Source organism: Brachypodium distachyon, chromosome 2 (genome assembly GCF_000005505.3).
Source record: "Brachypodium distachyon strain Bd21 chromosome 2, Brachypodium_distachyon_v3.0, whole genome shotgun sequence".
In the NCBI taxonomy this organism is placed as follows: domain Eukaryota; kingdom Viridiplantae; phylum Streptophyta; class Magnoliopsida; order Poales; family Poaceae; genus Brachypodium; species Brachypodium distachyon.
Window position 1 is genome coordinate 46,927,814 of NC_016132.3, and position 68,663 is coordinate 46,996,476.

The 68,663-nt window shown below is 44.9% G+C and overlaps 8 protein-coding genes, 1 long non-coding RNA gene and 1 other non-coding gene across 15 annotated transcripts in view; 5 read left to right on the forward strand and 5 right to left on the reverse strand.

The window, feature by feature from the left end:
• Positions 1-5,246: 5,246 nt before the first annotated feature.
• Positions 5,247-6,382, reverse strand: LOC100833485 (bidirectional sugar transporter SWEET6a-like). Its single transcript, XM_024460072.1, has 4 exons — positions 6,197-6,382; positions 5,897-6,011; positions 5,464-5,797; positions 5,247-5,324 (listed from the first exon to the last, which is right to left on the reverse strand). Exons 1-3 carry the CDS (start codon positions 6,364-6,366, stop codon positions 5,705-5,707), a joined length of 378 nt encoding a protein of 125 aa, XP_024315840.1. The 5' UTR covers positions 6,367-6,382; the 3' UTR covers positions 5,247-5,324; positions 5,464-5,704.
• A 24,078-nt stretch (positions 6,383-30,460) lies between these two features.
• On the forward strand, positions 30,461-35,294 carry LOC100842039 (origin of replication complex subunit 4). Of its 3 annotated transcripts, XM_003569527.4 has the most exons (16): positions 30,461-30,651; positions 30,744-30,834; positions 30,976-31,032; positions 31,362-31,409; positions 31,588-31,638; positions 31,736-31,779; positions 31,886-31,949; positions 32,167-32,253; positions 32,690-32,781; positions 32,952-33,033; positions 33,285-33,370; positions 33,448-33,557; positions 34,300-34,392; positions 34,467-34,531; positions 34,613-34,756; positions 34,887-35,294. In XM_003569527.4, the coding sequence occupies exons 1-16, from the start codon at positions 30,533-30,535 to the stop codon at positions 34,926-34,928; spliced, it is 1,275 nt and encodes a 424-aa protein (XP_003569575.1). In that variant the 5' UTR covers positions 30,461-30,532; the 3' UTR covers positions 34,929-35,294. The 3 variants fall into 3 exon arrangements, with proteins under 3 accessions (XP_003569575.1, XP_010232145.1, XP_010232147.1); XM_010233843.3 differs by having other exon boundaries at positions 30,744-31,032; XM_010233845.3 differs by lacking the exons at positions 32,952-33,033; positions 33,285-33,370.
• Positions 35,295-37,235: 1,941 nt separating this feature from the next.
• Positions 37,236-39,691, forward strand: LOC100842551 (ER membrane protein complex subunit 6). The gene is made up of 4 exons (XM_003569529.4): positions 37,236-37,454; positions 38,284-38,479; positions 39,037-39,056; positions 39,342-39,691. Exons 1-4 carry the CDS (start codon positions 37,264-37,266, stop codon positions 39,370-39,372), a joined length of 438 nt encoding a protein of 145 aa, XP_003569577.1. The 5' UTR covers positions 37,236-37,263; the 3' UTR covers positions 39,373-39,691.
• A 611-nt stretch (positions 39,692-40,302) lies between these two features.
• On the forward strand, positions 40,303-41,605 carry LOC100834100. The gene has a single exon (XM_024459213.1). It carries the CDS (start codon positions 40,608-40,610, stop codon positions 41,163-41,165), a length of 558 nt encoding a protein of 185 aa, XP_024314981.1. The 5' UTR covers positions 40,303-40,607; the 3' UTR covers positions 41,166-41,605.
• Positions 41,606-41,799: 194 nt separating this feature from the next.
• LOC100842855 (protein DETOXIFICATION 12) lies at positions 41,800-45,258 on the reverse strand. 2 transcript variants are annotated; one of them, XM_010233846.3, is made up of 8 exons: positions 44,580-44,820; positions 44,406-44,481; positions 43,329-43,873; positions 43,150-43,236; positions 42,937-42,993; positions 42,596-42,834; positions 42,308-42,513; positions 41,800-42,186 (listed from the first exon to the last, which is right to left on the reverse strand). In XM_010233846.3, the coding sequence occupies exons 1-8, from the start codon at positions 44,591-44,593 to the stop codon at positions 42,115-42,117; spliced, it is 1,296 nt and encodes a 431-aa protein (XP_010232148.1). In that variant the 5' UTR covers positions 44,594-44,820; the 3' UTR covers positions 41,800-42,114. The 2 variants fall into 2 exon arrangements, with proteins under 2 accessions (XP_010232148.1, XP_003569578.1); XM_003569530.4 differs by lacking the exons at positions 44,406-44,481; positions 44,580-44,820 and adding an exon at positions 44,831-45,258 and having other exon boundaries at positions 41,801-42,186.
• A 235-nt stretch (positions 45,259-45,493) lies between these two features.
• LOC112270840 lies at positions 45,494-46,448 on the forward strand. The gene is made up of 2 exons (XR_002963339.1): positions 45,494-46,157; positions 46,259-46,448. It is a non-coding gene; the product is annotated as an uncharacterized LOC112270840 (long non-coding RNA).
• On the reverse strand, positions 46,198-49,427 carry LOC100843160 (histone chaperone ASF1B-like). The gene is given in 4 exon segments (XM_003569531.4): positions 46,198-46,885; positions 47,059-47,174; positions 49,170-49,229; positions 49,232-49,427. Coding segments are annotated over 4 exon segments (558 nt in total). The 5' UTR covers positions 49,278-49,427; the 3' UTR covers positions 46,198-46,549.
• Positions 49,428-51,581: 2,154 nt separating this feature from the next.
• On the forward strand, positions 51,582-53,279 carry LOC100834402 (transcription factor MYB4). Its single transcript, XM_003566952.4, has 3 exons — positions 51,582-51,949; positions 52,076-52,205; positions 52,352-53,279. Exons 1-3 carry the CDS (start codon positions 51,814-51,816, stop codon positions 53,022-53,024), a joined length of 939 nt encoding a protein of 312 aa, XP_003567000.1. The 5' UTR covers positions 51,582-51,813; the 3' UTR covers positions 53,025-53,279.
• Positions 53,280-60,006: 6,727 nt separating this feature from the next.
• LOC100835014 (DNA ligase 6) overlaps positions 60,007-68,663 on the reverse strand; it is a 13,441-nt gene continuing 4,784 nt past the window's right edge. Inside the window, exons 7-20 of one of the 3 annotated variants that reach the window (XM_010233847.3) lie at positions 68,373-68,501; positions 67,971-68,018; positions 67,294-67,391; positions 67,134-67,199; positions 66,482-66,641; positions 66,272-66,379; positions 65,370-65,419; positions 63,863-63,897; positions 63,698-63,756; positions 62,253-62,414; positions 62,082-62,170; positions 61,890-61,989; positions 60,560-60,677; positions 60,007-60,372 (exon numbers count right to left, since the gene is read on the reverse strand). In XM_010233847.3, the coding sequence (XP_010232149.1) occupies positions 60,167-60,372; positions 60,560-60,677; positions 61,890-61,989; positions 62,082-62,170; positions 62,253-62,414; positions 63,698-63,756; positions 63,863-63,897; positions 65,370-65,419; positions 66,272-66,379; positions 66,482-66,641; positions 67,134-67,199; positions 67,294-67,391; positions 67,971-68,018; positions 68,373-68,501 (1,428 nt within the window). In that variant the 3' untranslated portion in view covers positions 60,007-60,166. Of the gene's footprint in view, positions 60,373-60,559; positions 60,678-61,889; positions 61,990-62,081; positions 62,171-62,252; positions 62,415-63,697; positions 63,757-63,862; positions 63,898-65,369; positions 65,420-65,566; positions 65,702-66,130; positions 66,206-66,271; positions 66,380-66,481; positions 66,642-67,133; positions 67,200-67,293; positions 67,392-67,970; positions 68,019-68,372; positions 68,502-68,663 lie in introns of those variants that run through there. The other 2 variants (XM_024460051.1, XM_024460052.1) reach the window with 2 other exon arrangements.
• Positions 65,856-66,118, reverse strand: MIR5184 (microRNA MIR5184). The gene has a single exon (NR_126932.1). It is a non-coding gene; the product is annotated as a microRNA MIR5184 (primary transcript).

Here is a 68,663-nt window from a genome sequence, read left to right on the forward strand (position 1 = left end):
TCCTCGTACGACGAAAGGGGAAAAGGAAGAGAATTGGCTAGCAGTCGGATTAGGAAAAGGGCTGCTGCAGGCCATCACGTGTAGCTGACGGATTCCAATTAGGAAAACGATTAGGATGCTACCTGATGTGTTCAGCTTGGCGAGGAAACTTTCCAGCTGGCTGGACTTCGGCTCGGATTCCAAAGGGGCAGGTATGGTGCTAGTAGCTTTTAATCAGGTGTATGCGCGTGTTGGAGCAAGGGTGCTCAACTGGCCGGCAGACGGGAAGGCTTACGCATGGTGCAGCAGGGGCAGAGCAAAGGCCAGTCGCGTATCGCGACCGACGGGTTTGCAACGCCGGGCAAAGGCCGAGTAGGTTTTGGGTGCGGTGCGGAGGGCAGGCCGAGTAGAACACCAAGAGGAGAACAGGGACTCGGAGAGGTAATCCATGAGACGATAAAAAGCGTCGGGCAAAGCAAGGTACAGATAGCGGCGGGCCAGAGACAGAGGTCAAGTTCATCTGTTGCACAGATCATATTTTTTCAAGCGCGGTGCTTCGCAGGAAGAAAAAAAAAAGAGATTACGTATGGAGGTGAAGAGATCTCAAGAGTTTCCATGAAAAGAAGGCTAGTGATGGTTTGTTGGGAGCTTTGACATGAAGTTGGATGCATGCAGCGTTGCTTTAGGTGACGAGAGACGGTGCGCGTATAAGGCTAAGAGTAGCCTAGAGCGTGTCGTGAGGATCGTGTATCTACAAGGCGTCGAGCAATACACTTGGTATTGGGATGGCACGACGCAAGGTGGAGCACGGTTGCAGTCGGACAAGTTCGGCTGGGGTCAGACAACAGTCTGACAGATCTACGGGGATGTCGGTCGGAACATAAGACGATGAAGATCGGTGACAACGACCTAGGAGCGTGAGGGTTGATGGTGTCCGAATTCTGTGACGTGGCAACACGTGGCGCAGTGGGGCTTGAGATGGTGTGGGTATGCTACCCAGTGTATCTTGGCCAAGATTGCGGATGCTCGACGCGGTGATAGCGGCGAGGTGTGCGATAAGCACGGAACACGGCAACAGATCAGGGCATATGCGGTCAGACAATGGTTTGACATGTGCAGGGGTGGTGAAGCAGTGTTGGCGAGTACCAGGTTCAATTTGGTGATTGGATCTATCGGGATGGCCTCATGGTCTGAAGTGATGGACAAGAGTCGGCCATGGAGAATCTGAGAAAGTGTTTTCTGAAAAGCTTGTATTGTCAAAGGCTTAGAGAGCACATGGCCGTATATTCTGTGATGTTCGATGCACATGCAAAGTGCAGGCGATGGGATGCAGAAGGAGGCGGAGTGCTATAGCCGTGGGACATGTAAAAGACTATCCGAAAGGGATGAGACAACTATGAAATTGACTCAAGGGCAACGACGACATTCCTTCAAGTTTCATGAGGACAGTCAACAATAGCGAGGACGATGAGTTCAGGTAACTCTTATATGTGGCAGCTAACATGTGAGTTGTTCAATTTTCACATAGATCAAGGAAGAGGGAACCAGGATCACGATACATCGGTGTTGTCAAATATGGTGACTTTATGATCGGTGTGTGATGGCGTTGAGCGGATACTCCGATAAGTTAGGAGCACAAGGCGGGAGTGTGGAGGAACTTATTTTTCGCGGGAGCATTGCCCGTTAATGAATAAGAGGAGGGATTACGGTTGCAGGTGGAGTCATGTGATGTCAAGGAAGTGGTAGTAGAGCTCATGATTGATGTTTCAAGCCCAAGGTACACTGAGGTTCGTGCATGACAGCTTCAAAGTGGCGAGGGTCATGTTCGTCAAGGTGAAGTTTGTTGAGATGTGTGTCGAATATGTGTACGAGTAGGGTTACAATTGGACTTGGAATTAGCGGAGGGTTAGGTGTTGAAGTTGGACACGTGTAACCTGGGCCTAATTTATAAAGGGACTGCGGGTAGCCCAAAGAGATCATGACAACATAATAACAATAGGTTTGCAGGGGGAGCCGGCGGCTTGTGCCAGCGCTTAAGGTGGCCGGTGTTGCGGTATTACGGGAGGAGGAGCGCCCGTAGTCATGCCTGAAATGTAGGCTTGGGCCGAACCTCGTAAACAAATTTCGTGCCTCAGGATCATCCTTGATCGTGGTCCCGCGGATTTCCGTGTCACCTACCGACGTCAAAGAGGGAATCAAAGTTAGTGCGATAGCCTGATAGGGCATCACACAAGAACATGGTACCATGCTACAGAATATATATGGTGATAGGACGGATCAGAGCCTCTTCAGGACATGGTGATCGATGTGAAAGCTGTACGTGCAATGTGTACGTATCCCCGATCCTATTCCCCTTGTACGTATGTACATCGATCCAAATACTGTTGCTATTTATTGGCCACCTGAGTACTAGCTTTAGCTGCTGCAGCTAGCCCACGGCCCGCGCTCTGCGCCTATGCCACTTGTCTTGGCATTTTTCTGCACGGATGACGGAAGATCCTGCGTCCACCTTTCAACTTTCATTAACTCACTAGTCGCGCGGTCGCCGAATTCCGCGGTACGCGCACGATGCGACTAGCCATTCTATAGCCCTGGCTTGCATCAGGCCGGCCTGTATGCAGCGCACGCGGCCGGCCGGGACGCATGCAGTTGCAGGCACGATGGGTTTTCTTAGGATTTGCTCTTGCAGCGCTACTGCTGCGCTGCCTGCTCCTACCATCTGGTCTCTACTCTCTAGCTTGATACTTCTTCGCTTTGACCTAAGCCAACTATAGCTATGTAGCCCATGTACCCTGCCCTTCGTTGCCAGCTAGTTTGCGAATTGTCTCTGGCTACGATCGATCACCGGCCGGAATGCATGGCAGCGTGCTGCAGCGAGATCGATTGTGCCGGCTGTCTGTAGAGGTTGATCGGGTGGAGCTTAACTAATTACCCATTTAATGTCGGCCCGGGCCGTTAGGATGGGGTGCTTGGTTTGCTGCCGAAATATATCAAACCAATTTTTTTGATCGTTGTCCAAAATTTAGTATTTTTTGGATTGTGATCAACCATTTCACAAGTCACTGTCCCAAGCCAATTTTAGTTCAATTTTTCGGATAAAGTTGACCAACTCATGGGTTAACAAAATCATAACCAATTATTTGACTAGTCATATTTTTGGCAGGGCAACTCTTGGCTCAAACCAAATATACCGATGTCTCTTCTGGTTCAATCACCAAGGAAACACTGAAAGCGTAGTAAAGGGAAGCCAACCAAACAAAAGTCCTCATGTTATTTGCTCGTGTTTTTTTTTCACTACGCCCTTCTGGCCTCCAAGTCTTGCAATGTTCGACATTTTATTAAATTGATGTTCAAGATGTCAAGGCCGAATTTGTTGAAAAGGGCCACAAGTGGATAACATTGGGGGAATTGTGTTGTGTGATATCTGTGATTTGGAGTTTGGAAGCAAGAGTGGCATGTTATCCCCACCGATGGATCGGAGAGAACCGCCACCGCCATCCATTGTGAGGCCCTTTTAGGTGCAGTATCCTTCGGCAACGGTGGAGGGGATTGGAAGTTAGGGTAGCATGCAACTAGGGTTGGACTGAGGAGATGTGTTGTGTAGTCTAGCTAGTTTTTTCTCATGGCATGACATCCTTAGGGTTTCCTGTCTTTCTGGAAAAAATGTTTAATTCCTACATTATGATATTGTAAAAGGAATCTTTTAGTGCACAAACCACTCAAATTTGTCTAGATTCATGCCACAAACGTTGGATCTTCATTAAATTAGATTTCCAAACATTCTTTCTCCTCTGCCTCACTTAATTATAAGCCTCGCCTTGCTTGCGTCTTCCAGCCATTTTCATTGTCTCCGTTGTGGTTGTCGCCAGCACCACCACCTTGCTGACCCGCTCGGCATGCTTTCTCTCAACACCCTCCATTTGTGCCTCTCATTTATAACATTTCTATGTGTTTTCCCAAATCAAGCTCGCCTAAATGCCATTTGAGGTTTCATCGTGGTCGCTAGACATCAAGCCACCCTCCTCCCCAACGCACACGATACTACCGATCATTCGGTTCCGACAAGCACCTCCAACCATAACTTGCTACACCCTTAACCATTTTGCGTAGATTCCTTACCTTTGCTCTGCCACCCTTGCAGCTCATGCATCATCAGGTTCTACAACTTGTGACCTTAACCGTCCTGGCCAGATTGTGAGGGTGCCAAAGACCTCGCCTCCATTGGTCGCCGCTCCATGTCATTGCCACCTCCATCTTGTCTTTTCGGCAGTTGGAGCAGGATGCTTGGATTCTATATGTAAATGTTTGGTTTTGGCTAAGGTTTTGGTCGGCAATGTTGGTACATCACCTACCACTGAAAGAAAACGTCGGTTAAATACTAAAATAAATCCAAGCAAGTGTGAGCGTTCATGCCAAATCTAGGACTTAAATCTGTCTGGGTTGGTTCCACCACGAGAAACCCGAAATATTGGCAACCATCCAACCAGTAGGCAGAAAAAGTATCATGATAAAAAAAAAAGTTGGCATTATAGTTTTGACCATGATCCAAAAAAATTTTAGGTTACCGTGGGCTAGCAATTCTGTAAGTGCCTATAAGTGCAGTTTTGCGCCTCTGCTAAAATTTGCGCATTGGTATACACGTACTCTGCTTTTGTACCTGCTAGTCTGTACGTAGATTCAACGATTAATACTTAGTCAGGACTGGTTGCTTCTTTGGAAAAAAAAACTTACTGCAGAGTTCTGTAACACGCTCGTTATATTATCATCCTACAACCGCATCCGTTCCTTTTGCTCCGCACGTACGTATGCTATGTAATTCCTTTCAGCTGTGCGCTCAAGTCACAATATGGCTTTTGCTTTTCTTTCACCTTCGATGTACAACTTTTTCACAGCATCTGTCGGGTGGAATTCATCCAACCAGACATGGCTTGACGCGTCGCTGCACGCCATCTGTGGAAGAAGAACACATATGAATAGGCCACCATACTTGCCCAGCCCACAGCATCAGTGGTAGTCAGAAAGCCTGCATGTTGCAATTCCATCAAAATGTGAAGCCCTTTTCAAGGATAGCACACAATTTAAATACAGCACTGATGATGCATTTGCTCACCGTAGCGGTCACGGTTATCTAGAATGTCCATTGAACCCTCGAATGTATCACAGTAACTGATCATGGAATCTGGGTACTGGCGGATGAACTCGCTGGACATGTATCTCAGGCCATAGTTGAACTCAATCACAACGTTGTTGATGTAGTCGATGCATTCCCCATTTTGGCTGCCATAGTCCGGAAGGAAGTGAGGTGCACAGCCAACAGGAGGAAGGCCCACCACACAATCAGACACCTATACAAGGGACACGAAGCCGGCTTCATCAAGAAGTCTACTTCAAGGGCTTAAGAAAAAAGCCTTCCAAATAAAATCAGGGATATCAGACCGCCTATAATATGAGAATTTCGCCTTATGCATTAGGGGTAAGTCAGACCTTATGACCTTTTCTTGCAGTTTGACCTTATCATGGGGCAGAACACCTCGGTTCTTCCATTCATCATTATAGATAGCCTCTATGTCCGTAGAAATTGCAATTCTTGATAAAACGACTTGTTGATTCAAAGGCAATTCGGAATAGAACTTTCGAGGTATGAAAAGTGCATTACGAAAACGGAAACTAGCAATGTTCTTAACAGACATAGTGATTATTTATTCCCTATTCTTCGGGCGGGCCTTCAATCTAATTTGAGCTTCTCCTTCTTGGGGGTCGACTTGTAGTAGCAGGCGTACAGGACCAGGCCGAACAGCGCACCGAGGCCATTGGGGATCTGCAGTGCACGAAGGAAGACAAGAGCCGGCACGGTTAGAGAGACACTCTCAAGTTATATAAGATTTGGTTGGAACCTGAAGATGGAGATATTACTGACCGTGACGCATAGGTCGAATTTGATGAGAGCGTAGGACGTCCAGCAGACGCCGTTGAGGAAGCTCACCAGCGACAGGAAGAAGGGCATGTACTCGACGCTCTTGGTCTTGATCACTTTACCATGCACGACAACTTAACCTATGAAACCCTCATCCACACGGCACCAACAACATCACCGCCGCCACCAACCGAACTAACAGGGGAACGCACGCCTATTCCCCAACAATATCACTAATACCAATATAGATCTAATAAGACATCTATGCACGTGGATTATCTCGCCTGATGGATCGATGGGATGCGTACCATGATGGTGAGCGGGGAGGCGTACATTGCCGAGCCGAATAGGACGCAGAGGATGCTGTAGAACACCCAGAGCATGCAGTTGAGCAGCGTCGCTAGGTACGGGTCCGACTTGAACTCCTCCACGTCCTTGTTCTTGATGATCCGCCAGAACGTCGGCCTGCACATGTACAAGCAAAAAGCAAGCGCCCCGTCATAAGAATCAAACCCTAATTACCAACCACCTTCCATAGAGAGTAGACTAGACAAGCGGACGAAGTCGGGTTCTTCCGATTGCACCTGCAGTGGGCCCGGGTACTGTTGCACTGCGTGGCTACTAACAGAACAGAACAATTGCTATCGATTAATGGTTCCTACCGGTAACCATTTCTGTCTTGTCTAGTCAATCTGGCAGGAACAGATGACAACACTGATAGCATTCCTTATTAAGGGAAGTCCTCCCGAAGGTCGGATACTTTATTTGGCATACTCATTCTATAGCAGTGTAGTTTTGTTAAGGAACTCGATCTTCCTTACTTTAGAATTCAATACCTCAGAAACTCAAATCCACTATTTGGTTTACACTTTCGGAGGAACCCAATTCCATGATTATTACTATTTCCTAAAAAGTGACATGAATATGAATTCCATCAAAAATCAGGATCTCGATTGAGCATCAAAATCCGGATCTCGCTTTTGCGTAGAGTGGTGACTCAGAGATCACCTGCGGGGACGCTAGTATTACCATTTTGAGGAAACCTCTGCTCGGTCATGTGAAGATAGATTGGTCTTCAATACGAGGTACGTTTCATGAATTAGCCACAGCCCACAGATATTCTAAGAATACATGTGCTCGTGCTACCTAACCGACAATGCACGGAGAAGAGATGATCTTCTCTATCTGTAATTCGCACTAACAATACACCCGCGGAACACGGGGATGGGCGGACACTACGGATCTAGCAAGCGCTTAATTTGGAGCTAAGAAGTCGGAATCATATGGGTGCCCGGAATGGACCGGGGTAACGACCCCGTACAAAAAGGCGGACGAGCAAACGATTAAACCAGTAACGACCCGTATAGATCGGGCAGGAGGTGCTTCTTTGAACCCTGAATCCAAAGCAGATTCACCAAACCAATCCGCGTTCACAGCGACAACCGATCTGGAATCTGTTAGCTTATCTGATACTTATGATGTTCGCGCAGCTACTTGGTCAGCTAATCACTGGCAAGGAAGTGCCATTCCGAACCTATCCCTAGCTGATTTCCAGAGCTCGTGCAGCGTCTTATAATAGCGAGCGCACCTTGGGTAGTTGAACTAACGACTTCATATCATCAGGGACATAACTAGCAGATTGGCGAGTTACAATCTGAAATCCTAATGCCAGGCGGATTGTAACTTTAGCTTCCTCACAAAGAGGGGGAAGCCGGATCTCAGTACTCAAGTGGATGCCACGCACAATGGTGATCGATAAGTAATTCAGGGATGACAATAAGTCAGGCTAGTGTGAGAAGGTATGACCATCTCACGCCCTTACGAGGGTAGAACAACTGGTGTATTCCCATTGTCGGAAGAAACAAGAGGATGTTAAGATCCCTTTATAAAAAGATTTGGATATGCCCGCCACCAGGGGCGTCATCTAGCAGAAAGAAAGGGGATGGAAGGAGAAGAGGGGGCAGACGCTATGTCTAGAGCACAAAGGGTAGAGGAATGTGAATACTAGAGTCCACTATCTTTAAGTAAACATGTCCACTAAGTCAAAATGTTTGCGAGGAGGTAAGATAAAAATGCAGGCAACCAAGGGGGGCGGGTCACTAGTAGTAGGTGAATGGAAGGCTCCTCTAAAAGCGCTAGTGGAATCAGCCAACCTTAGAGTGCCATTCAGTTACTATTCTTCTGATAACGACCGGAGGCGTTATCTCGGCCGGGTTCGGTCTTAAATGATCGACCTTTACTGCTGTTCCATAGGGCGGTGGCCAATATAATTGGTAAACTCTGGAGTAAAACTACGACTAAGACAGCTAGCAGTGACCGGATGCTGGACCCAACATATATTGATGAAGCCGTGCCGTCGTGTTGCGCGTTCACCGAGCGTAGATCCGCAGGACAAGCGTTGGACGGGAGAGCGCGAAGTACGCGATACACACGTGCATGCTGCTCGTCGTACCTCCCTAGCTAGAGTTCGGTGGAATTAGCGGTGTCGAACCAGTGTGTCAATCCCGTGATATTTCGATCTCCGAGTTACTTTCTTTTTCTCATGTTTCCCCGTCAAATCAAGACGAAAAAAAATCGATTCTAGCTCCCAATTAAGTGCATGCTAGTAAATTAAGGGACTGAAATACCACGGCATTGCTGGATCAGGATCAAGATGTGGAACTTAAGTTGAAAAGGGCACCGGTTAACAAGATTGGATATTTGTTACCTGACACGTTTTTCCTTTTTTACAAAGGAGGAAAGGTTCTCCCCTCGGAATCTCGGATACATGACACATGACTAGTTCATTTACAGTGTAGGCGTTGCAGCCGAGTCAGCCGACTATATACAGCTCACTGCTCGATGAAGAAATGGACAAGGCACTAACAACAAAAGCGTTGTGCGTGGATTGTAGTATAACACATGCCCAAGTCCATGCTCTAGCCGGCAGCAACGGCTTTGAAATGTCTTTGATCATCATCGACGCCAATCCAAACAGCTAATCGATCGGCTTCTGAAGATGGAAATTAAGTTCAGAGTTGTAGCAAACAAAGGTACATCTTCTGTTGATATGCTTCAGAGTTTAGATGCTTTACCTGCTTTTTTTTTGCGGGAAATGCTTGACCTGCTTTAACTTTGAGTAATTGTGTACTTGATCATCAATTCATCATGTTTATCTGCACCAAGCCAAACAACATCTCCTGAAAATCAAGTATTCCTCTGATCCTAAATTCTTGTCTCAAGTTTGCCCAAATATGAATGTATTTATTCTTAAAAAACGTCTAGATACATGTAATATTTCGACAACAGTTTATGATCGGAGAGTACATTGCAACACTTCCGTTGGTCGGCTTCTGAAGATTGGAAGTTCAGAGTTGGTCAAACAAATGTACATCTTCTGAAAAAACACTTCCGTGCTCCTTAATTTGCTGCATAATTGTAAGTTCTGGAATATGCTTCGTGGAGCTCAAGGTTCTTCTCCGCTAGGATTTATTTTTGAATTCCTTTTGGTTTTACAACCTGAAAATGAACTTTTCATGTGTACATATGTTTTGTTCTGTTTTCATGTGCTTATATTAACATGTTGTGTTTTTACTCGTATTTTGTTTTTCTGTAGCGGCGCACGGGTTTCTAACTAGTTTCGGTAACGTAGGAGTACTTTACTTCATGATGTACTAATATATAAGAGTGTATAGCCCCTTAATTATGTACCTCCTGACAAACAACAATGATGTTATACATTCTCTCAAAGCCTTTCATGCCATATATCACCTCTTCTTCGATCCCCAATGGCTGTCAAGACCACGTTCTCTCTCACACTCACATGGTAGTTGCTTGCTAGTACCAGTACCAATACATTTTAGCTCATGAAAATTTGCAGATGCATTTTTAGCTCAAAATTTGCAGATGCTTGGTCTATTTCTAATACTGTATCTACATAGGATTTTTTGGAAATTTTAAAAATTTCTGGACCCACTCTTGGCTGACTAGCTAGCTTGTTTCCATGGCCTAAAAGGGGAGTGAGGGTAGCAGCAGCGGGGGGCAGTAGCAGCACAGTGAGCGCTGCCACGCCAATTAAAAGCAAAGGTATAAAGGGAGCACAGTGGTTTGCATGCATTAGACCCCTGCACAGCCGCTGAATATTCCCCTGCCTCGGCCCCGCAAGCATTAAACAACAGCCAGAGTTTGAATGGTGGTGGAGGACATGCATCTGAGCGCCACTGCGCTGTGCAACCAGCCAGCCACACCCGCATTTCTGTTGCCACTGTAGGAGTAACAAAGACCAACAACACACGGCCCAGAATGCATGCACAAGCAAGAGGGCATACTAGGCACTGGCCGATGCATGCAGCACCAAGTCCAAGTGTGACCAATCAGACCAGGCCCGGCCACTGCATGCATATGGTGAGAGAGCCGAGGCAGCACATGTAAAATTGTAAGAAATGCATGCACCCACTTGCAGCCAGCAGAGATGTCATAGATCGATGCAATCCCCTCATCTCATGCATCTTGTTTGTTTGGTCCTCAGGCCGTGGTGGTGGTGGTACCACCACACATAAATCCTCCTCTCCTATCTTCTTCCTGCTGTGCTGGCTTACGAGAAGAATGTCTCTAATAATGCTAGTAATTGATGGGTATGCAAACAGAAGCTTTAACCACGCCTGTGCAGTGTGCACACCTGAGCCTACATTTGGATTTGGGATGTGTGTATATTGGGCGTGCTTGTGGGGGAAGAGAATTTGGCAGATACGAAAGAGTAATATGAAAGAAGAGCCTGCCGTTAGGAGCAAGTTCAGTTACCTGAACGATGTGCATTGCAAAACTTTGGGTACTGTATTTTTCAGTCCAAACACTGGTTGCAGACTTGCAGTGGACACAACGGCGCACAAAAGGTGGTCTATTTGTTATACATAATGATGAAAAGATGGTCTAGTTAGTGACTGGATTAAAACAGAGAGACAATGCATTTTTGACGGGGAAAACAGAGAGACAATGTAAAACAGAGTACGCTTTTATATATATTCCCATCGAGTAGCAGGGAAAGCAATATAATACCGAGGATAGAGACAGGCAGACAACATGGAAGCATAAACAGAAACAGTACATGCATTACAAAGTGTAACCGATGCATTCCAGGCTCAAGACTTTCTCCAACCCCTGATACTGTTTTGCTGAACAAGACCTTGCTTTAAGGTGCCTAACATCACATAACAAGTGATCCACGCCAAGAATGCGTCACTTACAGCTCCCAATACACACAAAAAAAGAGAGGAAGAAGAAACAGAAACGCAATAAGAAAGGATAATGTAGGAGATATGATTAACTAAGATACCTAGAGAGAGAGAGATATGTATATATCTCGGACCATTACGCCTCAATTCCCCACTGCACGCTCGCGCCGTAGGCCTCATCCATTGCTCCACGGTTGGTAGAGCAGAGGAGACCGTGGTGGGAGCTCCATGCGAGCCGCTAGCTCGCCGACTTCCTCCTATCTGCGAGGTGTGTTTCCGGTGGACTCCTCAGCTCTTGGGTCTCCAAATGCTGGCCAGGTAGCAGCAGCCAGTGCTGTAGAAGCACCAATGAGCTCCATTGTTGGGGTATGAGGAAGAACAAGAAGATGGGCCATTTGTTTTTGAGAGGAGATTGCAAGCTTAGTTGAGGGTGGCAAGAAGACAGTAGAGAAAAGGGTGCTGCTGTTTATATATACTCACACCGCCACACGGAGAGAGAGAGAGTGAGAGAAAGAGAGAGAGAGTGAGTGAGTGAGAGTTCATTGTAGTATTGTACCATGGCACAGTACATGCTATGCCCATTATGGTTTTGTCTTGGTCCATATGCAATGTCACAGAGACATCTTCTATCACATGAGCACTTGGTAATGTATCTCCAGGGACAGTTAATGCTGTAGGTTTGCTTTCAGAAAAATGTGTTTTTGGGTGAAATTTGCATAGCTCGGCCATGATGGGACAGAATGAAACAGATCAGTCAAGGGTTTTGGAATTTTGGTGTGAGTGTGTGCAGAGATGCAGATTGATTGGCTTAGCATTTAACAAAGCCTAATGGCAGGCATGTTCGTGGGAAATGCAAAACCGCACCTACACGGACTACGGTGCACTTTGGGCGTGGGAAAAAAGTTGCATTATATATGCTTTCTCACGTTACTCATTCCTTCCATAGCATAAGTCACAGTCATATAATTAGGTTTTGTTAACATAAAGATTTGATAAAGAATTACTTCGTTAGTATGTGGGTTAAGTTGTGGGTTAGTAGCTGGAGCTCTTTTACGATACCCCGAAATAAATATAAAACGTCTATGCATCTCAATTTAATGGTCAGTTTTATTTGGTACTCCAAGACAAGTCTTATGGAGTACAAACTCTAAAACCTAAGCAGTACCTTGATATTAGGGGTAAAAACGTAATCAGTAAACTAATTAAATTATCTACTTGTACGTGTAGGTCTCTTAGGGTATAATCTAGTGCGTGCCTAATAATCAAAACGAGATTATAATGCCCCTGGATGTCAAATAAATAAATAAATTATGCCGTCCCTTCATGATCCCCATTTTTTGAAGAACCCTAATTCCTAATCGATCAATACGCTTGTTCTTCTTCCGGCGCCGCACATGGCCATGGATCCAGGCACGTCATCTGTTGGCATGGCTGGCGCTCGTCGGCCGTACGTCGATCCGTTTCTTGCAGCGACCTGGTGCCCTTGCACCTATGTGTTTCACTGTGGATCAAAATTTCTTGACTACTCAGAGTTATCCCTACAATTAGACAGGGGCGGATCCAGGAACCAGGGCTGCCGGGGCTGCAGCACCGGTCCAGTCCAGCATCATCTCCTTATATTCACATGGTTTGTATGAAAGATTAAGACAAAAACATGATAAATATGCTTAATTAGCCCCCTCCACACAATATGCATAGGATTAGCCCCCCTTTAATCCAATTTCTAGATCCGCCACTGCAATTAGATGTAGATCTCCGTTGGATGGATCTGCTTGCATTTGATCTGATCGATAGCATGCGTGAGTTCTTTCCGTACTGGGCGGAGAAAAAGATGCGTGGATCGAATTGGCTAGGAATATCATGCAATTGAATATGACTGCTCCTTTCCTCGTTCGATTCATTTGTGCTGAGAGATCGAACCAAAATTTATGAAAACATTCGTCAGGAACTTTTGATTGACTACGATGAATCTGGAGACCGCTTGAGGCGTGATTGATAATCCATCACATAGTTGCTCGTGGCCGGCGGCGGCTCTTTTCAGAAACTAGGCTGGATTTTAGGTTAAGCAAAACAGATAAAAGAAACTATAGAAAAGTCCATAATATCCTTTGATATCAATGGTTGGATTTAGATGGTACTCCACACCACCCTAGAGGAGTGCCAGGGTACCATAAAATCTCTCTAGTAGCTAATAGAATGTGTGTTAGGTTATATGTTATTACTAACAGAATGTACATCTCATTAGTCAACAATAATATTACCTACTTTTCTTAATATGTACATGGTGTATTAAGTTAGGTTAATATGGTACAAGGTTTTGACCAAACTTTACTTCATCAATATATGATTTATATGTATATATGAAACCTCGGTTGTTCCTAAGCTTTTCTGAAGATGAATCAGACGATATAGATTTCATGTCATAAAAATCATGTATTAACAAAGTAATTTTTGGTCAAACCCGTGGCTTAATGTTTTTGACACGCCATATATCAACAAAATGAGTGAGTACATCATACAAAAATTATACTCCCTCCGATTTATAAAAAGTGTCGCCCATTTTGTACTAAGTTTAGTATAAATTTTGTACTAAGTGAGCGACACTTTTTATGGATTGGAGGTAGTACTATCATACTCCTTCTATTCCAAACTATAATTAAGGCCCCCACGTATTTTCATGTTTAACATTGATCATCATTTAGACCTGCCCAGTAATATAAGGATGCATGTTATAAAATTATACTGTTGAAAGCTTATTTTGAATACTAATGCAATAGGATATTTTGTTTGTACGTAACGGCCCACATATCACTGGTTTAATTGTTGATCAAAGAATGGGGATAATGTTAATGTACATGCAATTAAGCTTACTCTCTCTCTCCTCGTTTAATCTCCGCTACATTGTCATAAGATCTTACATGGAATATTTACCAACAACTATGTCACAACTATAACGCCGACTTAGGAGTAGCTAGTATTTCTTGGTCGATGTTGGTAACCAACCGATCAAGATCTTCTCATTTCTTTTGTAGTTGCACAAGAATCTTATATTTAATTTATATCAGAGTTGCCAGGTCCTTTTGTAAATTTTAGGGAACATTGCATTGTTTTCCTAGAGGGCAACTTATCTCGAGTTTCCCATTTACCCAATCTTCAGAAGATATCCGGAGGATCTTACAACGATATATATCTAATTGTTCAAGAAGAAGCAGAGCTGCAAACGATTGCACCAGTTTATATGGGGATCTCACAGTAATTCAATTGATTAAGAAAAAACAAAGTTCCGAAAAAGTGGACCATTCTGGTATTCTACCAAGACCAGCCTGGGATCTCTCTTACCGATGTGTCGACAAGCAAGCTGCCTAGATGGATGGAGTTAACAATAAGTAATTAATGATAAGCCTTGTCTTGCCGCAGAGCAACTAACATTATTCTATTCGTTTAAGCAAGACTGATGATGCAGCAGCTTTATCAATTAGTGGGACGAATCGTGATTTGAGATTGTTTACGTATAGGCTTTGGGCTAGAAAAATGCTTTCCTTGTGCATTGTCAGTCACTCAACTGAAGAATGTATGGAAGCTTCACCTTCACTAGTCCCTCTATTGCTCCTTTCCTCTGTACTTGCTTGCAGACTGATGAGTAGGGGTAATATTAGTACTCGATATATGTCTGTTATGTTAAGCTGCTGCTGCTGCTGCATGCTCACGGGAACGGGTCTCTCTTTACTTTACTAGTACGACCGTGCCTAGTCGCTTTCCTAAAGCTGCGCACCGTTTGGTGCGCATGTAGAATAGGATTCAGGCCATGATACAAGACAAAACAGGCGATTTGTTTATTTCCAGTGGTTTCAAATCATGCTGTTATCATTGCATTGCAACTCTGTCGTCTCCTGCAATACTAGCAGCATTAGCATGCTCGATCTGAATTTTAGTGTGTTCATGAGATATTCAGATACATACATGGTTGAAGAGTCAAGACACGAAGGAGTTGTTGATTGTGATCCAAATCCCTTCCTGCCATTTCAGGCGACGGAAGTTCCGGCCCAACTTCCGGCCGAACCTCCGGATGTTCTTTGTTACTTTTCGGGAAATTGCGGAACTTGCTGCGGAACTTCCGGATATTCAAGAATATGCGGAACTTCCGGCCTCCAACCGGAAGTGGATCTGACTTGTCATAATGTTCCTGCTATATATACCCCTTGTATGCTGCCGTTTTGGGCAGAATTTGCACGAGTTGAGTTCGTGAAATCTCCCTGGCGTTGTAAACACTCCCATATAGTGAAGTTTCGCTGGCTGGCGCCCGTGATTTTTCCCTCTCGTTGTTTGAGAGGGTTTTCCACGTTAAATCCGTGTATCCTTGTGCTGTGATTTCTTCTTCGTTCTTCGTTCTTGTTTGTCACGTTCATAACAAGTGGTATCAGAGCCCCAGGTTCCGCCTAGGGTTTGCGACATGTCTACCTTGAAGTTCGATCTGCCGCAGCTGGACTACACCACACGATTCTCGTTGTGGCAAGTGAAAATGCGGGCGATTCTCGCCCAAACTTCAGATCTGGATGAAACGCTTGATTCCTTCGGCAAGAAGGATGAAAATGAGTGGACTGCCGAAGAGAAACGCAAAGATCGTAAGGCTTTGTCATTGATTCAACTTCATCTATCCAATAATATTTTGCAGGAAGTGCTGGAGGAGAAATTCGCAGCAGCCCTGTGAATGAAACTGGAATCGATCTGCATGTCTAAAGATCTAACCAGTAAGATGCATGTAAAGACGAAGTTGTTCACCCATAAGCTTCAAGAAGGTGGATCGGTAATATCTCATATAACTATTTTACGAGAGATAGTTTCTGACTTGCAAGCTTTGGAGGTTAAGTATGATGATGAGGATTTAGCCATCTTACTCTTATGCTCGTTGCCTAGTTCCTATATAAATTTCCGCGATTCAATTCTGTATAGCCATGACTCTCTAACCCTTAATAAGGTTTTAGAAGCACTTACACAGAAAGAAAAGATGAAGTCTATGGTGCAGACCAATGGGTCGTCGTCAAAGGCAGAAGCTCTGCAGGTTCGTGGCAGGACCGAGCAGAGGAACAACAACTATGGCAACCGAGATAAAAGCCGGGACGGAAAAGCTCGTTCAAAGTCCCGAGGAAAAGATAAGTTCTGCAGGTATTGCAAGAAAAATAATCATGTCATTGAAGATTGTTATAAACTGCAGAACAAGGAGAAAAGGAACGGTACCTACAAATCGAAAGATAAGTCCGATGGTATTGGTAAGGCCGCTGTCGTTTCCACCGACTGCTCTGAGGGTGAATGCCTCGCTGTTCTTGCCGCTTGTATTTCCCGTGATGATGAATGGATTCTTGATACAACATGTTCCTTTCATATTTGTTGTAACAAGGATTGGTTCAGTTCTTATGAGTCTGTGCAGAGTAGAGATTTTGTGCGTGTGGGCAATGACAATCCTTGTCATATTGTTGGCGTTGGGTCCGTTCAGATCAAGACCCCTGATGGCATGACACACACGTTGAAAGAGGTGAAGCACACACCAAGCATGGCAAGAAACTTGATCTCGCTTAGTACCATGGACAGTGACGGGTACAAGTACGCCGGTGGGCGTAGACTCTTGAAGGTATCTAGAGGTTCTCTTATTCACATGATAGGCGATATGAATTCTGCCAAATTATATGTTCTTAGAGGTAGCGCTTTGCCTGGTTTTGCTGCTGCCGTTACACCTAATGATTCTGATGATTGTGCTAAAACAAATCTGTGGCATATGCGTCTTGGGCATATGAGTGAACATGGGATGGCAGAGTTGGTCAAGAGAGAGCTAATCGATGGCTGCAACTTGAGTAGACTCAGTTTTGTGGGCACTGCGTTTATGGTAAGCACAAAAGGGTTAAGTTCATTTCTTCCATTTATACCACCAAAGGCATATTAGATTATGTGCATGCTGATGTTTGGGGACCCTCCCATAAGACTTTTATTGATTGTGCTAATTACATGCTTACCATTATTGATGATTACTCAAGAAAAGTTTGGCCTTATTTTCTGAAACACAAGTCTGATGTTTTTGGTGTTTTTAAGAAGTGGAAAGCTACGGCAGAAAAGCAAACTAAAAGGAAGGTAAAAACTTTGCGTACTGATAATGGTGGTGAATTTGTTTCTGATGAGTTTGAGGAGTTTTGCAGCTATGATGGTGTGGTTAGGCACTACACGGTTGCACGTACTTCATTGCAAAATGGCGTGGCTGAACGCATGAATAGAACCATCATATCAAGGGCCCGTTGCATGCTGTCCAATGCAGGTTTGGGCAGGCGTTTTTGGGCTGAGACAGCTTCCACCGCATGCCACCTCATAAACAGGTCACCTTTTATTCCACTTGACAAGAAAACTCCCATTGAGATATGGTCTGGTAAACTTGCTGATTATTCACAGTTGAGAGTTTTTGGTTGCACCGCTTATGCTCACATTGATAATGGAAAGCTAGAGCCTAGAGCTGTTAAGTGCATTTTTTTTTGCTATGGTTCTGGAGTGAAAGCTTTCAGGTTGTGGAATCCTGAAACTAAAAAGATTTTGCTGAGCAGGAATGTTGTCTTTAATGAAAAAGTTATGTATCATGATACTTTGTCCACTGATGTCTCTCGCATTGAAGAGGAGAGACTTAAAGTGCAGGTGGAGCACGTTGATGAAATTGTTGACAACGGTGATGCTCAGGTTGATAATGGTAATGATGATGGGAACAATGATGACAATAATTATGATATTGTTCCACCCTCACCACCTATTTTGCAGCAACCCACACGGTCTATTGCAGCTGACCGTCCGAAGAGAAATAAAGGTCCTCGCCCATGTTTAATTGAAGAGTGTGATCTTGTTTATTATGCTTTGAGTTGTGCAGAACAGATGGAGCATGATAATGAACCGGCCACATATAATGAAGCTGTTGTTTCCGGTGACCGTGTGAAGTGGTTGTCTGAAATGCAAGAGGAGATGCAATCTCTTGAGAAGAATGACACATGGGATGTTGTGCCCTTGTCTAAACAGAAGAAGGTCGTTCGCTGCAAGTGGATTTTCAAGAGAAATGAGGGTTTGTCTCCTAATGAGACTATGAGGTTTAAGGCAAGGTTAGTGGCAAAAGGTTTCAGTCAAATACCAGGTATGTATTACAATGATGTGTTCTCTCCAGTAGTAAAGCATAGTTCCATCCGTACTTTTTTTGGTATTATTGCTATGCATGATCTTGAGGTTGAGCAGTTAGATGTGAAGACTGCATTTTTGCATGGAGAACTTGAGGAGGAAATATACATGGACCAATCCGAAGGGTTCATAGTTCCTGGCAAGAGGAGTTTGTGTGTAAGTTGAAGAAGTCTCTTTATGGTTTGAAGCAATCTCGTAGACAGTGGTATAAATTTTTTGATTCATTTATGATCTCACGTGGCTATTTCTTAGTCCGCAAAGCTACATTGAGAAAGTACTTCCCGTTTTAATATGCATGATGCAAATTGTGTTAGTACTCCTATTGCTTCTCATTTCAAGTTGTCAGGTTGCAATGTCCTACTTCTGATGAAGATATTGAGTACATGTCACGAGTTTCCTATTCTAGTGCTGTTGATTTCTTGATGTATGCCATGGTTTGTTCACGTCCTGATTTATCATATGGTATGAGTTTGGTCAGTCGTTACATGGTTAATCCCGGTAAAGAACATTGGAAAGTTGTTCAGTGAATTTTCAGGTACCTCCGTGGCACATCCAATGCTTGCTTGAAGTTTGGCAAGACTGATGAGTGACTCGCTGGCTATGTGGATTCAGATTTTGCTGCCGATTTGGATAAGAGGAGATCACTCACAGGTTATGTGTTCACGGTAGGTGGATGTGCTGTGAGTTAGAAGGCAACACTGGAACCAGTTGTTGCTCAATTTACAACGAAGCAGAATATATGGCTATTGCTGAAACTTGCAAAGAATCTGTTTGGTTGAATGGTTTATATGCCGAGCTTTGTCAAGATGTTTCTTGCATTAACCTGTTTTGTGACAGTCAAAGTGCCATTTACCTTACTAAGGATCAGATGCTCCATGAGAGAACCAAGCACATTGATGTCAAGTACCATTTTGTTCGCGACGTTGTTGCACAAGGTAAATTGAAGATATGCAAGATCGGCACTCATGATAATCCTGCTGATATGATGACAAAGCCTGTTCCTTTTGCTAAGTTTGAGCTTTGCTCAAGCTTAGTTGGTATAACTGTTTAGCCCCTAGTGGCTGTTGGCGCCGAAAGTGTTATTTGTTTGTTTCAAGAGTTGTTGATGTTCATGCTACAAAAAAAAATTTGCTATAAGAAGGAATTTGTGTCAAGGTGGAGATTGTTGATTGTGATCCAAATCCCAGTGGCCGGAAGTTCATTCCGGGCGCCGGAAGTTCCGGCCGAACCTCCGGATGCTCTCTGTTACTTTTCGGAAAATTGCGGAACTTGCTGCGAAACTTCTGGATATTCAAGAATATGCGGAACTTCCGGTGTGCCCGTTACGGATCTGACTTGTCCTAATGTTCCTGCTATATATACCCTTTGTATGCCGTCGTTTTGGGTAGAATTTGCATGAGTTGAGTTTGTGAAATCTCTCTGACGTTGTAAACACTCTCATACAGTGAAGTTTGGCTGGCTGGCGCCCGTGGTTTTTTCCTCTCGTTGTTTGAGAGGGTTTTTCACGTTAAATCCGTGTATCTTTGTGCTGTGATTTCTTCTTCGTTCTTCGTTCTTGCTTGTCGCGTTTGCAACGGGAGTAGCTTGCATTCGGACATTGCAACTCCTTCCCCTTTAACACATTGCAGGGCCCTGTGCTACAAAAAGCTAGAACTAATGGGTTTCTGTGACGGTGTTTGTATGGAGCTAGTATTGAGCAGAAGAAAGGAGAAGAATTTTCCTGGCACTGGCATGCATGCAAGGCCCCAAAACGGCGATCGGTACATGAGAATATGCTCGAGACAAACGTTACAGCAGAGGAAAAAAGCGAAGGCACACGGCCTAGTGGAGATTCAGCAGGGCCATGTCACTTCGATGCATCGTCTGCATGCATTCACGCGCCCGCGCGCGCGCACACACACACCGATGTTCATATCATCGTCTATGCATGTCGATCGCCGTGCATACGGCCGGAGAGCTATATGGCAGCTAGCTGGGATTCCCCTAGCTGCGTCTCCTAGCATTTTAGAATCCGGTGGATATATGTTTTTAAGGCAGGATGATCCAATGTATAAATTTTTATCTCAATATAAATTATAACGACAAATTTTCACCTCAAACATACTAGTAGTATTGAATTTTGGAAGAGAAAAAAACGGCATTAGAACAATTTTGTGATAATTTCAATTTGATCAATGAGCAAACCTTAATTCAATTCAACGAAAGGCCGAGTAAAATGTCGCCGGCTCCATGTAAGCTGCTGTCCCACTCGCGTGCTCGCGGTGACGCAGTGTATGTCTGCCGTCCGCTGGAAGTCAACGACGATTGGTGGCGAGAAATACGATGAGATGTTAGGTGCTCGTGCTCGTCTGCTTGGCGAGAAATACGATACGATGCTAACTGCTCGTGGTCGATCGGTAGGCTGCTAGATGCGTATACTACACAACAGAAAGAAACAAGAACTGGTAAGAGAGATGGGCTATTTGCTCGGACTGATTTTTCTTTTTTAATAGGTTTAAAATACACTAGTGTATATTACGGGCTATATTTCCATGGTCCACCCTGGCCACCCTATGGATCCGCTGGTGTTAGGATCAAGTCCATTCTACTGTGGTCTGCAAGGTAGCGGAAAGGAATTGGACCACCCTGGCCATCCTATGGATCCGCCGGTGTTAGGATCAAGTCCATTCTACTATGGTCTGCAAGGTAGCGGAAAGGAATTAGCCAGAGTTGGTGATGAACCGAGGATCGTATCTGTCCGATCCACACATGCACACTGAATTGCTGATGCAACCACTACTACAGAAAGGCTTATCAGTTACGTTCAAAAAACAACATCAGTAACGGTCAGGGCCGTCGTTACTAACTTCATGTTACTGATGATGGGTATCATCAGTAACGGTCGCTCCAACCGTTACAGATGTACCATCATCAGTGGCAGGCGGCCCGACCCGACCGTTACTGATAAATATCATCATCAGTGACGGTCACGTTTCCGCGCCCGTCACTGATGATATGTACATCAGTAATGTTCGCTTTGCCACATCAGTGTCGGGCGAGCAACCGATACTGATACATTTTCGGTAATTAAAAAAAAATTAAAACCACAGAAAATACACAGAGAAATATATATAGCACAGCACATCGCAGCGCAGAAAAATACACAGCCACATCATTTAAAGCATACAAATGTATATAAAGCCGCATCATTTAAAGCATATAAAGAATACAAATGTATCTCACTTCACGGCATTGATTACAAAGTGTCAAAATTTCATAAAAGCATATAAAGAATACAAATGTATCTCATTTCAAGTTTGAAGCTATTTTTTGTGGGTGAACCCTAGTCACCACTTGTTCACGCGTTCGTAGAAGTCGCCACTAGGCTTGATGACCTCATTGTTGATGAGATGGGCAAACTCTCTTTGAATGCTATACACAACCCATTTAGGTCGGTGTCCCATTGTCATTCGGGGCCACCAGTACTCTTCCATCGCCGCGACTGACCCCTTCCACTCAGGCTTGAACATACTGACATTCTCCATAAGGATGTGACAGCAGTACTAGCCACAGAACGCACTGCCGGGCGGCTGTTGCTGGCAAGGGAACCTGTGGTTGTGGTGAGGCTCGTCTTTATAGTCTTTACCGGCTAGTTTTCCCTTGGTCGCCACTTTCCAGGCAGTGTTAATGAGTGATTTGATGGGTTTCCAATACCGGCCTCGAACATTCTTCTTCGGAAGTAGTGAATCAAAGTAGTACACCACGGACCAAGGCAGAAAAATGAGTAGTGTCACCCAATGGTCTCTGTTTTCAAAAGAAACAAACTTTAATTAGTATCTAAGGGTGTATAAGAAAGACCGAATTAGAAAAAACAAACGGTTCCATATATAAAATTCAACTTTCTCCAAAATAAGAAAGAAGAGGATAAAGTCGTGATCCGCGTATTTCTCCAGACATGCCACCAAGTATTTAGATGCCGGGGTTCTCGAGAGATCTTTTTCTGGCTCAAGACCGATGTCACCGTAGTTGAACACCGTGGGGTCTAGAATGGCTACTTTTTTGACCTCCATTCGCCGCATTTCTCTTATTTGGTAGGCAGACCACAGCCTTAAGAGGTTGATATCAAGCTTTTGGCGGTTGAAGAGGTGGAACAGTTTGTTGAACTCCACACCAAAGGTGATAGGACGTTCCTGAATGTTCCCAGTTTCTTAGTTAAAGAAGCCATAGTCTCGTGGGATTCGAATATTGATTTCTTGGGCATGCTATTGAGAACCAGCTGATGCTTGCATGTAGAACTGATGAAGCTCTTGCATCTCTCTCGACACGGCACGCAGGGAATCTTCGGTGACCATCGGTCTTTCAGGATAGTAAATAAGCACCCGGTCAAACTCCCTAGCCACGAAATATGACCCGTCTTTGAATCTCTGGCCTTGACGAGGGTTCTTCATGAGAATGTCAGGCCTATTGTCTTCTCAGACTCCAGTGATGTCAGGCACATAGTGCATCTCATCTTGATTGACATTGGAGGACTCCTTGATGGTCTTGCTGCCGCACCCCCTCTTTTTATGCCTCCTCTTATTGTCCCATGCCTTTTGCTCCTCTGCCTTGTACTTGTCATCGATCTTGCGGCCACCCATGGACTCAGCGGCACCCAAGAGAGAGAAGGTAGGAGGGACGCTTCCAGCCTGTGCCGACCCTGTGGTCTATCTATATTTGAGCTGTGGAGGCATCGACATTGCCCGCTCTTCATCTCCGCCGGCATCGACAGGAGGAAGTATCCTAGGGGAAAGGCCGAGCGGCGATTGAGAAGTATCTTTGTGGGCAGACGGAGATAGAGTCATAAAGGGCCGGCGCTGGTTGTAGAGAGATACCAAGCTCCTAGGCCACATAATGCAATAGTTTGGACAACCGCCTAGGATATCCACGCCTTCCTCCGGAGGTAGCGGGATAGCATAATCCCGATGGTCGTCGACGACGGAGTCCACCATCACACTCACTTGTGTGTCGTTCATAAGAATGCCGTGCACCAGTGGCGGTGATTGTCTGGGCATCAGGCGGCCAATGGCGCCTACAGGCTTCCCAGACTTGTCTACGTGGATACGACATTTCACCGGTGCTTGCGGGTAACAAGAAGAAGGCATATGTCTGTAAGATCTTTATTCATGAAGGTAAGGAGTGAAAAAGAGTTTGAAAAGTATGCTTACAAGGATGTTGTCGCTCGGACCCGGATCGTTATCCCGGATGCCCTCGCTTGGGTCCGGTTGGCTAGCGGAGGGTTGTCCATGCTAGGAGCCGAGCTGTAATCTGGGATGTAGGTGTCTTCGTCGTCCATACGTGTGTCGGAGGCGGCGCTGCTCTTCAGTGGGGTGCTCTTTCGCGGGGGAAGAGGAGGAAGGAGGTTCCTCAAACCTTCCACTCCTCCCCCAAGTATGGCGTCAAGGGCAGGGTGGTCTTTAGCCAATGCCGACACCAAATGATGGACGGCTTGCACTGCATATTCTCTTGACACACCATAGATGTCTGTTCTCGCGCCTCCGACTTAGCTTGTTCTATTATTTCAGCAGAAGCGGTGAGCTTTTTCTGGACCCTGCTTCGCTCCGAAGCAGGCAGGAAATAATCATCTCAGCAGGCCCCTTCACCTTCCCCTAGAACACGGCCCGTGTGCTCCGCCTTTTGCAAGCCGGCGATCACAGCTGACTCCCACCTCTTGCTCTGCACGGAGTTGTCGGATGTTCAGCTTCCTCCACACGGTAGTGCCCGTCAGGATCGAATGCAGCCTGCGCCGGATCGTGATAGACGAGATACCTCGCGTCCTTAACGTTCTGCATCCAACGCTCAACTCGGCCACCTGCCGTCATATACCAGACAGTCTTTGCCGGCCTGCCCTTCATCACTTCTTCCCCATCGTCTTCGCCACCTCTGGCGTTTTTCTTCTTGTATCTCGATGCACCGCATATGTGGCAACTCTCATGGTACTCGTACTCTCCAATGTATACCATGCAGTCGTTTGGACATGAATGGTATTTCACACAATCTAATCCAAGCGGACATGTAATCTTCTTCGCCTCGTATGTGCTCTTGGGCAACTTGTTTGGCGGTGGAAAAACCGAAGCAAGTTAACCCAACAAGTCTGTGAAGCCCTTGCCTGACCAGCATGATGCTGCCTTCAGCCTCAAAAGTTCGAGCGTCACTTCAAGCACGTTGTTTTCTTCGCCAACTCCATCATACAAGGGTGTGTTTGCGTCCTCCAACAATTTTTTGAACTGAGCAGACTCTGCCTCATCTTCGGGGTCCTCCAGCTGGTCCCGTAGGTACAGGTCATCTAGCATTTCGGCAATCCTGCCACGTGGAGTTCCTTCACCTTCCACATTAGCCTCCTCATCGACCCTTATTTCTTTCTCGGAATCATTAGGCAGATCATACCACAGGATATCATCATCTTCGCTTCCGCTACCGACATCAACCGTATCCTCCCCGTGACAAGTCCAGCGAGAATAACCTTTCACAAAACCCGATGCCAGCACGTGCATCTAAACATCTTCAGGCTTCATCATGCATGCGTTTCCACATTTGCGACATGGACAACGCATCATCACAAGTCTTTTTCGTTCCATATCACCTTTCGCGACTCCAAAAAAGACCGTCCATTCGGTTATCCATCGAGCATTGATTCTTTCCTTGACGTACATCCAAGAACGGTCCTTCGATTTACAACACAATACACAAGAAAACAAACAAAGCAAAATAGTTAGCCTAATCATTGACAAGGGGATTAAGGTGTTAATTGGCTAACTAAAAATTTGAAATTAGAGACATTAGGAGAGAAATTGGAGGCCGGCGAGAAAGATTGGGAGGGAGAGAGAGCTCGCAAGGGAGAGGGAAGTTCCGGGCGACGACGAGGAGGCCGCATTTTGGCCGGCGACTGGATCTCAAAATTTTGAAATTGGGGAAATTCGGAGAGAAATTGGAGGCCGGCGAGACAGATCAGGAGGAAGAGAGGGCTCGCAAGGGAGAGGGAAGCTTCGGGCTCGAAGATCGGAGCTCGCCGGCCGTCGGAGCTCCATCCGCCGGCCGTGGAGATGGCAGCCGCCGGCACGGGGGGGAGAGAGGAGGAAGGGAGAGGGAGGAGGCGCTACCTGGGGGGCTCATCGATGGCCACAGCGCCTTCGGACAGCGCTTCACCGTCGCTGGGAAAGAAGGGCCGCTGCTGGTCCGTTACGACGCGCAGCGCGACCAGCTGCGGCTCTGCCCCACGTACTTAAAACGTGACGATCATCGGTGGCGGTCGGGACTTGCGCGACCGTTACTGATAATAGGGGGTACATCAGTAACAGTCGCGTTTGGGCGACCGTTACCGATGCATGGTTTATCAGTGGCGGTCGTCTCTTAACCGACCGCCACTGATGTCTCTCGCGAGATATGATGGCTCGCGCGACCGGCATTGATGTATGGCTGGACGGGAACGGGCAAATCCCGCTCTGTTCATCAGTAACGGTCGCGTCGGACCCGTTCCTGATGTGCCGTTACTGATAGACCGTTTTGTAGCAGTGAACAAGCATCCGTGCCTGTGCTGTCAGCTGTCCATTAATTCCATTATCTTCAGCTGTCCATTCAGCTGTCCATTAATTCCATTATCTTCTATTGTCCGATCCACACATTGCAGCTACAATCGGGAGTCCATTGTATAGTAGTACTGTGCACTACTACTGTACTATATCAGCGTCGAAGGATGTATGACTTGAACTCGAAACAGTACACGGGCTATCCTAGGATCCCTCTTTTGCAATATGCATGCACGGATGGATGCGTCTCACGACGAGTCACGAGCATGGGCATGGCAAAAGAACCAGCAGAGCGAGACTACCCGATCGATCGAGCCAACAACGGCAGAATGGTATGTGCATGCATGAGTCCCCACCCCAGCGAGCGAGCGGGCAGAAATCTTCAGCAGCTAGTGGTCAAGCTATGCATAGACAGCTTAGATTCTCTCTTGCTTAGCGCGACGAGAGGTACGTAGCCCTCTCCCGCGAGTCGAAACCGCAAGTAGTGGTGGTGGTGTGAAGCGTGGTTGCGCATGCAGCGTGTGATGTTGCTCCTCAGCTGGATCGTGTACGAGGCAGGCAACCTCTGGCATGTTCGATCAGAAATTCAGAATGATGGCCGCTTTAGGACGACGAGGAGGAGTCCGAAAGACGCAGGGGCTGTTTGGATCGTTACCAAAGCTGGCCTTACCAATAAATTGGTCATGCCCGCCCATGATTTTTGGTCACTGTTTGATCGGTTACCTATTTTGGCTCGCCCTGCCAACCTCGGGCGCGCCCTCGTGTATTTCTCGCCAACGTGCGGGCGTGGCAAAGGCGCGGAAATCGTTCGCCAACAAATTGGCGACCAAATCGCGCGCGAGTTTCTCCTCGATGTATAAAGTTGAGCTTCTCATCGGATGATTTTCCTTCAGCCGCACCACAAGGGTACAAGAAGAAGATGCTTCAATCCGTAGCCGTCACCGGCCGCGGTGTGAGCGAGCGCTGCTCCGGCAGCCAGCCGTCTACCTTTCTTCCTCATCTCTCCAAGGATTCAAGCCGCACGGATCGCTGCTCCGGCAGCCACCCGTCGACCTTTCTTCCCCATCTCTCCAAGGATTCAAGCCGCACTCCTGGGTCAGAGCTCAAGATTCCTCTCGGACATACCTTGCTCTCATTTTCCTGTGGTGTGATTTGCTTGTTGTTGGTTCTTTTAGGTAGGAATCTACTTCAATGTCAGTCCTATTTGCTAGATCTGAAGTATCTAGTACCAACTCGCTGATTGTTCGTGTTCATAGATCACATGTATGCCAGGACCCTGCGTGACGGTTCTCCTTTCACGGTCAGAGGAGCCTACTTCGCCTCCGTCAGGAACACGCCGGACTGCAACGCTGCCTGGATATGGCAATCCTTCGCCCCCACCCGTGTCAAGGTCTTCGCCTGGCTACTCTTCAAGAACAGGCTCGACACTGCGGCAAACCTGCAACATAAGAAGATCATCCAATTGGCTGCTTGCTCTCGATGCCACGACCCCGCCGAAGATCGAGCTCATATGTTCCTCCTCTGCCCGGGATCACAGCAACTCTGGCACACGCTCGGACTTGCGCCCAATGGCACGGTCTTCTTCCACCTGTGGAAGATCCCGACTCCGGCTCATCTGCCGGCCTCCGTCCGGCCCTTCGTTCTGCTGGCTATTCTATGGCATATTTGGAAGTCCAGGAACGCCAAACTCTTTGATAATATAGATGTCAACATCGGCTTAGCGATCTGCCAAATCACGGATGACATCTCCTTGTGGTAAAAAAAAAACATGTATGCCACTCCTTCAAGTAATACAGTACAGTGCTTGATTGATTGATATATTTTCTTTGCCATTTGTCCTGATTGCAAGCACAATACAGTGAGTTCATTAGCATATTAGCATGTGAACTTGATTCTGTATCATGGCTAGATGTGATGTCTGAATATTTACAGGCTAATGTATGTATCGATGTTCTGAAGTTCTAGCAGCACTTGCTTGCAGTGGTATTATTGAGCCAGTATGTATGTGTCTTATTTAATTTGTTTTTTTTATACTTGTGCCATGTGATATATACTAGTGTAGCATTGACTATGATGTTCAAATTCTTTAACTAAACCAAGTTCCAAATATTTGGCAAGTTATTTGGCTTGAAACCAAATGGAAGCCAATGATTTTGTCAAAATTTTGGCATTCATTGTGGTTACAATCCAGACACCCACATCTTACCAATATTTTGGTCATGCCTTTGATTTGGTCATGCCAATATTTTGGTAGGGCTAAATGGGGCACAATCCAAACAGCCCCTTAGTGTCCAATCCATTCTATCCTACTTCAATGTTCGTGATGCAAAAGCTCAAGGTCTCCTAAACCTAAGGGAAGCAACAATTTCTCTGCTGGCCGCACGACTAACAGTGGAAGCGTGGAATTTTTTTCTTACCCAACAATATTTTTTTAGAAACACAGTACAAACGCAGACGCTCACAACATGTGCGTACACTCACCCCTATGAAGTCACCGCAGACGTTTCTTTGTTGAGAATACGTCACCTACCACTAAAAAAAATAGCGCCGGTTAAATACTGGAATAAATTCAGGAAATGTGAGCACCCATGTTAAGTTTACAACTTGAACCTGAGTGGCCTGATTCCACCATAAGTAACCAGACCAGCTAAGTTAGGCTCAGTACACCTTACCCAACAATTTTGCATCGGTTGTCCTGAAAAATTATTTGGATGATCAGATTTATACGAGACATCATGCCCGGCAATAAATCCATTGGTAAAAAAATAATCGAATGAGTCCATTTCTACCTGATACAAAAATAGTATTTCTTCCGTCCAACAAAAAAATGTCTCAAGTTTGTCGAAATATAGATGTATCTAGACATGACTTAATGCATAAATACGTTCGAATTTAATCAAAATTGAAAATTGAGACATTTTTTGTTGGACGAAGAAGTAAAGTAAAGAGATCGAAAGAGGGTGCAGATTAAAAACGAGGATGAAGTGCCGAGGCCAAGTATGGAACGAGGCAGACGTGATTGGAGATGGACAGTTGGACTCGACTTCGTGGGTACGGCCTGCGACGCCACGGAGGAGGTAAGCACAAATGACCGACCCCTTAATTAACCCCCAAAAGATCAATCAACAAAACCCACACTTGCTAATTTAAAACTCAAATCATTGGGCACTCAAGGCTTACTCAAGGCTAGCTTGGCCTGTACGTGCGCGCCCACCCAATGGCTCCTCGACACGGCGGGCGTGCGCTGCCGGGCCGTCCCGCGACACACGAGCGGCGCGTGCGGCGGCAGGGACCCGCGCCCACGAGGGAGAGAGAGCCCCCACGCGCCCGGAGGCCGAGCCACGGGGGCTTTTTATTCCCTTTGCCCCGTTCGGTAATTTTTGTAGGCGCGCGCGTGCACGGTGCACGCCATGTGCTGCAGGAATTGCTGTGCTCAATGCCATCCACGGCTCCCCTCGCCTTCCTTCTGTGGAGCTTTGATGGCCTGATCGAATGCGCCGGGGGCAGTGGGGCACACTGGCTTTGCATGCATAGTGGCGGTGGATCGACTCCGGACCAAAAGAAAGAGATGATTTTATTAGGTGCTGTGTCCGTTCGATAATTCTTGTCGAAATATTACATATATCTAGACATTTTTTAGTAAAATATATTCATATTTGAGCAAACTGGAGACGAGAATTATGAAAGGGAGGTAGTACTATGTTGATGCATGAAGAAGGCGCTCAGCCGTGTTACGGTTTTTCCATGTTTGCACTGCATCCGCTCCTCTAAACCTGAACGTATTTTTTTTTGAGGGGACTGAACCTGAACATATAGTTAGGTAACTGTTGATGCCTTAGACCTAGGCCACTGCCCAGGTCCGACACGAAGCCCGGCGACCTGTGTCGGGCCCGGTTGCGACGGAAGCCCGGTCCAGAAGCCAAAATGGGTTAAAATTATTATTTTTCTGAAAATAGCTACATTTATATATTCCTAGAGTAGTCATTTTAATGCACAAAAAGATGTTTTCTGGGTTTCAGGCCGGCCGGGCTTGGGGTTTTCCCTAACAGCTCGTTTGGCATCATTTTTTCATTTCATTTGGTACAAATGAAATAAAATTCAATTTTTGATAGTATTTTATTTGGTTCGATTTAAATTTCGGATTAAAAAATTATTACCGTGAATCACTCCAAAGGTTCACGCACTAGCACCCGCTAAGAAGAATCTGGCCGTTCAACATCGATCATGTTAGAAACCTAATATTTGAGATCCGATGCGAACAATCAGTCGAAGGAGCGGAACGCGGGCGCACTCACTCTAACGTCGCATCTTTCGCATGATGGGTCAGCGAGGAAATGGGAACAAGGGCCTAAGCCTTGTCTACCACATGGATTTGCAAAGTACTTTCTCCGTCCGATATTAAGCGACTTCCTATTACATGTATTTAGACGCTTTTTAGGCATAGATACATTCATATTTGAACAAATTTAAATCACTTAATATGAGACGGGGGAGTAAGAGACAAAAAAATGGCTAGAGTGAAAATTGGGATTTGTTACGTTGTGATTTCATGGAATTTTATGCCCAGACAAAAAAAATGACGGCTTTTAGTCACAGTAACACTCCGAAAGCCCGAAACCGGCCCGAAGGGAGTTGCCATTCGCCAACTCATTTTCCCGCGGTTCCCCAACCTAAACTCTCAGTATCCAACACCCATGGCGGCGGCGGCGGCGGCGCCCGTCGCGAGTCAAGCACAGGCAGTGCTCCGCAAGCGGCTCTGCGACCCGGCCTTCGTCCACTCCCCTCTCAAATCCTCGCCAGACACCAACTACAGGTGCGCAGAATCGATCCCATCCCAGCCCCACCGCGCCTCACAGGAAATATCTTCGATCTCAGTTGTAACTGGTGCCCCGTGGTTTATCGCAGTAAGCTGAAGTACCTCGTGGCTAGTTCCGTCTCAGAGGCCTGCAACAATTCCGTCCTCCTGCTTGGACCCCGCGGCTGCGGAAAAGGAGCGGTGAGGTTCCTTTTCTTCTTCCCTTCTCTGACGTGCCGAAATGCAGTGTTGGTGTTTGACGAAATGTGCCTGTGGGTAAATGGTTCTACCTACCGATGTGCTGTGTTCTCGGTTGGGGGCTTAGGTTTCATTTCTTTACAGGTGCTCGACATGGTTCTAGAGGACCTGAAGAAGGAACATCCTGATGCGATATCTGTGGTATGGCTCCAGTATGTTGTTCACTTATTGCTACAAATGTGGCCTGCCTGTTAATTATGATGTAAAACCCTACCGTTGCTTTACTTCCGTATGGGTTACAAGAAAAGGAAAGTTTGTCTAAAGATTATGAAGGGAAGGAAGAGACTTAATATGGAGAAATGCAAAATTCCTGCCTGCTCGAATTTTTTCTGTCCTATGTCCTCAATTCACCACTCCCTTTTTTTTCGTAACAAGTGCGAATGCATTGGCTCGTAAGAAGGCAATGTATCCCTGTATGTTTAGATTTGTTAACTTGCACTTCAGAGGGTTAGTTATGTGAAAATTTTCAGATCAGGCTGAATGGGATGTTACATAGTGATGACAACTGTGCCATGAAGGTAAGCACTTTCAGAGACTATTAAAGTGCTCCTTTTTTTGTCCAACTCCTAATCTTCCAATCTTAATGTTGCACTTTTCAACTTGCATCTGTACATGTCTACTCAACTCAGTACTTGTTACACTGCATTATTCCCTCCCATGGTGCCATGCTGATATTTTATTATTTTATATGTGAAGGACATTGCTAGGCAGCTTTGTTTGCAGCATGAACTGTCATTTTCCAAAATGGTGCATACCCGGTCTACTTTTTCGTTAACTCAATGATTTTTCATTGTGCCATTCCAAATGGGCTGAAGGTAATCTGCGGTTATTTCCTCTTTTTTAGGCTTCTTCAGATGACAACACCGAATTCATGATTGACATGTTACGGTAAGCAGTGCACTAAAATGATGAGCACTTTTCAGCATAAAAATGATTGTCCTTCAGTTCCTGTTTAGTTATTGAGTGCTCAACTGGTCACTTATATCCTCTGTAGGGAGTGCGGATTAGCTCACAAGACTGTAATTTTTATCCTGGAAGAGTTTGACCTCTTTGCTCAGGTTGAAGTGAATATATGCCTTCTGTTCTTTAACCACATTTAATTCCAAATCCTTGTCCATTTAATTGAATATCGGAGGCATAAACTTTTGCCACTGTCGTGGATCATGACTCATGAGTTGTTAACTGTAAACAGCAAAAGTTATAACATGCTTTGTAGTACCGCTACTGGCATTTTTACATGAGAGGATGGCTTATGTTCATGATGTCTGATTGCAGGGGAAGCAGCGGTTACTCTATAGCTTACTTGATGCGATGCAGTCTCTTACATCACAAGCTGTTGTCATTGGTATGAGTTGCCGATTGGTATGTACCAATCCTTCTCATGATTTAGTCACATTTTCGCCCAGCAAGTTGGCCAACCGATTCTAGTGAATCGAGTTCTTGTTTTGTGTATGAATGCACAATGATAAGAATATCACTCTCAAACTTTTAGTAAATTGCAATCGAAACAGTGTAGTAGCCAATATCCGTTGGTTTGGTAGTTGTCGCAGCATATGTCACATGCAGTATGGCAATATATGACACTAACACTAAAATTTGATTAAGGCGACTCGTATTTTTCTATCAGAAAATGGATACATGCTTCATTCAACAAAGGATTGAAGTGGCTTGTAACTGATTTGGAATTATTTAGTTCCGTGGGAAACCTAGAGTTTCCTTTATGAGCAACATGTTGGAAAAGCTCAATTGGAGTAGGTGCCTAAACAGTTATGCTTTATAATTGCTTTTTGTTCTGTAGGATGCAGATCAACTGCTAGAAAAAAGAGTTCGATCCCGCTTCTCTCATAGGAAGCTTCTTTTCATTCCTTCTTCATTGGATGATATACAGAGGTTTGTTTTATACATTCCCAGATTTTTCCCCCCTCCCAGTAATAAGAGGCATTGTACCTCTAGCTCTCTTCTTCTTATGCATTCCCAGATTTTCCCCCTTCCAGTAATAAGAGGCATTGTACCTCTAGCTCTCTTGTTCAAACAACCTTTTAACTGTTGAAGTACTACAGCTTGACGGAACATTTGCTAATGCTAGACCAAGCCTCGGTCTTACCAACAAACTATGTTACGGAGTATAACTCAAGGCTTACTGTATCCTTTCCACAGTGTAGCATATATATATGATCAGACTATATAAAACATTGCTCTCTTAAGAATAGGGTCTACGTTTTTATATATGACATTCCTAAATGAAGACATTTTGGGGACTGCTGAATTGTTCCGTAGTCTGAATGGAGCTGTATTGATATTATTTCAAGAAGTTTCGTCAAGTCATATTTCTGTTGTTCTGTCGTGGCAAAACGAATTTTGTTATGAACTTCTGTTTTCCTATGCACTGTAAGAGCATTTTCAACCATAAGAAGTTCAAAGGAATTCTCAACTCTCTCACAGATGCTGATGCAACAACCAGCAACATCCTGAGATTTCTGTAGGTTTTTCAGCAGTTATTTTGGTCCCTACAATTCCAAAATCATTTTTAGCTAAATGTGGAAAAGAACTTTTCAGTTTCAGAGTGGTGTCATATATGGACAAGGAATCTGGACTTCTGTCAATTGACTGCTTTACAAATGCACTTTCCTGCATGCAGAGGCAACCCAAGATGGACAGTTTGCAAGGTCTAATTTGTTACCCGGCCTTAATTTTCGGTACTTAGACTAGTATTACTCCAAAGGGTAAAATTAGACAGATGCAACTCCAAAGACAGCTCTTTCCTAAGTATCATTCCAAACAGCACAACATTATGAAACTACTACTAGTATATTATTACTATTAGTTGATGTGAAATAGTCTCGTCGCCCTTGTAGTTGGGTGCTCTTTTTGCATGAAGTTACCTTGATTTAACAAGACAAGACTTTAATATTAGGGTTTAATTATCTGGACCATTCTGGTTGAGTTTTGAATCCAGTCCACGTCAGATCATGTCTGGGTTGAAACACAGTCAATGACAATTAGGGTTTAATTCTTTCTAATCATCCCTCTCACTAAAACGGGGCACTAACAGTGACAATGGATGGAAAAGGGTAGTGGCTGTAGCATTTTCATAATGTTCTGTTTTTTGGAACGATATTTAACAAAGAGGCACTTTTGGAGTAGCATACGTCTAATTTCTATTCTTTGGAGCGCTACCTGACTAATTTTCTCTATTTATGTAGAGTAACTTTGCTTTTGATTTATATTCATACACTAAAGAAGCCATACTTTCCTTTCTGCCCAGCATAAAAAGAAGGTCCCTAAAAAGAACAATAAACATGCTCTACTTTTGCTCTGAGCTTGCTCTCATTTGTGCCATTTGTTCGGTATATATTGCATCGCAATAATTCAGCAGCATCACATTCATACCACTACATTTGATGGCAGATCTGTCGATTTTGGAACTGTACGTACTTGTGTGCATGAATAGACTAGAAGATAAGGAGCAAAATTCTTACAACTTCAACACTATAATGAAAGGTAGAATTTGCTCTCTCCCTCTATGATGAGCCCTAGACAATAATTTGACAGTTCATGAACTGGTTATCTGTCAGAATACAAATCTATACAGGACGCCTACAAAACTTCTGACAAGTATGCTACCACTGTTTGTTTTAGGGTAAGTATGAGCATTATCAACAATTACTGATCCTTGTACCATATGTAACGACCAAAAACCTTACATGCTTATTTGCTGCAGGCTTTTGAACATCTTCTGGATCGCGAGTTGATTACCTTCGCAGATACCAAAGGGAGAAATATAGCGCTTGAATATCGGCCTGTCAAACTTCTAATATCTTCTCGTGAGCTTGCAGAATCCCTCAAGTTAAACACTACCTGCCCTGTGAGTCACTGTCCACGTGATTGGACTGCAACAGATCTCATTTTTCTGCCTGCTATGTTTATTTCTCAATATAAAAAGATTACTGGGTTGTTACAGTTTGTGACTGATAGTGTTCCCATTTTCTTTGCAGACTGTACTGCAGAAGCTGCTTGACCGTGAAAGATACATGTAAAAGTTCCCATGTGTTTACTGAAGTTGCGGTACTATTTCAGTGTTGCTGGTGTGCTTGTTTCAGGCAAATTCGTTATCAGGTGTATATATTCTATTCCTTAGTAATTGGGGTTAGTAAATGGGCTGTGTGATGTTTTGCCATTTTTATCTCTTCTTTTCCCTTCTGTATTTTGTTCTGTCATTGTGTTGTTTGTTGCACCTGCAGACGTTTCAGTATCAGGTAGCAAAGCAAAAATCCAACTTTGAAAACTTTTGGTGGTGTATGTATTCTACAGTATACCGATCAAATCAGCCAAGCGAATACAGCTGGGCGGTGCTTGCTTTCCCTGGTTCCAAATAGACGAAAGAACCTTTGCCGAGTTTGTAATAGTATTGCATCATTTGTGTAACGCCAATGCCACACAGTACGTGTTTGGTTGGGATTGCAATTTGGAAGGAGGCTGTTCCGCGCAGCTTGGCTCAGCAGATTTCAGCGAGTGAGACGGTTCACAATTTTAATGTAATACTCCTCCGTCCCTTTTAAGTGATTCAAATTTGCCCAAATATGGATGTATCTAAATCTAAAAAGCGTCTAGATACATGTAATATTTTGACTTGTGATCCAAACCTGAGCCGCTTCAACACATTTCGTCCAATGCGTGCAACCAAACACATCCTAAGTTCATTAGGAGATTGTCCGCTCCGCTACCGGAGTCCCATCTGGCATTGGCCATTGTTGCCATGGCACTCGCATTCATACCCTTACCCGCTCCATCTGAACTTATCCGTTACCTATACCTGTGGAATAATTTTTTCCTATACTTGTCACCCGTCAAGATAAAAGGGTATTTTCGGTAAAAATACACATGTTAAAATTTGATCACATAGTCGTCGTACACAACAACATATTCCTTAGAAATAGCAACATATTTCTCAAAAACCGCATCAATCTTGTCATAAACAACACTATCGAATGGGTATGAATCTTTTCCAAATTACGTATCCGAGGGTAAAAATTCAGGTCCAAACCCGTGCCCTACCGAGGATCTACCAGCCGGGGACACAGGTAATAGGTACCCATTGCCATCGTATGGCTGTATATGTGAGTTCTCCCGATAACAATAATAACGAAGATAAAATTTGTATAGCTGCTCTTTTGTCGACACAATCAATTCGGATCGAGTTGTTTCTTCTTCTAGAATGTGTCCTGGTGCATCATCCGTTAGAAGAAGGGTTGAACGACAGATACAACGCCAAGCCAACTGGCTAACACAACAAATAGAAACTAAAGGCATCTCTAAGGACAACCCCCATATCCACCACAATTGTTCATTCCGAGCTTCATGGACAAAACATAACCCAATGAGGACCCTCCATATGTCAAAAATTTGTCCACCTCTCTCATCCCCCCCCCCCCCCCCCCAATTTGCGAAGAGAATAGGGAGTGTCCATTTGTGCAAAATTTGTCCACTTGCCCATCTGGTCCACATGTCAAAAAGAAGAAAACAACAAATGTGGGCTTCCATTGGAAATCATTGTGTTTTCTGCAACCCCTTTTGTCCAAACACCCCTCAAATGGACAAATGGGGACTCATCCTTGGAGATGCCGTAAGTCGGCGAGGGCAAAACCCACTTGCTTTGCTGGCCAGAAAGAAAACCCTACCCCCCAAATAGCCTGGCAGAGGTGTGCTTGTTGGAATATGGGCCATGCTAGGCGTCCTTCGGGGAACCGTATGCCCAATCCGCTTGCTCCTCATTGTTGACCCTCTTAGGGAGCAAAATGTTCTCCATCAGGTCGTCGCAAATCAAAATCCCGTGCCAACATGTTTTCTTGTACGTTCACAATATCAAAAGCTCATCGCAACATTAAAAATTCTGCTTGCAATATTTGCCACATCAAAAACTCATCATGAGTTGGTCTCTCAAAACTCATTGCAACATAAAAAATTCTGCATGAACTAACCTCTTCTTTTTTTTGGCATGCTTCCTTTGGCGACGGCGGTGACAACGGCTCCATCGAGATTGTGGTGCGCAATGCAGCCTGTGTGAGCGCCGCGATGCGGAGCGAGCGGATTGATTCATCGGTCTACAGGAATTATATCCCTTGAAATATTTAGACGTTGAAACATGTTGTGGTTTTCTAAAACTGAAACTCGAAAATATTTTTGGGTTGTTTACTATGGTTCGTATGTACCAGAGTTTTTTCGACTGACTGGTGGGTCTAGGCTCTAGCACCTAGCGGATTAGTTTTGCTACCAAAGGCCTAACATAGCTTCTCACAATTGTTATGTGATTTGTTTTTATATTATAAAAAAAACTAAATCCCGGATGAAAAACTGAAGCACTCTGTAGTCTGTATGGCAAGCGGTGAGTCAACCTCGCGCACTGTTTCTGCCTTGCATCCTCGGACCGCCTCTCCTTGTCGCACTCCGATTCGCGGGGAACAGATCAGCGGTGGGATGGCGTCGACCGGCGGGGGGATCTCCGACGAAGTTCCTATCTTCCATGCGGAGAATCTCACCAGCAACGTTAAATCCATCAACTACAGGTTCCTCCCGTTCGCTTCTTCCAACTAAAAATTTGGGATTCGATCTACTATGCTCTGTTCGTCTATATTGCTTCGAATTTCGATTGGGAGTTTGGGACTGGTGCGACCTGGTAGTTTGAGCATAGGCTTAAGATATTGCTCCTACTCGTGTAGCTGCAGGCCCACGATTTAGACTCGATGTGTATGATTGGAAAAATAGAGATTTGGTAACGCAAGTGGAAAAAGGAAAGAGACAGCGAAAGTAGGACTTCCCAGATAGTCGCTGTTCAAACGAATTGCAATTGGAGTGCTTAAAGACAAGCATGTTTGAGCGGTTGCATCAATGGTGCAAGATGAAATTTCTTTTGATCTATTAGCAATTCCATTAGGTTGAATTTTTGTATGGTGGGTATGAATCTGTAGTGCTTGCAGTGCTTTGATGGGCACATTTAAAGCTCATTGGATTCAAAGGGAAACTAGAAAGGTTTCATCTATGTTGAACCGAGGAATAGTCCAAACAAATGAGCATGGCAAGTTGGCAACCATAGGATCAGATGTGTAATGCTCCAAAGAATGCTGGTACTGTTGCACTTATTCTAGGGTTTACTCAGCATGAAGTGACAAACATGCTAGAACTCACTTATCAGGCTTGTGCATCATCTGAAAGTGTGAACATTTTTAAATGAAGGCATGCTTTCGTTCTTCTTTCTCAAGTGGACATCGTATAATCCCCATGATCCTCAATTCTTTCGGAGCCCCTCTTGCAATTCATCACATTACAAACTATTTGACTGCTTCATTTCTACACCAAGATTTGTCCTAACCACAATGAATCTCCTGTGCCTTGCAGTCGTACGTTTTTGTCAATCATTAGTGGAGTTGTTGCTGGAATCTGGGGATTCACTGGCTTGACAGGATTTGTGTTCTACTTCCTTGTCATGATAGTGTCATCACTTGGGCTTTTGGTGAAGGCTAAATTTTCGGTTCATACCTACTTTGACAGTTGGAACAGGATTTTACTTGAAGGAGTTAATGGTGGCCTTATGGTAAGCCTAATTGGAGCCGTGCCAATGTGATGTGCTTTTATCTTTGTAGAACTTCCGGAACACAGCCATCTTGTCTGGACTCTTGATCATGCAACGCCATTTTTGTGATTTGTTTGTTTTAGTTTCTATTCTACGTTCATGTTGTGAAGGAGAATTTAAGTGCATCTAACATTTAGGGTGTCAGTCATCGAACATATATCATCCCTCTGACCTGTCATTTTGAAAAGACACTTACTTTTAATCACCTGTCAAAAGTCTTGTATCTACAAACGGTGTGACATTAGGAAGATTCTACCAAGTTGTTAAAGGTGGTCAGTATGTTTGGTTTTATTCACAGCTCGGTGCATACACTGCAATTGGCAAATGTTCTTAGAGTTATACAGACCATTTTCCCCAAATTGTTTGGTTGCTCTTGCTTGTATTCTAACACCAACTGTGCATACCGTTGCCAAAGTATAGTTAATCATCTAGAGATGCTTTTCTAATTTCCCTCCTATAATTAGCTTTATCTCCTGTTTTTTTATGAGGGTCTAACATTGATTCTCTGTCTTTTGCAGTCTTTCGTGCTATTTTGGACGTATCCTTGATATCGTGAGCTTACTGTTGTTACATATATTTCCTGTTTTTGCATCTCATATTTATTGTCTAGTATTAGCGGGCTGATGGGTTTAAATGGTGGCTCTGCACCATCAAAACATACTATTACTATAGCAACATAGTGGATAATAATTATTTTTTACCATCCTGCCAATTGTATGACATGAAAATTAAGTATTTCTTTGTTTATATACTTGAGGAGCCTACTGGGGAATTTTCATGCATGTCACCTTTTATACTTGAGCTTCTCCTTAACAATGAACAGATTTTTCTATGATATCGTCCACATCTTCTGATGAATGGAACAAAGAGCAAAATTTGGAAAAGGACGGACTACGGGGTTTCTCCTTTTATGAGGCTGAGTGACTGTGGCTTTTCTCCCTGTTCACATCTTCTAAATGCACCAAGTCTGGAGGCTATGTTCTTGAAACTACCTGTCATTTTAGTTTTGTCGGTTTAAACCCTGTCAAATTGTAGAAAGCTGCAAAAGCATAAACTTCGATGATGCATGGACTGATGTAACAATGACTCATAAAGTGTTCGCATGTATGGTTCTCGATTTTGAACAATGATCATGTGAGATAATCGGCAACTGGGGCACTCATGAGTCATGAATCGTTAATTGCTGCTGATTATCCGCAAAAAAAATGCTGCTGATGAGCTGTGAACATGCATGTAACATATTTTCTGAAAACGTTTGTCTTATTGTTCGTTTCATTGATTTGGCTCTGTTTTGAGTATTTCTGAGACCACATGAAAGTGAAACTATTTACGACAAATTTGGTACCGTGGAAAACAAATTGGCTATAAAGCTGATGTCTGATTGGTAAGCCTGGCAAAGTGCGCCGTTGTGGAATTAATGCCAAAGTTGACACTACTTGGGTGCGTTCTGACCGAGAGTTCAAGTTCAAGCGGGACTGCGCCAGCAAGAGGTACGTGGATCTAAATCCAGGCACTTGCAGGCTGCGAAGCAAAGTGCAACTAGCCATCCCGGCATCCAGGATTCCAGGTACAGTATAATTCCAGGTCCGCAGGCGTGCGCCGCAAACATTCGCCTGGTGAGGTTGCTTCTTCGGGGCAGCTTATTAATTGCTTGCTACCTAGTCCAAAAAGTTTCTGTTTTTAATTCCATCTGAGCAAGAAGAGAGAAACTCTGTTCTGAAAACGTACGCTCGAGAGAGGGAAGAAGCGAAGCGAAGCCATGATCGGGGAGGAGGATCTAGACCTGGTGCTGGTGCCCCTGGGTCTGGCGGTGCTGGCCGCCTACCACCTGTGGCTCCTCTACGCCATCCTGCGCCACCCCACCCGCACCGTCGTCGGCCTCAACGCCCTCGCCCGCAAGCGCTGGGTCGCCGCCATCATGGCCGTCGGTATCCTATCATCGTGTCAATTAGACTCTTAATCCCATCCCTCTATTATCAGAGCAACAACAGTTCTATGAATTCACTCTGGCCGCTAATTAATTTCGTGGGTTGCGCAGAACCCGGAGAAGAACGGGGTGCTGGCGGTGCAGACGCTGCGGAACAACATCATGGCGTCGACGGTGCTGGCGACGACGGCCATCACGCTCGTCTCCGTCATCAGCGTCTTCATCGGCGCCACGGCCGGCGGCGGCCGCTCATCCGCGCCGCTGCAGCTGGGGGTGTACGGGAGCAAGTCGGGGCAGGCGTTCGCGGCCAAGTACATGGCCATCTCCCTCTGCTTCATGCTCGCCTTCGTCTGCAACGTGCAGGCCATCCGGCTCTACGCGCACGCCAGCTTCCTCCTGGGCCTCCCTTCCTGGGCCGGGCCAGAGGATGAAGAAGCTGAAGGCCCGGCGGCGGCGGCGGCGGCGCGGGAGGAGTGGGTGGCGTACGTGGCCCGGACGGTGAACCGCGGCAGCCACGCCTGGTCGCTGGGCCTCCGCGCCTTCTACGTGTCGCTGGCGCTCTTCCTCTGGACGTTCGGGCCCATCCCGATGCTGGCGTGCAGCGTCCTCATGTGCGCCCTGCTCTACTTCCTCGACACCACCAGCACCAGCGAGTACGCCAAGGGGGTGCAGCAGCACATACACGGCGAAAGGACCGCCGACAAGGATAGCACCGTGTGACCCTTTCGCATCAAAGTATTCAGTATTGGAATTCGACAGCCCCTTGCGAAAGTACGTCCATATATCCATCGCACTAGACGGTTTCGAGAGGTTCACTAGTCAAATCCATATATCGAGCATAGGGAGTAGCTTTATTAGGAAGAAAGGAAAAAAAAAGGAACGTAGGAAGCTAGATTTTCTGGTTGAAACCAATGAAACGTAGAAAAATATAAAAGTTCATTTTCATATATGCCGCTGTAATTTTTGGATATTCAAAAAATGCCACCGCATTTCATCCTTTGAAAAATACTGTTGCGGTGGTATTTTCCGACCCATTGTAGTGTCATCTTTCGGAAGAAAAAGTAGATATTTGCAACGGCATTTTTCGAAAGATGATGTAACGATATTTTTGAATATGCAAGAGGGCATATATCAAAATACACCCATTCTTCTACTCTCAATGAAGTCTTGTTGCACGGGTGGTGGTTATGCAGCACAAAAACTCCCGTTTGATTACATTGCTCAACTTATATTCGATGAGATCAGCCTGTGCCGATTGGCTAGCTTTAGCCTCCAGGGCGTCGTCAACTTTTGATGGATAGAGAAATTTGCCTGTGCAGAGGGTGGTGGTTTCGTTCGGGAGTTTTTCCGTCGGTAAACGAAAATGAGATTGGAGACATTACATTGGTGCATTTAGAAGACAGCGTGGAGTTCTCGTGTAGTATACAGGAAAAAAGAGTCCAGGACCGTCTCACAGTCGATCGACTCGAGCAAAATTGAGCCGAAAATGCGAACATGGGATCCACAAAATATCAACCCATTCCAACGCCGATTCCGCACAAGTAAAGACGGAGAAAAGGACTGGTTCATGTCCTCCTTCTCTACAATCCGCATGACCATTTTCCCGAGAAACCACAGCGATGAGTTGCGTCCCCTGATCCCCTCCCCTGCAAAATTGGAGTAACTGTAACTATTCCAGCAGAATCCTCGACCCGGGCTCCGATTCCTTTTCGCTCAGCGATCTCTCCCTAGCTTGGTCAGCCTGCATACCAATGCAATGTAATATGGTAAGATCGATATGCAGAATCATGAGCACCGTTCGTCTTTTGCGTAAGAGTTGGAGTAAGTGTAATGTGGGTTTCAGATGAAGATGAAGAAGAGACCATCTTTTGCCAGTCGATGAAGAATGTGATGGCGGAGAGAAGCGTGGTCTGTGAGATTGATCCACAGATGATGCCCATCCAGAGCCCCTTTGCTCCCATGTTCAGCACAAAACCGAGAATCAACGCTATCGGGATGCCGAGCAAATAGAAGGAGCCGAGGTTGACGTACGCGCCCAAGTGCTGCCATCCGCATCCTCGAGCGACCCCTGATGAAGAAACAGACGCGTTACATTTTAATTTGTTGCAAATTTTCAGGAGTAGTAATATATTGCTGTGAGAAAATTTGACCTGAGAGAGCTCCTTGCAGACCATCCGTGACCACGGTGATGGAGACCAAAGGAACCATGGCGGCGACGGCAGATACGACCTGCTCCTCGCTGCTGTATGCACGGCCCAGGAGGCGCCGTGACAGCACGAGGGTTCCACTCACCAAAACCGCCTCTGTCACCGCGATGGACATCATGACACGGACCGCCGATCGAGCTCCTAGCGGGTTCCCAGCACCCAATTCGTTTGCTACTCGGGTGCTGCCCATGATAATAAATCCACATTATCTTCCATCCATGTGGCGGAAAAAGAAATGCTGCAATATCTACATGCTGTAGTTAAGTGCCTTCAATGTGGCATACCTTCCACCAGCTCCAAGTCCGGACGGTATGGAATAGAGTGATGATACACTCGTGAGACTGCAAAAAAGAATAGGTATAAAACACAAGGTAAAATGCAGTTGTATAAGCGATTTCAGTTTAAATTTGAACTAAAATCACGACAAGAATTTAGGAACGGAGGGACTAGTTAAGTACGTAGATATGATCCAATGTAAAACAGTTGTCGTTTCGTACCAAATCGATAGCACCGAGGTTTGAAGCTCCGGGTTGGGCAGAAGCCCCGACATGAGAATAAGGATCTCAAATGACCACCACTCAAGACTGAAACAAAACAAAAGAACAAACATGATTAGCCAGCCAGAGATAACCAAAAATATTCCAAATGCAGAGGGGATTCCCAGTATGATCATTACCATATCATGAGCGCGGAGGGCAGCGCCAGGCGCAGGAACACGCCGACTCCCGTGAAGGCCTTGACCGTGGGCGGCGTGCGCGTGTCCTGGCAGGAGCTGGACAGCGCGATGTAGGCGACGAGCATGGCGGCGTTGATCCAGGAGGAGACGCTGACGGCGAGCGCGGCGCCCGTGTAGCCCATCCCGGACCGGAACACCATGGCCCAGCACAGCGGCACGTGGAGCGCCAGCGTGGCCACGGACGACGCCAGGAGCGGCATGATCAGGCTCTGGGACTGCAGGAACTTGGTGGCCGGCTGGATCACCGCGTTAGCGAACAGCCCCGGGATCAGCCACACGATGTACCGCCCGGCACCGTGCGCGATCAGCGGGTCCTGCCCTAGCAGGACCAGGACCTTGCCCATGAACGCCCACAGGAGCGACAGCGGGACGCACACCGCCAGGAGGGTCACCGTGGCCCTGTAGGCGTGGAGGCCTAGAGTGTGGTACTGCTTTGCGCCGTAGGCCTGCCCGCAGAGCGTCTCCAGTGCACTTGCCATCCCGATCTGTGTTTTTCACAAATTATGATTCAGTGTTTTGGTGTTGATTGCTGGGTGAAAATCGCCGAAATGGAATATAGTTTCAGTATCCTCGTACTCCATGGCCCAGCACAGTTTGAAAGTTTCTATTTGGGATCTACTGTGAAAATTAAGCAAGCTCATGTCAGCGGGACGTCGATGTTAATACTTCAGTAAAAATATGACAGTTGACTGACTAAAATCAGAGACGCTGATAGGTCGCCTGAAAATCAACTCTCTCATGGTATGGTCATACCGCTAATCGCGTGATCACACAAAGGAAAACGACCTTTGGAGGGAGTGCCATAAACTAACTTCCAAGTAAACAACCTTTAAGTAATGGAAGGAATGTAATCTGACAAAGTTGTGTAAAATGAGTTACAGAAAGAGATACGGAGTACTAGTTTGAACGATTCCTCAAAATTGACTGCGACTTGATGCATATTTTTCCTGCGGTGTCACAGTGCCCTTAGCAGACTACTAGTACTAGTAGATCAATCAGAAATAAGATGGCACCCACCACTTCAGTCGCAAAGTCACGTGGCCACCGAGTATGATTAGTATCTAACCGTAACAAGGTCAACCACCCTACAGTCCTAAAAACCAGAGCAATAAAGAACTCGTGAGCCTCAATGTTATTAAAGAAAAGAAGTTGTGACCCGATCAAAAAAAGAAAAGAAAAGAAGTTGTGAACCTTTTGGTTTTCATGTTTGTTTTTCAAGATGGGGAATCGGAAGGGCTCTTTCCGGGCCGGGAGCGATCTCGACAAGCCAAGAACACAAAAGACGACCGTGGCCAAATCGAACTAGACGACCAGAGACGATCGAGGAATGCACGGCATGCAAAAATGAAGGAGGGGGCTAAAAAAGGGAGACCGCAAACAGCAAAGAAACATATGCGGACACGATCGGAAAGGACGGGATAAGTTTCGAGTGGTGTACGGACGAGGAGGCTGAAGCCGGAGACGGAGGCGAGGGAGGTGGCGATGGCGGCGGAGGAGAGCGGGAGGACGCCCGGGAGGTGCCCCACCATCATGTTGGAGGACACCTGCACCGCGTACTGGGACAGGCTCACGGCCACCATCGGCAGCGCCAGGTACGCCAGCTTCCCGGTTTCGCTCCTCCACCCGGCCGCTGCTGCATCCTTCTTCTCCCCATCATCAGCAGCCTCCTGATCCTTCCGCGGCAGCAGCGGCTGCCTTGCCGGTGCCTCCGCCATCGATCGAGAAGAAGATCTCTGCAGCTAGCTAGCCTTCTTATTGATGACTGATCTGATCTCCGGGCGGGAGCTCTGCTCAGGGTAAAATGTTTTGTTTGCTGGATGTGTGCCTAGGCGCAAGGCAGCCGAGTTATTATTGGACCCCCGAGGCCGGAGCGCTAGAGAAGGGTGTGTTGTGTTTGCTCTGGACCGCTGCTTCGGCACGGCGCCGAGTCGTTGCCGTTGTTTGTGATCAGGACATAAATGGCTTTTCTGCCTTTCTCTCCTGATTATAAAAACATACAGTAGCAACGTGGCAAAGAGGGTAGTGAATTTCCTGCAGGGTATGGTTGCCCCAGGTCCGGCCGGAGACGAGACCCGCGCAGGTGACGCCTGCCTCGGAAATGTCCAATATGGAGATATGTGACGGGCTCCACTTGGCTGGCAATCAGCGCTGCGATGAGGACTTCAGAGAAGATCACTGAACTTGCTCCAAGTGTTTAAACAAGGGCACATGCCTCTCCAAATCTTCGCTTGATCGCTTCCATAAACAGCTAGTAATAGGTTACAGCGGTCCTTGGAAAGAAAAACTGCCCACTTCTTCCAACTAAAAACAATCGATCTATTTTAATAGACTGAGATGGTAATAAGGACAATATATCAAATTTAATATAAGATGTTGTAGCTTTGTGGTAAGTCAAACTTACTAGGTCTGACCAACTTTAAAGAAAAATCTATTGACATGTACAATGTGAAATGAGTATACTATGAAAGTGTCAATACTTCAGTACAACTTTGTACTTGAGTTGTACTAAATTAACGACACTTGTTATAGATCGGAGAGAGTAAACTTATTTAACAGGGGTGAAAATCGTGACGTTTTGTTACCCTTTTCCGATGATAGCCACCTCCTTGAACAGTCTGGAACTGTCAAGGACATCGAATCAGATCATCATGCACCGTACAGGAGACGTGCTCTGTATAGCTCGCAGACAATACAAGAAGTGTGGACAAAATTACGGGTTGTAAAGCAGAAGGAATAAAGATGGGCTGCATCTACAAGTACAGCGCACATGTAAGCATGTTTTCTCCTAGATTGAGATCTTTGTGTGTCGTTATGTAACTGCTCAGTTATATTGAACTAAAATTATATCGAACTCTTGCGTTTGCTGACAGCCTGACATAATCCAAGACAAATCGGATTGGACCGGATCATTGGATGAAGATGCAGCTTTAACATCATCACTAGCAAAAGGATGCGACATTTCAGCAGTGTGTTAGAACTTACCCGCTACTCCTACAGGCATATGACTAGAAAATGTGCAGTTTTGGTTAACGGAATCTAATTTAGTGGTTCACCAGGACAGACGGTTCACGCAAACTCCAAGGAAGCCATCCGATACTGCAATTTGTCCTAGAAGGCTTGCAGCTGATCACAAAATTGGCATTCCAAGTTTTCAACACGGATTATAGATCTGTGTTGGGCTTGTTCCCTTCGTTCGCGTGGTTTTCAGGTGAAGCTGATTGTGGTTGCTGCTGCTGTCCTGCACCTGCACTGGTTTCAGGATGGAAATTGATGGGGAACTTGGTGACCCGAGGCTTGTCAGTCAAAATATTCCTCTGCACCCGGTCAATCAGCAGCTTCGCTGGGGGCTCTTCTCTAAGCTGCTCATCATCATAATCATTGTTCACATAGTAACCTACTCTAATGAACTCCTGCCCCATGTATGAACAAGTCAACAGCAGCACAGTAACACCAATTATGTCTTCCTCACGGATCTTTGATGGATCAGGAGGATCAGCCTGGAACAGAAACGGGCATATCAGTCCAATTTGCAGATTTAGATCGAGCAAAGCAGGTGATCACTGCAATATGACCAGGCAGGTTTCTGCATGGCTGTGCAATTGCATTATCTTATCAAAGTTCATGATGCAGGTTGCAGACTCATTGATCAGTATAATATGACCTATTTTACCTGCAGAACAAAACAGTATGTCCCAACATTCACAGGGCCAACAAGCACGCTCTCAAGTTGCTGATCATAATTCTCATCTTCAGCTGATCCAACATATATAAGCTTCCACTCCAGATCTGAAAAAACAGCAAGCAAAGTCACTGACCGTACTTTACTAGCCTCAGACAGGAAAACTATGACAATACAAGCATAGAACTAAAAAAAAATGATCAGCAAAATGGTTAAATAGGTCGAGTAACACTAAATGTAGATGGAAATGGATAATTTAGATAATCTCCTTCCAAGATAACAGAAAAATATTTTGGTAGCGCAGTTGTTAATTCATCGTAAAAGGAATACAAAAGGATAAGCAAGTGGTCGCTAAGGGCTCGTTCGGTTGCATTTGTTCCATGTGGGGATTGAAGGGAATTGGAGGGGATTTGAACTAAAATCCTGAGAGTTGATCCCCACTGGTAATGGTGGAACCGAACAAGGTGTAAAGGAATAAGGATAATTCAGAGTGGCACCCAACACACATTGGTTTGTAGAAAGAAATGTTTCAGTGAATGGGTCAACAACAACTTCTTGCCCCTCAACAGTATGGTAGACAGATAAAAAGAGCGTGTGCATAAGAAAGTAGCAATGATGAGAAACTATCAATCATGATCCTAGTACACTAGTTGTTGCCCCATGAGCACATCACTAATGTAAACAGAGATGAAGCATGAATTAATGGGTATGTATTTCTATGTGAACATTGGCCTTTTATGTAGAATTAATTAAATGTAGGTATCCAAATCACTTTCTTCGGGAGCGTACATCCACATGCAAAGTGTAAATGTGTAATACATTTACTAGACCATAGACCAGGAAAACAACTCACAAGTTATCCATATTTTGTTGAGTTTGTAGAGTTGATTTCATTAAGAATATTTGCGGCGTGCATGATTGTAACCAATATGTGATTTGCATTATATATGCATCACTACAGAATCCTATTTTAATAAGAATGAACATAGACAAAAAAGGCACGTGATATACAACAAGATAAGCTCCAGGAAACTGTAAAACTGACACCATAGTCACCACCTTAATTTTGGAGGGCTCAGCAGAAATAATATGTAGACTAGTCGAATATCTTGATAATGTGGCCATATTTAATTCACATATCCAGCAGCCTAACCATCACCACAATCCAGTGATTCTTAAACTGAAGGTTAAGACATGCAAAACCAGAGGGTTCCTCACACTCGCCATAAGAGAATACCAACAGCATAGCACCCAAATATGATATGCACGTCACGCCGTGAATAAGAATCTATGTGAAAACTATGTGAGGCTATTCATATGTGAGGATGTTCATATGTAGCTCGAACCATGGAAACCGCTTGGGAGCAGGCCAGTTCAATTTCCTTCAAAAACTGAAAATCCACCCAGCGGTTTAGTACAAAAAATGAATAGCTGGTCTGCACGGTTTGCATCCAAACCGTTTTTGAACCCCTCCTACTATGCATATAAAGGGAACAAAAAATGGATGAACTTAACGCGTGTCCATGCTATAATGCTTTTCCTTTGGACCAGTTAAATTATATGTCAGTTATCTTGTTATAATGAGTTGAAGCGAAGGATTTCGAATCCAATACTAGCCAAATCTATAGCAAGAGGCCAATACAATTTCCAAGAGGTAATTGTTCCAGTACAAACTGAGACCTTACTATTCATGAAAACCAGAGGCTTATCAGATCAATCTCTGCTACTTCCTGCTAAAACTTGCCTTACTTTCTGATCTCCATTTGGAAATGAAATTATATTTACAATTCCAGTCATTCGTTCACTCATCAAAATGTACAACACCAAGCAACGAAAATCAACAAATCCCTATCCACGATTCCGAGCAACCTGCTCAATCCTATCAGGGAATGAAACTGCCCCACCACTGCTCTAAAACCCTAGAATAGAAGCCGCAATACCCCCAAGCTTCCACCCCTATTTCAGCTACCTTGTATCATATATCCGACAACCAAATCGAGAAACTGTAATCATCACAGCATCGAAACGATCACCCCAGAAGACGCAAAAGACCAGGAACAGAAAAGCTCGCGGCCGGAGGAGAGGGGAAAACGCGAACGTACCATCCTCAAGGGGAACGAGGCACTCGTATGAGATCTCGAACTGGAAGGGGTTGACAAAGACGTCGGGTTGTCCAGTACAGCCACGTTCGTGAGGTTCACCGCGCTCATCGCCACCGGTGCCGCCGCGGCCGCCGCCGATCGCCGAACAGACCAGGCAAGGAGAGATGGGAGGGAGAGGTTTTGGGTGGATTTGGGAGAAGAAAACAGACGACAGTTCACTTCAAACAACGGTGCTTTCCTATTATTTTTCTTCGGCCAGAGGCCAGAGGGTGGTATGTGCTATGGCCCATATGCGGGTGGCTGGGTTGGACTGGGCCTTGATGCGAAGCTCCGATCGGTTTTGAGAAGACATCAAGCCATTGGAATTCATGTGGCTTGGATTGGGCTGACGTGTGCATTAGATTGGGCCTTGTGACGAGTTCCCGATCAGTTTTGAGAGATCAGAGGACGTCCCTCTTAAAAAAAAGAGAGAGAGATTCCTCAAAAATTACAATGTAAAATTCAGGGTTTTTTAATAATGAAAGACATGCAATTTAAAAGGTGAAATTGTTCTAAAAAAATGTACTTCCTCTATTTTCAGAGGTTCACTAGTTTCATATTATTTGTATTTGTATTTAATATTTATGTTCGTTTGTTTCGGTATGGTTAAAAGATAGATAACCAAATTTTATTACGCAAATAAAAGATAGATAACCATTGGATCCTTATCCAACGCTCCACACCAAATGTTTAAGGGGGAAAAGTAGGCTATGGATGTTCTAGAGTATTTTTTTTGTGTGCAGGCCATGCGAGATAACCATTGGAGACTGACGATTCTTTTTTGTTCGCCAGCGGTGAGGAAAGAATGTTACTCTACAACGAGGACTTGTAATGTGAGAATCCACACAACAGCAGCAAGTAACTAAAGTTTGTGCGAGTGCACAAGATCAAAAGTACAGTGGACCAACCAAATTTTCAAGCACACACATTATACTCTCGTAAAGAAATTCTCCAACAAACTACATGTGAATCTGTTGCGATGCTTGATTTTAAAAAACATTTTGAATGGGTCTTGAAAGTCCATTTCTTTGAAACCTGTCGGAACAGAACAATAGTCAAAGCTACTAGAACTGCAGGCACCGGAAAACAGCATCATCTTCCTTCTCCCCAGCATTTTCTTGTTACGGATGTGATCTTAAAATAATAAGGCAGCCTGGATCTTGCGTTGTCATCACAGCGTCCTGTGTGTACCACATGATTGCCGTCTCCTTTCTTTCTTCTTCCCTCCTCCCCAATCAAGCCAGGGTCAATGTGCCACCACATACAGTTCGTGATGTCAAACGGATTCTGTGTAACTGCAAATCTGGTGCTCTTCCGGTGGCGCACAAACTTGTGAGTCAGAGCAATTGACCACCTGCAGGCACAGCTTCAGCGTTTTTAACTCGGATGATCCCTTCCCCACGCCCCGGCCGAAAGCATTATCAGGCTATTTGCTGGTGTGGCCATGCCGTTGCCGTCCCTGTACTATTATTCTTTGTTTAGTAGCAGTACGTTGCTTATGATCAGCATGGGTACAGGTTTGACAAGCTGGGCACCGCGTTTTGCATGGTTCTGGGACAAGAAGCATCATCGCGTTCGTCAAAGTCTCGGAAACTGACATACAGCATTTACAAAGTGGATTCAGATTTCAGAGAATCAGAGAGCAGCTGCCGGACATGGGAAGAAGCTCTTTTACCTGACTGTCGATTCGGTTCTGCAGATCCCTGGTCCATCATCCATCCGTGCATGCCCAACTGTTCCCCTTTCTGTTTCAGCCCGGCGTCAGTTTGACTCCGCAATTGGAGTCTGTGACCAGCCGGGTGGGACATTTCATCAGATTTTCGGTGCATCACAGAATCAAGGAGTCCAGGCATGACGTGCTGAGAAATAGAGAAAAAGCCCAAGCAGCTTTTTTAGGCGGTAACCACGCAGGTTCTGTACAATGTTACTCCACTGAAACCCCCCAAAAAATTGGAACACATTTCGCACGAAACGCAGAAGGACTGCAAGGCACTTTCTCATCCGTATTTTTCTAAGGAAAAATAATGCCCTTCTCCGCGTGACTGCAGTGGGAAGCCAGCAACAAAGTAGAAACGGAGGGGATTATAGTATGACCACCACGCCCAGAGGTAAAATAAAACACAAGCGGCCTCTTCTGAAACTCGCGCGGTCAACACAACAGCAACCCGATAATACGGGCGTTCATTTTCCTAAGAAGGACACGCAGGAATACGGCCACGGAGCAGAACAATACTACGGTCGAGACGAGACGAGACGTTGTCGCAAAAATTGGTCGTATGTACGAGGCCCCACCCACCCACCCATGCCCCCCTGATTGCCCAAACGGCCAGTATAAAGCCTCCCCTCCCCCCTGCAGGCTTGCAGCCTAGAGGCTTGGCTTGCCATCTGCACCGAAAGTCTGAAACGCACAGCGCCCCCAGTTTCATTCCCCAAGCTGCCGCGGGAAGGTTCGCGCCGCAGATACGCGCTGCCTCCCTGGCGCGTGGCAACGGGCTTCGGTTAATTCCGTGCGTTCGGGCTGCGAAGATTCCTGTGGGGATCGATTTGACGGCCGGGTTCGAGGTGCGGTGGTCATATAGCTAGGTAGCAAGAGGCGGCAGCGGTCATGGGGCGGGCGCCGTGCTGCGACAAGGCGAGCGTGAAGAGGGGGCCGTGGGCGCCGGAGGAGGACGAGCTGCTGCGGAGCTACGTCCGGAGCCACGGCGCCGTCGGGAACTGGATCGCGCTGCCGCACAAAGCAGGTACGGACGGGGTTTGCAAAGTGATGCCGCTGCCGCCGCACTTGTAATTGAATTGGTTCAGGGTTTGGGGGAAACCCGGCCTGTAGGTTTCTCTAATGGTTGGTCGTTGATTTGGACGTGGCGCAGGGCTGAACCGGTGCGGCAAGAGCTGCCGGCTGCGGTGGCTCAACTATCTCCGGCCGGACATCAAGCACGGCGGCTACACCGAGCAGGAGGACATGGTCATCTGCTCCCTCTACAACTCCATCGGAAGCAGGTAATTAGAGCTACACTCGACCACATGCAGATCGATTCCAAAGCCTCCGGTCAATCTTGCTCCCCTCGATCGAACTCGAAGCTAGCTAGCCGAACGTCCTCTCCTGCACGATGTCAAGAAATTGATCGTCTGCGTGTGTGCTGCAGGTGGTCGATCATCGCGTCGAAGCTGCCCGGCAGGACGGACAACGACGTCAAGAACTACTGGAACACCAAGCTCAAGAAGAAGGCCATGGGCATGGGCATCCACCAGCAGCAGCAACACTACCACCACCAAGGCGCCGTTGGCCGCCGCGGCGCGAGCGCGAGCGCGATCGCCACGCCGCCGCCGCCCCCCGCTCCGCAGAGCCAATGCGCCCCGTCCTCCATGATGCACCCCTCCCCGGCGTCCGCCTCGTCCGCGGTCACCACCGCAAGCGCCGGCGACGTCGCCTGCAGCTTCATGTACTCCGATGCGCCGGCGCCACCGGCACTCCCGCACTACCACAACGCCGAGTTCTCCCCGCCCGTGCAGCCAACGACGCAGGCGGCCGCGGCCAACGGCAGCTGGGCCAGCGGCATGATGGCCTTCGACGACATGTTCCTGCCCGAACTCATCGGAGGCGGCGGCGACCAGTTCCCGCTGCAGGGCGACCTCTTCGCCGGGTACCTGGGCCCGCTGCTGCAGGACAACTACAGGTTGCCGTCGTCGTCGTCGTCGGCCCAGCTGCAGCTGCAGGAGCTCTCGGCGTGCTACTTCCCCAACGCGCAGGCGGAGATGTGGGCAGCCGCCGATCACGCCAAGCCGCCGCCAGCCGGTCTGTGCCCCAGCCTCACATGATCAACAACGAAGCAGATTTTTTTTTCCCCTTTCTTTCCTTCTCCCGGACCGATCGATAAGCAGATTAAACAAACTGATGTTCCATTCCATCCAAGAGTGTGCTCGATCGTAGAATTCATGTCTCTTCTCTGTGGTAGTACAGTACAGTAGTAGTTCTTGGGTTTTCTTGTACGACGTACCGCCTTTCTGTTTCTTTTCTCCATGAGATGTATTATTACATGTACATTATCTTATATCCGTTACGTACTGCTACTAGACTGCTATGCCAGTGACAGAGGAGCTACATAGCTAGATAGATAGATTTGGATTGCCAATTTGCCACTGCTGGCTTCTGCCTACCAAGCACCAACCATATGCAGTCCAATTACTGTAGAATCTTGAGTTAGTGCGATCGATGTGACCAGGCCGGACTCTTTCAGTTCAACCCCCCTTCGAGATTGACAAAGTCGTAGCTCCTGCGCGCCCAAGTCCGCCTCTACTCTAAGTAGCCAAGTAGCCAATTGATTACGATGGATCGACTTTGTTAATTAAAACAACATGCGAGACTATCATAATTGGAAACAGAAAGTGTAGCGTATGCCTAATCATCACCATCACCGTCATCATCGTATGGATCAATTCGTCGTATATATGGCGTATTATTGCTTGGTCCGATGGAGCTAGCTAGCAGCGCGCTGGGCATGCAGGGGCAACAACGAGAAACACATGATGTACTGTGCAACCCATGGTGACGGGCGACGGGCGACGAGGCTGGTCCGGGCGGCCGGTGCCGTACCGTGTCGACGTCACTGGCTACGTGAGTGTGTTCGCGAGATGGACCGGGTCGATCGATCACGAGGCTTGCATGGCCAGCAGCGTCATGCACGGACCCGGCCGGCCGTTCACCGCTCGATCATGGAGCGAGCGAGGAAAAGCTGCACGTCCTATATGGCGTGTGGATGCAAGCGACTCCGGCAACCGGATGATTAGATTCTCCCGTGTAGCAATCACGTCCCATTTGATTTGATTGGTTACATCCATCGTATTCTTCTATATCCTTCGGCCTCATCTCTAGCTAGCTCGAAGCATATGGGCAATGGATTAAGTAACGCTGGCCAGATTAACTAGGCACGTTTAGGGTTTATTTTTTCTCTCTGACGGGACCAGTCATGCGCGTTTAACTAGTTAGGCGTGCCACCCATTGTTTTATCAGCAGAGGTGTGTTTGACACTTGCGTACGTATATGCAAAGCCGGGAGTTGTTTTATCAGAGGCCTGACCGTGTCAAAACTCAAAGGTTTCCTATGAAACTTCCGGTGGTTGCCAATGCATATGCATAAAAGGTGCATGCGCGAGCGAGTGTCGTCGATCTCGGTTCCAGATCGCGCGCAAGCTAGAGACCAGCCGCAACTTTCACGGTATACGACACCCGGCCCCTTCCTAAGCTAGTGACGACACCAATCATCGCCGCATCATATACTCTAAAAAACTTGGCTAGGGGATTTCTATATATCCTTGTGCTTCGCATCGGAACTCGGGAGGCGGCCGGGATCGATATGGATGGATGGGGCTCCGATTATTTTTCTCCTGGGCTCGGCGCGGTCGGCGTCAACGTGCCATGCGTCACCGGCTGGTCAGCAGCACTCTTCTGGGCCGGGCAAGCGCCGCTGACATTGCGCTGAAGGGAAGGTTCGAACTGCCTTGCTTGGTCCTTCGTCAGTCAGGTCCATCCAGTGACGCACGCACAGCGTCGATCGATTGGTGGTTCATGGTTCTATGCGATCGAGGTTAAAAGGTTTTATTTACAACCGTCACACACTTGGTCCAAGTCCTTCTGATCGGCATGGGGATTGTTTCTACTTTTTGGCAATGTCACGTCTCCTTCTCCCCTCGCGTCACAAGAACAGACATGGGCCAAATCGCATGACCTGGTATGCCTACCGTGTATACGTACGTACTGGTACAGGGGTAAATGCATGCTGTGAACACGATATATAGGAATTGCCTGGTGAACTACAGGATGTATGTACGTGCAAGTCAAAAAAGTGTTGTTCTAGGCTGGCTTAGTCATGGATGTTCTCCTTAAACAACTGAAGATCGGTGACCTGGTTATATTCATTAATATGTATGCCTTTTGGGATTTGAAAATGGCAATGGTCGATGTACTGCCTGTCTTTATATATACTACGGAGTACTCCGGTGTGTAACGCTTTTTCCGTACTCGTAGAAAACAGTGCTTTTACACGATGATGGCCACTCGTACGGCTGACTTCCTCCTGGTTGGTTTGGGTTTTGCTAGCTGTTCTATATTTTTGCGGTTGGCGTCGAGTCAAACAAGCGAGCGGGATAGATCAGGCATGAAACTATTTCTCTTTTAAACGTTAAGGCGGGTGAATTAACAGACTTCAGTTTGATAGAAACTACTCCATAGTACTTTGCATGAGTAGTCAAGTTAAACTGAGAAACTTGTGCCATTCGGTTTCTTGTACTGCCAAACCTCAATAGTCAACAGCAGGCGGCCGGAGAAAATTACCAAGTTTGTCTGACAGAAGTGCATATAGTTTAGTAAACCTACTTTTCTTGCATGCTAGCTAGTAGCTTTACACCAGAGAGAATAAAGCATTCATGTGAGCCAAAATTATATATTCCTTAAAAGAAAGGGCTGAAGTTATCCAAACCCAAAGCTCCGTCACCGCTACAAATGAATTTTATTTCTAAGATTTTTTTTTCTATAAAGCATGTTTGATTCGGATTTGAAAGCAGGAAATTTTCCTCTAGACCACCTTTTGCATCTAGTTCTAAAGGAAACTTTCCACGAGGTCCAACCTCATGAAATAATTTCTTTGTTTTTAGAATGAATTTCATTTCTTACCGCTGCACGGCCCCCTAGTTTAATTTTTGTGACACAAATTACCTCATTTAACAGACAAGCTTGCCTCATTTAAGCAAAACTTGTGACACAACCTCATGTGTGGGCCCAACCTGTCATAATTTGGGGAAAAAGTGCGGAAAACACTAGATGTGTTAATTCGCGTCACAACTTTGTTTAAGTGTGGTAGGTTTGTGGTATATTGTTTCAGAAAAGTGAAATTAGGGGATAAAAATGGAATTCACTCTTGTTCTTATGACAACTATGGCTAGCCAAATTTTGAAATCTTACATTGTAGAGAATTGTCATGCCTTAGATGGTTGATGTCATCATCTGCCCAAAAAATGACAAGTCAACAGACTGGTAATAAATCGAGATATGTATGACGTGGGAAGATTATACACGACAGATAAACAAGGATCTTTTCAGGGCTAACAAAAGGTGCACGCTTGTTAGCCGAGAACATTGTTGCAACAGTATGCACAGCTTTGAAAAGCTTTTCTCCATTTGCTTCAATTGCTCTAAATCTACAGCTGTCAAGAAGTAGAATTAACATATTCCCTCCGTCTGGATATATATATATATATATATATATATATATATATATATATATATATAGATATAGATAGATAGATAGATAGAGAGACAGACAGACACACACACCGAAACATACAATTCGAAGAGAAGAGCCAATCTCGCCCTGACTTCAATGTTAATTTACAGAAGGACAAAAGACTCACAAGAAAATACTACAAATCTGGACAAATGCATATATATATATACACGTCTCTCGCTGCGTGTTTCAAGTAAAGTGCATCGAGACTCAAAGGCATTTTTATTATTGATAGGAACTCGTGGGCTCGTGGCAGAGTTTGAGAACACAGATGTGTGCGCTCCCCTCTCCTATCTCTTTCCCTACCAACCTGAAAAGGATCACATCCTAGCTGCACCGCAAGTGTTGGTACAGTATTAAGCTGTCAGAAAAGGACTTGCACTTTCTGAAAACGCATGCATGCACGCAACGCAATACGATGTCGGATTGTCGGGATTAATACCTGTAGTGCCAACACGAGATAAACGAAATACAGTACTAGTACTGTGCAAATCTGGATCCATGCAACATCGATCAGCCTGCTTTCGGGACGGACGTACGTACGGTCAGCTGGTTAGTTCAGTAAAAATCCTGCAAATCTCTCTATGTATACTCCACTTTTATTATAAAAAAAATGCATGTACTCCGGCCGCCGACCGGTTCTTGAAAAAGAAAGGAACCTTGGACCTCTGTAGCAGGAACGAGTAACATGGATCGATCCCCGGAGATTAGATTTGGACTATGCTCTGACTTCAGAGAGAAACTTAACCAAATTTGTTCGTGACACCCTGACTAATTAAGAGACCCCCGGCCGCCGTCTGCTGCGGCGTCCCTCTCACAAGCGTCAACCCTTGATCTCCTTTAAACAAGAGATGGGGGATGAAGGATTATCTTTTCCCCCCCTGGCTTGCGCCGCTTGCGCCTGTCGCCTAGCAGGGGGTGAATATTCCTAAGCCGCTTTAGGGCATCTGGGAAAGAGAAAGCTCTTTCTTTCATCATGGAAGAAAAGGCGGAGGCTCGATCGATCGACAACATCGGTGTCAGGCCCTTACTGGACCTGATCCTCGTGTACTTGGTCGTGAATCCACCTATTCCTTTGCCAAATTCTGGCGTGGACTCTATGAAACGTCCTTAGCTAGGCCGGAGCCGAAACCACTACGTACTTAGTATCTCTATCTCTCTCTGTGTGGTCTCGGTTCTGTACATGTGCTGCAAAGCAAAACCCTTTCTAGCTAGCCTCTAGTGCTTGTTCGTTTCCCTGATACTGGCATATTGTTGTGTGATGCGCTAACTGTCGACCTCACCTACCATGAATGCAGCTAAGCTTGAAGTGGGAAGGTCAACGTTTCTGCTCCTACATGATCATCAATGCTGAATCCCCTTTCTGACCTGTTGTTCTTCCATGCATGCCTTCATCTCATCGGTCCTGCTAGGACGGTTCATCAAAGGAAAGGAACCGGCCGAGCTGACAAAATTCCCACACACGGACGCATGGTCAGTTGGACAGATCTTCCTGTCCTCGACGCCACTGCTTTAACTTCACCCAGATCCTGAAGGCAGCCGTCGATCTTTCCGACATGGGTAAGGAATGAACAAATTCGACGACTAAAAGCTGCTTTAAGCACGGTCAAAACATTGGCCAAGATGGGTCTCAGCAAAAGAAATACGCAGAGGTCACCGGGTCGTACATACCCGGACTCCCTTTTGTACCACAACAACCACCGGGCTCTAGGCTAGGGGCGTATCTACGACTGCCGACTGCCATTCACACGATCGATCGACAGACAGGATCGTGCTTTCGAAATCCACCGGACCCCCTTTTTCACCTCTCCGTGTCATGCGTTCCTCATGCAGCAGTCCAGGTGATGGAAAAGAAAGGTACTACTCCGTAGTAAAGTTTATGGCTAGCTTTTTTTAGCAGGAAAGGAGCCTCCGTTGTTGTCATGGTTGTCATGGCAGGGGACCCCCGCAAAACAACCGGACGAAACGAAACGAAATGCTACGAAACGGGTCACGGCATCTGCTAGACTGCTAGCTAGTGACTACACTAGGGCCTGACCTGATGGCTAACTGATGGGACCAAGTCCACGCAGGGCTGTCAATTCTGGTCTGTGTATATCTCGAGCGCGGATTTTGAAGGGAAGAGGTGGTCCGGACGATCGAACGAATTCCGCCCCTGCGATCATGCCATGGACTGACCAGAGAAGAGAAGGTTCGGCAAATTGCTTGAAATGGGAGGATAAGACTACACTACAAGAGGCGTTCCAAGGAAGGTTACCGGGGAGCGGCCTGTCTGCATGTGTATGTAGCCAAGCCTGTCATTTCAGCTTTTCAGCTACAAGCCGCGGATAAAGCCTGGTGGATGGGGAAGCGATTTACTCGTCGCCAAACTAGCTCGGCCAAAATTAATGCAACGGGATCGACAAGGATAGAAAAGTTTACTAGTACTCGGCTTGTCACGTAGTACAACCTAGGCTATAACTAGATATCTAAGCTTTGCAACAAGGAATTGTCTATCTATGGCTAGCTAGCTATTGGGTTGTGTGTTATATACAGACTTCTGTATTTGTATATGTTTTGCAGACTCCTGTGTATGTACATTGTACTAGCTAGCATCATTCGCTCGTCAGCAGCCGTACGTCTCTGTTTTTGTTCTTCTTTAAGAATGGCCGACTTAATTTTGTCAGCTTTGAATTCTTAGTTCCGAGTCAATGATACATTTTGTCATGAGTACATTATTATATCTGCAGTCTAAAGACCCGGCCACCCGGGAAGTATTACTATAGGGATCTTATAACTATGTTGGTGCTTTCATGCTTTGCTTATGGCCTTTGATTATGTTAAGCACGATACATGAGTGGGAATTGATGTGAGCTAATAGTCTCACACTTGGCTCACAAGCTACACTGCTGCTTTCATTGCATAGAGGTAAACGCTTTGAATGATGCAGGTTCACACAGAAATTGATCCAGCCGGAGACTGGAGTAGAGATACCTTGTTGCCTTCCTCTGTTTTAATTATATTTTTTTTGAAGGAGTTTTAAGTATATTTCTTCGAGCGACAAGTTGGACAAGTAGATGGCTATGTTGTTGTTTCAATTATAGGCATTTTCTTGCCTTCATAATAGGCCTTTTCCTGTGCACGTTGACCTAGCTTTGTGGGCCTGTCAAATCGCCTGCGTGAGTTGGGGAAATTGACGTCTTTTGTTAGGAGTTTGTCTGAAGCAAGTAACCAAAATCGATCATTGTCTAGGGCAGCTCTCTGCCCTGAGCTCTTACTATTATTATTATCGAACGCGCAATTCAATATTTTACGCGTGCATGTGGTTGTTATACTTGTAAGTAGCAATAATTATTGCCAGGCGCATGTACAACGATGTCTTCGTTGTTTGAGAGGTGACTGGTACGATTCCTCCCGTCCTGATTAATTCTCCTTATTCTGACATCATGAATTTGATTACAACTGGAACACTGGAATATAGTAGAGCGGGCCAATATCAGAAGGATATTTTCGTTCGAAATGGGCTGGTGTGAAGGATAAGAATGCAGGAAAAGGACATTTCTGGAAAATATGGTCTTAAAGGGTTTTTCCAAATGTGCTGTATATACAAAAGATGAAAAAGAACATACAGTGTTTGATTCAAACTACTCTGCTCATGCACACGTACAAAACGCACCGTAAGGCCTTATCAAGATTTTAGTAACTAGTGACTGCTGGCAGGGCCATCGCTGCTGACCTCCATCTTCCTGGTCTGAGCTTTGAACATGCAAGCAACATCCGTAGCCGTGCTACAGTCCTCTGGGCTCCGATCTGGAACAGAGCGTATGTACCTCGGCATCCTCACCGAGATCCCACGCGACGGATGGACAATCCCAGTTGCCGCGTGGTGTACAGGGGATAATGTAAGGTCTGCCCAGAAGAAGAAAATTAGAAATACCACGCCTTCGATATCTATTTCTCCAAGGTCTTGTAAACTATGTGGCAAGCCCAACAAAATTTATTCGCTCCAAGAAAGAATTGACATTCCGTAAAAGAAGAGATGGAATAACTGACATGTTTACAAATTGAGATTTTCATAAGAGGGCCTTCAAATTACCTGCACCTCGGATCTCCCAAACTTGTTCAGCACTGAACCACAACTCTGGCAGCTCATCTGTTTTGTAGTAAACAGGTTTCTTGGGCAGTATCCTTTCTTCAGAATAAAACTCCTTCATCTGCACAAAAAATCTACAACATCACAAGGGATAGACATACAGGGTTTAATAACAGGAAAATAGATAACTCTGATCATGGATATGATTTATGTTCAAACTAAAATAAAAAACCAACAGCTGCCACAGGGAGAATGTATCCTTCAGAAATATATTCACAGGATCTCAGGTAGCTAAAGTCATCCTCTCGCCAAAGTAAATAGTATCCTGTAGGGGAAATTGGCCAGTGGACACCGTTATTTTGTGGCCTTTGACCAAACACATCGCTCAATTATGGATTTGCTGGGTACCATTACAATTCTGTGGCCATTTGCTGAAACACACCGCTGGGTCCAAAAACGGAAACTTGACTTTTTCTGCATGTTGCATTATCATCTTACCCCTTCTCTAATAATTAGCTCTCTCTCCCGTGTTGTTTCACTATAGTTCTGCTATTCGGTGTTGCGAAGACATTGCCGAACGGTTTAGGCTTGTGCTGTGTTGTGTGACTACGTACTACTACATGAATCATACTCATTGATTTTTTTTGAAAGTTGAAAGTATAATCAACGAATTTTTAATTGCTCTGTTTTTGCTTAATTCCGTACTCCATATGCATCGAATTACGCAGGAACAGTCCTGCGATTCTTGTTTGCTTTTACTTTATGTTGGTAGGTATCTCTGTCTTTTCCCTTCGAAAGCTAGATACAATGAGAAGTATATATTTTGAATATTATTGAAGGTTTTTCTGTTGACAACTGTTTCTAGTGTCTCAGTTTGTCTCAAAGGAAGTTAGATCATAATCATCGAGGGTCCCGATCAAGTTGCTGACAAATCAAAGCGTAGTACTGAAACATAGAAAAGGTCAACTTTCCGCTTTTTGACCGTCGGTGTGTTTCACAATCGGACGGTGTGTTTGGGCAAAGGGCACAAAAAAACGGTGTCCACTGGCCAATTTCCGCAAATGGCCACATAATTATAATGGTACCCAGCAAATCCACAATCGGACGGTGTGTTTGGGCAAAGGGCACAAAAAAACGGTGTCCCCTGGCCAATTTCCCCTATCCTGTATTATCTAATTTCATTATTGATCATATGTTAGCCAACTTCATTCTTTTGTAATGTCAATTTGTCAAAGCAAGAAACGCACGTAAGCAAACTATTTAACATGTTCTCAAAGATGCTGGCTACTAGGAACAGGTGGCACGATTCAACGAAAAAACAATTCAAACATACCTCTTTGTAGAATTCATCTGAGAAACCAGACATAACACGGCAGACACTTTGATATTCTTCATAGTCAGGATTGTAGCATGCCATAAGAAAAGGGCTGTACCTGTAAAAACAATTTCGTAGACAAGATGCATAGCTTGGTGAGGGCAGGGGCAGTTCACTCAAAATGCACAGATGCACAGGGAATAAACCTACCATCCAGCTTTCCGTCCATTTCCATACCATGCACCGATGGGAACTAAGTCAAGGCTATCACCAAGGCCTTCCACATAGTCGCGCTTGACCTGCAACACCATGCAGGATGTTATACTTCAGAAAATATGAAACATGAAGGCTTGAACACTTCTTCAAAAAACCAGTTCTTACCTTTAACCACGAATCACAGCGCTTGGAAGCAGAGTATCCAGCATCAACATCTAGAGTCTTCAACATTATACCCTCACAAGAAGACTGACATGCCTTTTCGAAAAAGCTGCTCATTCTGTGTAAAGTGCTAGAATTATCCACAGATGCTTCATTTTTTTCAACCTACAGAGTAAAAATGGATTCATCCGCGATTAGTTACAAGCACAGAAAGAAAGGTTGGGTACTACAAGAATACTCAATTTTTTCACAATTTCAACAAGAGTGGGTTAGCCTAAGTGAGCTAGGCTCACTTGGCTGGAGGAGTGGATGTACAATTTCACTACCTGGCTTCAAATCCTCATGGAACCTGAATTTGGGCTCCTATCGACCATACTGTTGGGGGTCTGTCCTACAGTTCTTAAAAAAAAAACTTGCATGACTGAAATTCTAGCATGGCTGGAGGAGAGTGGATGTACGATTCCACCACCTGGCTTCAAATTCTCATGGGCTCTGAATTTGGTTTCCTGTCAATCATACTGTTGGGGCCTACCCTACAGTTCTAAAAAGAACACTTGTGTGCTTGAAATTTTAGCATGGCAGAGTGGATGTACGATTCCACCACCTGGATTCAAAACCTTGTGGGCTCTGAATTTGAGTTCCTATTGATCATACTGTTGGGGCCCACCCTACAGTTTTTTTTAAAAAAAAACTCGTATGCTTGAAATAGCACCGTTAAGTTGCTTGCTATGCTATGCTATGGCTAACTGCTGTCTTATGCTGAAGCTGTTGTCTTCTTGTTTGTAGATACTCAACTGTGAAGAAGAGTTGCTGAAGTACTATAATGCAACATGCAAAATATATTTTGCTTGAAGAAAAATAACTAAGGAAAAAGATGAAATAACATATCAACTACTATTAACATTAACAGATGTAGTGTCTTTGTTGTGGTCGTGTGTGCAGGAAAGGCAGAAATGGTGGTAACAGTAAATTACTCCCTTCGATCCATAAAAAGTGTCTTGGTTAGTACAACTTTGTACCAAGTCCAAGACACTTATTATGGATCAGAGGGAGTAGCTATTATGAGAAGATACTGTCAGAGCTCCAATTTTTTTGTTTCTGCCATCAGTTAAAAAGAGACAGGTGGTTTGTCTCTATAGCTGTCAGTTCTCGAGCGATTGTGTACTACAGTTTAGGATCGGAGGGAGTACTACAGTTTAAAAAACACATGCAGAAGCGGTTCACTGGAGTCAAGTTTATCACCCAAGGTTGCAAGAACCACGGTGAAGATTAGCCTATTCATGTCTGATCTGATTCTACGACAACACTATCAAGATTCAGAGTTCTGATGTTTTCTAATGTATAGGGTCCGGTTGTGTCCTCGAATCCTTGTACTGTGTGTCACTCGAGTCCTGACAGCCTATTACATCCATAAAAATGAATACGTTTCGTTTAAGGATAAAACTTACAATTAGCTGCTGAGCTAACTCAAAGTGTCCTGGCTTCTCCTGAAAATAGTCATGGATATCTGCAAGGCAAAATGCGGGAGGAAGTTTCATGACATTCTTTGAGGCATTATTCAACAAACGTCTGTACTGCTTATACAAGTTTTCCAAGATGGTATAGAGACATACAGTTTCTCCTTTGTCGAAGAGGGTAATCCAATAGCCTGCAGAGAAACACAATTAAGTTCCTCATGTTTTGAATAAACAACAGAGAATCGATTGTATTCTGGACCACATATTTTTACCGCAGCTGCGACTTGCACCACATATTGTCAAAATTGGACAAAATATTGTGATCATAGAATCAGGCTGCAAACCACGTATAATAAAAGGGAAAACCGAGCTGGTTCAGTGAAACGGACCCACATGTCAGCTGCCACATTCGTGCTACTTCACTCAAGCCAGGGCCAGCTGCACTGGTATAACAAAACAGTTTTGTAGTTAATCAAATCTACTAACTTGTTGGGCCTTCATGTCATCCTGACAAACTAATCCTCTTTGGCCCATATGTCAGCTTGTGAGGTGCTTCTTCCTACTCATCCCCAACCCTCTCTTCCAACATACTCCTAGTGCTGGAGGGATCGCCGGGTCGCATGGAGGAAACGATGAGGTGGGAGAAGAAAAGGAGCTCAGCTTTAACAGCCGATACCCTGTTGGCGTGACACATGTGCATCCAGTGGCTAGGTTCGAGTATGAGCTCAACACTGGCTACATGGGCCACATGGCTCAGGCCATTGCCTCCTATTCTTGCGTCCTGGAGATACGCACAACGTGACGATAGGGACTGAACCGCCAATTTGGGCTCTCATATTCCTGGTTGCTGTAAGAGAGGAGAATGACGAAGGGCTGAGCACGCGGACTTCCTCTTCCGCAAGTCTGGTGGAGGAAGGAGAACAAGGAAGAAAATTACCTCGTTTCGCCTTTCCCGCAGGCATGTTAATTGCCTTGCTGAGATAGCACAGATCACAGATGTGACAAAGAGTGATGTCACAGGTGTGTGGGTACTACTGAACTAGGTGGGTTTTCGCAATATACCTATAGTCTGAGAATCTTACGGTCACAATATCTAGCCCGTACCACCTGGCATATGTGGTAAGCTAAAATCGAATCAATACCTACAATATCTAGCCCGTTTTAAAAAATATGCAGTGTAACTGTGCAAGCGGCAAGGTAAGAATATGCAATCCAAAGTGCAGTTTACTCAATAAAGCACATGCATAACACACAGTTAAAAAATATATAGCTTATAGCAAACATTTCCATAGGCAAACATGGGACATGACCTGTAAGCAATTTAATTGAATTGTCTGAAGTTCTTGTTCGTATCAATAATTGCTGATAAACTAAAAGAGTAAGACCACAATAATTGAAGTGTGGCACAGAAAAACTAAATTCAGCAGATAACTAATTACTGTGCGAATAAAGGAATCGAGAAATAAATCTCTCGACTGAAATAAAGGACATTGCTAACCATCTTAAGAGCATCTTTTTGGCTACAGGATAGGGGTGATTGCTCAACAAAAGTTACTTTCTTATAACACAAGTCTTTTTTAAACATCCACACAAACACATGAACTCTATATTCCCTTCAAAAAAATTGGAACTCTAAAACTGCAAAAGTGTTCCGTAATGTTACCTCTCTCCATTGCAGAACATGATATCAAAAACAAACACACAGATGTCAACCTGCAGAGTGGTCAGCATAGTATCAACTTGAGAATGATAAAATATGATTAGGACAAGAAATGGAATAAGCTTACCGTGATAATTAAATATGGAGAAGGAAAGCCAAATACAGCAAACACAAAAGCACATTCTTTGTTAATCATAAAATAAGCCAGTTAGATGTAGTGGGAAAATAATTTGGCCTCCTAACAGGAACTCTGACAGTATCACTGACTGTATTCTTTTGAGCACGCATACTCTTATCTCTTGAGCTCAAAGGGATAGCGGAACATGCTAGAAAAACTGAAATACAGATTTTCATGCAGAAAAGATATTACATATTAATGCTAATAAAAGTGCAAACATATTGCTACCTATATATTTGATTGTGGTGATCAATGATGGGAAAGCAAATGAACATGCAATACTGTTTACTTGAGTTTAGGATTTAGGTGCTTGTGCATGTAAAAAAATTCTCAGAAAAAACATAGATGTGCATAATGTTAGAACATATGCACCTGCAAACAGTCATGAAAATATGATCAAATGTGCCATGTACTAAAATAACAAGTGGTTCTAGCTTCACTAATAAAAAATAAAAGTAGAATTGTTTATACATTTTTGGCAGGGCCCATTTGATCTTTTTGCATGATTGTTTTGCAGGCGCACGTGTTCTAACATGATGCGCATCTATGATTCTGTTTTTGAGAAATTTTAGAGATGCACAAGTACCTCAACACTAAACTCAAGCACCCACCCTTCCATGTAAGAAATCCTCCCTCAATAAAAGGTAAGCACTGGTGAAAACTGGAGAGACAAGAAGAAGCTGAGGCTCATTCGATTATTCTGAATTATAAAGAATAATTAAAGCACCTTTATATTCTGAATTGTAATTGAGGAGTGCTTGCTCCCTCTCTCTCTCGAAGACAATTCTTGGAATGACATCAGCTTGTTTCCTTTATTTCTATCAATTCCCACAACCTTGATTGAATGCACGAATAAAATAAAATAAATAGAAGGTAAAGAAGTGTTCTATTGTGAAAAGAAAAACATGGAGAGTTGTTCCTCAGGAATTAAACTTACTTCAGCATCCAGTACAAAGCTGGCCACCTCAGGGCTGCACAACTCTTTGATCATATTCACTAGATCGGGAAATCGAGAAGTTGAATCTTTCATCTGCCTTGAAAATATTTGCACGGATCCACCAGTTAATCTGTGAATCTGTGCACGCTGACCATCATACCTGGAAACAAAGGAAAGTTATTATTATTAAATAAGTTATGCAACCCATGTCTAAGGGCTTATTAGTTATTATAACTAGTTTTCTTTACAAACTAGACAAGCAGTTACTGGACCTTCACTGTGTGGTTAAGCTTGTAACTTCCTATGGCAATCACAGACCCAGATTTCAGGGGTTTTCAGCATAACTGATCCTATGAATTATGCAAACTCAAAACATCCATGACAATAGGAAATTATTTCTCCCTAATTACTTTGTCCAGGTTCCACAATTCTCATGGACCTTCAAACAAAACCCATGCTTATGTTTAAAGATGTATGTTCCAGCTATCATATTGGTAATTTTATAGTCTGGTTAAACCAGCCTGAACCGATACTGCAGCTAGATACCATGTGTTATACTTAGCAATCCATAAACAAATTGATGTACACTAGTATTCATATCATGAGAGTAGGTTCTGCTAATAAATAATTTCTTAGAGAGCAATGAACGCACTTGTACTCACAAGTAAATGCTCTACCATCAAACAATTTCAGTGCTTGAGTGAGCCCATTAGTAATTCTGGAAAAAAAAGAACAAAACCATCAAATTTTACACTGGAAAGTAAGTCAATAAAAAATAATTGGATTGCAAACAGCATCACACAGGCACATACCTTGCAAGCATAGGTGGAATAGGTGTGCCAGGTAGCATTGCTAAGGACGAAGCTGCAAATGTAGTGCCTTCTCTCAAAAGAGAGGGGACAAGCAAATCCTGACAAGACAAATAATGTCACCAAAAGGTAAGCATTTTGTCTCATGAACCAAGAACCATCTTGTTTCAGTTGGATCAAATCTATCTAATCTTGCTGAAGAATTTATAAATGTCAAATATTAATCTTTAAACTGCCCTTACAAAATTTTCTAGCCACCACTTGCATCATTCTCCATAAGCACATATGTTGGCTAATGGTCATTCATTTTTGTTGAAATTGTCAGGTAGCAGGATCAAACTATTCTCTCTTGTGAAGGAAGGCAATGCCTTTTTAGTTATATACACCACATAATTACCTTTTAAGAAGGTTAAAGTATAATGATAATGCTGGAGGTAATTTAATATTAGAAGTTGCACTTCAAGTCTTCAACTATATATTACATTTAGAATACTTTGCTATAATTAAGGTTAAAAAAATATTCTTCTCTTGATTAACTTACAAGAACTCTTTCGCGAAGGGTATAGGTTTCCAGCAATGTAAGTTAGATATTTAGCACATTTGAAAAGGATGCAACCAATATTGAGGAAATCATGTACCATTATATATCAAATCAAATAAGTTAACTAATGATTACTCACCATATTAGGAATGACATTGTATGCCTCAGTAACTTCACTTGAAAGGCCCTGCTCAAAGAGGAAGATAACATTCTTGTTTCAGAAAATTGTGTAAATTATCAAATTAGTATATAGCCGAGGTGTTTGAAAGTGGATAGTGGAGAATCCATTCCTGTTCCTACGTTTCTCAATTCCAGCAATCCAAAGAGGTCCTATTCTATGTGGTAAGAAATTCATATTCTGACAGAAAACAATCGTAGCAGTGCGATGCTGTAGGTATCTTTTGAGACAGGTCTAGGCCCCATAGATGTTAGTATGTTTGTTACTCCACATTGCCCAATGTATAGGGCTTATGAACAAAGCTCACACCATTAAACAAACTATATTCACAACAAAGAACATGTTTGACTTAGTTAAACAAACCTGCAATTCTGATTTGATGCCCTCCAAGGATACCACTGTGTTTTTTGCACATTTTCCATCAAGAACAACAGCATGCGCAAGAGCAGGTAAAATTGTCTTCATCATAGCCCCAATACGCAAGTTACGTGCCTGTTGGTATGCTCAACCACACGTGAAAAAGGGAGGAGTAGACAAAAGAAAAAACACAACATTCAGTAGTAATTGCCATACTAATTCTCATAAGTCATAAGTAGGAGCCAATTGAAGGATGGGTTACAATTTGCATACTTAGTTTAAAAAGACTTGGTAGCA

Excerpts from the sequence above, each read along its gene's own strand:
- LOC100842039 (XM_010233843.3), top strand. The coding sequence starts at position 30,533 with ATGGCGGCGGCGGCGGCGGCGCCCGTCGCGAGTCAAGCACAGGCAGTG. Across the intron at positions 31,033-31,361 it reads ATCCTGATGCGATATCTGTG|ATCAGGCTGAATGGGATGTT; the intron begins GTATGGCTCCAG and ends GAAAATTTTCAG. Across the intron at positions 31,780-31,885 it reads TTCATGATTGACATGTTACG|GGAGTGCGGATTAGCTCACA; the intron begins GTAAGCAGTGCA and ends TATCCTCTGTAG.
- LOC100834100 (XM_024459213.1), top strand. The coding sequence starts at position 40,608 with ATGGCGTCGACGGTGCTGGCGACGACGGCCATCACGCTCGTCTCCGTC.
- LOC100842855 (XM_003569530.4), bottom strand. The coding sequence starts at position 45,103 with ATGGCGGAGGCACCGGCAAGGCAGCCGCTGCTGCCGCGGAAGGATCAG. Across the intron at positions 43,237-43,328 it reads CCCTCCGCGCTCATGATATG|TCTTGAGTGGTGGTCATTTG; the intron begins GTAATGATCATA and ends GTTTTGTTTCAG. Across the intron at positions 42,187-42,307 it reads TCATCGACTGGCAAAAGATG|GCTGACCAAGCTAGGGAGAG; the intron begins GTCTCTTCTTCA and ends ATTGGTATGCAG.
- LOC100834402 (XM_003566952.4), top strand. The coding sequence starts at position 51,814 with ATGGGGCGGGCGCCGTGCTGCGACAAGGCGAGCGTGAAGAGGGGGCCG. Across the intron at positions 51,950-52,075 it reads CGCGCTGCCGCACAAAGCAG|GGCTGAACCGGTGCGGCAAG; the intron begins GTACGGACGGGG and ends GACGTGGCGCAG. Across the intron at positions 52,206-52,351 it reads TACAACTCCATCGGAAGCAG|GTGGTCGATCATCGCGTCGA; the intron begins GTAATTAGAGCT and ends TGTGTGCTGCAG.
- LOC100833485 (XM_024460072.1), bottom strand. The coding sequence starts at position 6,366 with ATGTGCAGGCCGACGTTCTGGCGGATCATCAAGAACAAGGACGTGGAG. Across the intron at positions 6,012-6,196 it reads CCGCTCACCATCATGGTACG|AGTGATCAAGACCAAGAGCG; the intron begins CATCCCATCGAT and ends CGTGCATGGTAA. Across the intron at positions 5,798-5,896 it reads AATTCGACCTATGCGTCACG|ATCCCCAATGGCCTCGGTGC; the intron begins GTCAGTAATATC and ends CGTGCACTGCAG.
- LOC100842551 (XM_003569529.4), top strand. The coding sequence starts at position 37,264 with ATGGCAAGCGGTGAGTCAACCTCGCGCACTGTTTCTGCCTTGCATCCT. Across the intron at positions 37,455-38,283 it reads GTTAAATCCATCAACTACAG|TCGTACGTTTTTGTCAATCA; the intron begins GTTCCTCCCGTT and ends TGTGCCTTGCAG. Across the intron at positions 39,057-39,341 it reads TCTTTCGTGCTATTTTGGAC|ATTTTTCTATGATATCGTCC; the intron begins GTATCCTTGATA and ends AACAATGAACAG.